The 60,948-nt window shown below is 40.8% G+C and overlaps 3 protein-coding genes and 1 non-coding gene across 7 annotated transcripts in view; 3 read left to right on the top strand and 1 right to left on the bottom strand.

The window, feature by feature from the left end:
- The first annotated feature begins 242 nt into the window (after positions 1-242).
- On the top strand, positions 243-31,288 carry LOC110485125 (zinc finger protein OZF-like). 4 transcript variants are annotated; one of them, XM_036942393.1, is made up of 2 exons: positions 243-381; positions 20,450-21,716. In XM_036942393.1, exons 1-2 carry the CDS (start codon positions 330-332, stop codon positions 21,493-21,495), a joined length of 1,098 nt encoding a protein of 365 aa, XP_036798288.1. In that variant the 5' UTR covers positions 243-329; the 3' UTR covers positions 21,496-21,716. The 4 variants fall into 4 exon arrangements, 2 of the variants coding, with proteins under 2 accessions (XP_036798288.1, XP_036798287.1); XR_005035714.1 differs by lacking the exon at positions 20,450-21,716 and adding an exon at positions 29,865-31,288 and having other exon boundaries at positions 277-381; XM_036942392.1 differs by lacking the exon at positions 243-381 and adding an exon at positions 17,955-18,542.
- A 1,607-nt stretch (positions 31,289-32,895) lies between these two features.
- Positions 32,896-42,691, top strand: LOC118938444 (zinc finger protein 239-like). Its single transcript, XM_036942413.1, has 2 exons — positions 32,896-33,033; positions 40,301-42,691. The coding sequence occupies exons 1-2, from the start codon at positions 32,982-32,984 to the stop codon at positions 41,164-41,166; spliced, it is 918 nt and encodes a 305-aa protein (XP_036798308.1). The 5' UTR covers positions 32,896-32,981; the 3' UTR covers positions 41,167-42,691.
- trnak-uuu lies at positions 33,565-33,637 on the bottom strand. Its single transcript has one exon. It is a non-coding gene; the product is annotated as a tRNA-Lys (tRNA).
- A 16,846-nt stretch (positions 42,692-59,537) lies between the features above and the next one.
- LOC110487356 (zinc finger protein 501-like) overlaps positions 59,538-60,948 on the top strand; it is a 4,766-nt gene continuing 3,355 nt past the window's right edge. Inside the window, exon 1 of the mRNA XM_036942382.1 lies at positions 59,538-60,148. Coding sequence (XP_036798277.1) covers positions 59,878-60,148 — 271 coding nt within the window. The 5' untranslated portion in view covers positions 59,538-59,877. The remainder of the gene's footprint in view (positions 60,149-60,948) is intronic.

The following is a 60,948-nucleotide window of genomic DNA, read 5'->3' as shown; positions in this document are numbered from 1 at the left end:
CTGGTTTGCTAAATTAGCTTAGAACTAGGCTAGTCGCTAATGCTAGCTAGCTAACATCCCCGACCATGAGTTCCCTAAGCTACTCTCCTCCTGATAAAGAAGAGGAGGTCTGCTGGACGGAGGAAGAAGCTCTTGTCAAAGAGGAGGAGGAAGAGGGGGCTGTTACAAATCAAAAACAAGTAGAGGGTGAGGCTGTTACCGTGAAAGAAGAAGATAAATACATTTCAGTGAAAGAAGAGGAATACTCGTTCAGAGTGAAAGAGGAGGAGGAGGATGTTACAGTAAAAGAAGAGAAAGAGGAATATGCAGTTTTTGGAGTGAAAGAGGAGATGACTGTCACATTGGAGGAAGAAGAGGAGGTTGGAGATCAGTTTAACACCAGTAAGTACCGTCTCTGCAGTCGTTGAACCAATATGCAGTAAAGGGGTTCTACTCTTTAATGTCGTTCTATAGGAATGGCTGAAGCTACACTACAAAACTATCAACAAAACGTTAACAATTGATCAAATGCATCCAATGACAATGCCTGAAATACTGAAATTTCAGTATTGAAATACTCCTCAATATCTCCTATTATATTTGCCCAAGATGTAGTCTCAGAGGGGCAATCAGCAGTTGTTACATTCATTTTGGGACTGTTTCGTGAAGAATTCTCTTATAAATGCCTCAGGAGCTTAGTTAAACTGTCATACCCCAGCAGAACCCCAAATATAAGCTTTTTTTATTTGAACGTTTGTCATTAAATATAAACAAACACTTTATATCCTCAAAACATGGTCAAAACTAGAATGTCGATATCATGGAGGGTTGCATTTCTCCAGCCCCATCCCTCAGCTTTTTACCGAAACGGGCACGGCGTATGCTTTGTTATTGTTTCTACTGCTGATTGCTGCCCCCGTTACTCCTCAAGGTCCAAGGACTGTATGTTTTTCAGAGGTAGACTGGTAGACTAAATGTGAATCGATTCTCAATTGTGATACGTTTCTGGAAACATAAATCGCTGTACTTTCATATCACGTCAACATAAGTTCACACAATACTTAAATATCACATCAAAATAATTTCACATCAAAATAATTCCACACAATAGTTTCAAATTACATCAAAATAGGTAACCAGTCGCGAAGCCCCAAAAGGTAAACCAAATTATTTTCTCCTCATTTCTCCTTCCTTCAAGCTTCTTTTTCTTATTTGCACTTTATATGGCGGTTGGCAACCAACTTTAAGGTGCATTACCACCATCAATTGGACTGGAGTGTGGACCTCAGTTCATCTTTCAATCACCCACGTGGGTATATACCAAGACAGTCATGAAGAGGGCACAACAAAACCTTTTCCCACTCAGGAGACTGAAAAGATTTGGCATGGGTCCCCAGATCCTCAAAAGGTAATCAGCTGCACCATCGAGAGCATCCTGACCAGTTGCATCACCGCCTGGTATGGCAACTGCTCGGCATCTGAACGTGAGGTGCTACAGAGGGTAGTGCGAACGGCCCAGTACATCACTGTGGCCAAGCTTCCTGCCATCCAGGACCTATTTAATAGGCTGTGTCAGAGGAAATTACAAGCGGTACTGGAGCACCAAGTCTTGGACCAATAGTCTCCTAAACAGTTACTACCCCCCAAGCCATAAGACTGCTGAACAATTAATAAAATCGCCACTGGACAATTTACATTGACCCCCCCCCCCACCCCCTCCCTTTTGTGCAATGCTGATACTCACTGGTTGTTTGTTACCTATGCATAGTCACTACTCCCCCACCTTCATGTACAGATTACCTCAACTAGCCTGTACCCCAGCACACTGACTCGGTACCGGTGCCCCCTGTATATAGCCTCGTTATTGTTATTCTCATTGTGCCACTTTTTATTACTACTTTTTATTTTAGTCTACTTGGTAAACCTTTTCTTCTTGAACTGCACTGTTGGTTAAGGGCTTGTAAGTAAATAATTTCACAGTAAAGTCTATGTTGGTGTCTTGACGGATTTGTGAAAAAAATTCCCGTTTTAAATGGGATATTTTTTCAGGACAAGATGCTAGAATATGCATATAATTGACAGCTTTGGCCGCAATTTCCGGTCGATTTCTCAGCCAAACGTGAAGAACAAACGGAGCTATTTCGCCTACAAAAATAAACTTTTGGGAAAAAATGAACTTTGGCTATCTACCAGGGAGTCTCGTGAGTGAAAACATCTGAAGTTCATCAAAGGTAAACGATTTAATTTTATTGCTTTTCTGATTTTCGTGACAAGGTTGCCTGCTGCTAGCAAGGCATAATGCTATGCTAGGCTATCGATAAACTTACACAAATGCTTGTCTAGCTTTGGCTGTAAAGCATATTTTGAAAATCTGAGATGACAGGGTGATTAACAAAAGGCTAAGCTGTGTTCCAATATATTTCACTTGTGATTTTCATGAATAGGAAGATTTTCTAGGAAGATTTATGTCTGTTGCGTTATGCTAATTAGTGTCAGATGATGACAACGGTCCTGTTCATGGGATGGGGTGTCACTAGAGGTTAACTGCACCTGTTTGAACTCGTTACCTGTATAAAAGACACCTGTCCACACACTCAATCAAACAGACTCCAACCTCTCCACAATGGCCAAGAACAGAGAGCTGTGTAAGGACATCAGGGATAAAATTGTAGACCTGCACAAGGCTGGGATGGGCTACAGGACAATAGGCAAGCAGCTTGGTGAGAAGGCAACAACTGTTGACGCAATTATTAGAAAATGGAAGAAGTTCAAGATGACGGTCAATCACACTCGGTCTGGGGCTCCATGCAATATCTCACCTTGATCATGAGGAAGGTGAGGGATCAGCCCAGAACTACACGGCAGGACCTGGAAGAAGGAAGAAGAAGGATGAGTACAACCCCAAGAACACCATCCCAACCGTGAAGCATGGAGGTGGAAACATCATTCTTTGGGGCTGCTTTTCTGCAAAGGGGACAGGACGACTGCACCGTATTGAGGGGAGTATGGATGGGGCCATGTATCGCGAGATCTTGGCCAACAACATCCTTCCCTCAGTAAGAGCATTGAAGATTGGTCGTGACTGGGTCTTCTAGCATGACAACGACCCCAAACACACAGCCAGGGCAACTAAGGAGTGGCTCCGTAAGAAGCATCTCAAGGTCCTGGAGTGGCCTAGCCAGTCTCCAGACCTGAACCCAATAGAAAATCTTTGAAGGGAGCAGAAAGTCCGTATTGCCCAGCGACAGCCCCGAAACCTGAAGGATCTGGAGAAGGTCTGTATGGAGGAGTGGGCCAAAATCCCTGCTGCAGTGTGTGCAAACCTGGTCAAGAACTACAGGAAACGTATGATCTCTGTAATTGCAAACAAAGGTTTCTGTATCAAATATTAAGTTCTACTTTTCTGATGTATCAAATACTTATGTCATGCAATAAAATGCAAATGAATTTCTTAAAAATCATACAATGTGGATTTTTGTTTTAGATTCCGTCTCTCACAGTTGAAGTGTACCTATGATAAAAATTACAGACCTCTACATATTTTGTAAGTAGGAAAACCTGCAAAATCGGCAGTGTATCAAATACTTGTTCTCCCCACTGTATGTGTGTGTGTGTGTGTGTGTGTATTTTTTTTTAAATATTTTTTTTAAATGTTTGACAACCCTCCCAAGAGGTGTCTCATTATTGGGATTCATTGCTGATTTCTACCTGTAGCTCACAGTGAGGTGTGTAGTCATACAGGTTAAGGGCCCTGTTGGAGATTGGTGGTTGGTAGCGGAGTCAAGGGAACAAGCAGGGTTGGACACGGCCACGTTATTATCCCCACACAGTCTCTGTGGTTCATATGAACCCCATTCATGGGAATTAGATTTGATTACAAATCTCCCTTGTCTGTTACTACAGAAGGGTTCCTTCCCCCTGTCCCATTCCCAGCTAGGTTACGAGGCGCTTTGTCACCAGTACCTATGACTGGTTGATAGGGTAGTGGTTTCCGTCTGGCCACTCTACAATAAAGGTCTGATTGGTGGAGTGCTGCAGAGATGATTGTCCTTCTGGAACGTTCTCCCATCTCCACAGAATAACTTTGAAGCTCTGGCAGATTGACCATAAGGTTTTTGGTCACCTCCCTGACCAAGGCCCTTCTCCCCCAATCGCTCAGTTTGGCCAGGTGACCAGCTCTAGGAAGAGTATTCCATTTAAGAATGTTGGAGGCCACTGTGTTCTTGGAGATCTTCAATGCTGCAGAATTTTTTGGGGTACCCTTCCCCAGATCTGTGCCTCGACACAATCCTGTCTTGGAGCTCGAAGGACAGTTCCTTCGACCTCATGGCTTGTTTTTTGCTCTGACATGCACTGTCAACTGTGGGATCATATATAGACAGGTGTGTGCCTTCCAAATCATATCCAATCAATTGAATTTACCACAGGTGGACTCTGAACAAGTTGAAAATACATCTCAAGGAAGATTAGTGGAAACAAGATGCACCTGAAAGCAATTTCGAGTCTAATTGCAAAGGGTCCGAATACTTATGTAAATAAGGTATTTCTGTTTATTAACTGTTTTCACTTTGTCATTGTGGGCTATTGATGACACCCCTCTAAAACCAGATAGCCTAACCATCAGAAAAAACTCTTCCTTAGCCTACTCCTCCCACTGCTGCTGGCCTTTGTAAATTCTGATGTTATGCTTCTATAGTTTCTGGTAATAGACTACACCAGCAGTCGTTATGCTCCTATAGTTTCTGGTAATAGACTACACCAGCAGGCAGCAACCTTTTCCATTTGTAGTGCCAATTTATCTGACCATTTCTACTGATCTGGTGCCAGTTATGATTTTCATATTCACATTTTACTGGAACATTTTAATTTAATTTATAATAGTAAAAATAATTATAATAGTCTTTATCTCAACATCATGCTCTGTGGTTAATCTACATTCTATTTAAATGAAAATTATAAATACATTTTTTATTTCCATTGCTAAATTTAAATAACCTACATAAAGCTAAAAAATGCTAACATTGCAGACTGCAGGTTGAAAATATCCTAATAAAAATAAATATCTTATAACTCAAATTGGCTGCACATGGCCTGTCTACAGCGAACTTGAAACATTGTATCAATTATCAACTGGGTCAAACTCGAGTTTGCAAGCTTGCAACATTGTATAAAATATTCTGGACCCTTAGTTTCCCTCGCCATTGAGTTCGGGACAGACACAGCTGTCGGCTATTTGTGCAAAGGATAAGAAGTAATCAGGTATTTTATGACATTTCCACTGCATCAGAGCACTACATTTTTCCCTTTCATGCCGAGTGGTAACCGAGTGGTGAGAGTTGGAAATATTTTACGAAAATACTTTGAGGAACTATTGGCATTAGCAATTGATTTTGATTAGACTTTGTTTACTTGCTGTTTGAGGTGAAAAAAAATACTTTGAGAAGCTCCACAACTCATTAGTGGGGGTGCGTTAAGACAATCAGAAATACTATCAGACATCCCCAAATGTGCACATTTATAGGCCTACATAAGCACGCAGGACAGGTAGTCTAGTCCTACTTCTATATGTGTAATCGGGTGCCCGTCCTTACTCAACATTGACAGGAGTGTTTCAAACAAAAGACAATGAATAAATTGACAAAACTGACGCGCCTTGAAGGGTCAGGTCTGGGTGGTCTGCCAGGGGCCGTTTCGTTTAGTATCTGTTTGGGTCGGCATTGGGAATGATTGTATTTCCCCATAGTATGTTGTAACGAGGTTGACCGACTGAAACGGAGTGTAACTTTGATTATATTTACTCTTCCCTGAAGGAGGGAAATGAGGTACAACACCTGTTTGGCCCCTCCCTTTCCTGGGTCGGTGAAGAGCGGTATTACATTTAACAAATAAATCCGAGCCTCACGCTCATCACCTGTGGAAGGCGGGGCTTCCAGCGAGGTGTGAATTTAATAGTATGTTGTACCTAGTTTCCCTCATTCAGGGAACAGTAGTTATAGTCATAACATGTGGATTTAATAGTATGTTGTACCTCGTTTCCCCCCTTCAGGGAACAGTAGTTATAGTCATAACATGTGGATTTAATAGTATGTTGTACCTCGTTTCCCCCCTTCAGGGAACAGTAGTTATATTCATAACATGTGGATTTAATAGTATGTTTTACCTCTTTTCCCTCCTTCAGGGAACAGTAGTTGTAGTCATATGATGAACTTCAACTTAAATACGGGATCTTGCTGTCGGACAGTTTTTGGTATTCTGAAATGCTCTCTAACAATGTAACATTTAGTGGCTCCTTATTTTACGCTGGGAAAACAGTTTTCATGGGCACAGAAATCCTAAATCATTTCAGGATTTGCAAAATCCAATATTTGTAACCGAGAGTCACCTTAACTTTATTGACAACACCCAAATGGATACTGTCATTTACGCGGTTCTTCAATAATTACACATCATTCTTAATAGTGTAGCAATTTAGTTACAGTCACATGTTCAACTATCGTCAGCTGATCCAGGAAATCATTTTCTGAATGACAGTCACATGACAAACATCACGACATGCAACAACAACCAAAGTACTTCAAATCAAATGTATTTATAAAGCCCTTCTTACATCAGCTGATATTTCAAAGTGCTGTACAGAAACCCAGCCTAAAACAACAAACAGCAAGCAATGCAGGTGTAGAATCATTCATTACTCTGGTAAAGACCATTATGATATGCTCCACATTGGATCCAACATCCCTAACAAATTGATGTTTATAATGTGTTATTGTCTGCTTGATTTACAGTAGGGTCTCGTTAGTCTGTTTGGAGACAGAGATACTTAACTCATAATGTGTAGAGTACTGTTCCTTGATGGATAGGCTATTACACAACACACAGAGCTATTTTCCTTAATTCAGAACATTTAGAATGACAAAACATTACAGAGTAACCTAGTGGGATTATTCACAAAATTATCTGGTGATCAAGTTTTGAAATGTCATGACAAAGACATTTTAGTTTCCATATTTCACCTGAAATATTAAATGATTTATAGTCTGAGGTCTACGTTGTTGTTAGGTGAAGTTATGGGTCCTACAGTTCGTCTATGTTGTTGTTAGGTGAAGTATGGGTCCTACAGTAGGTCAATGTAATTGTTAATGGAAGTTATGGGTCCTACAGTAGGTCTATGTTATTGTTAGGTGAAGTTATGGGTCCTACAGTAGGTCTATGTTGTTCAGTGATGTTATGGGTCCTACAGTAGGTCTATGTTATTGCTAGGTGAAGTTATTGGCCAATTTAAGTACACTTAGTTTACAAACGCTCATTGACAGACTTGTAGCAAAGCTATCCAAAGAGCATTTTACTGGTGGAAGTGTTTTTTTAAAGTATACAGCAGTTGATTTGCGACAACACATATTATATTAAGCAGGACATTCAAAGGAGCCTAACAATTATAATCCAAAGTAGTGTGAAATATACTCATAAGCAATCTGGAAATGTCATAAGCTGTCAGCCTATGAGAAATCCCCTGACTTTTCCCCCATGGTGGTGAATTAGTGAATAGTTTCCTTGAGTAGCACTCATGATCTTGCACTGTAATATCCAGAATACATTGTGAAAAACTAAAATCTTTGCTCACAGGCAAAAAATTATTTAGTCAGCCACCAATTGTGCAAGTTCTCCCACTTAAAAAGATGAGAGAGGCCTGTAATTTTCATCATAGGTACACTTAAACTATAACAGACAAAATGAGAAAAAAATGAGAAAAAAAATCCAGAAAATCATATTGTAGGATTTTTAATGAATTTATTTGAAAATTATGGTGGAAAATAAGTATTTGGTCAATAACAAAAGTTTAGCTCAATACTTTGTTATATACCCTTTGTTGGCAATGACAGAGGTCAAACATTTTCTGTAAGTCTTCACAAGTTTTTCACACACTGTTGCTGGTATTTTGGCCCATTCCTCCATGATGTTTTGGGGCTGTTGCTGGGCAACACATACTTTCAACTCCCTCCAAAGATTTTCATTCTTTCCTTTACACGGATCAGTCGTCTTGGTCATTTTGTAGAAAAACAGCCCCAAAGCATGATGTTTCCACCCCCATGCTTCACAGTAGGTATGGTGTTCTTTGGATGCAACTCAGCATTCTTTGTCCTCCAAACACGACGAGTTGAGTTTTTACCAAAAAGTTATATTTTGGTTTCATCTGACCATATGTCATTCTCCCAATCTTCTTCTGGATCATCCAAATGCTCTCTAGCAAACTTCAGACTGGCCTGGACATGTACTGGCTTAAGCAGGGGGACACATCTGGCACTGCAGGATTTGAGTCCCTGGCGGCGTAGTGTGTTACTTATGGTAGGCTTTGTTACTTTGGTCCCAGCTCTCTGCAGGTCATTCACTAGGACCCCCGTGTGGTTCTGGGATTTTTGCTCACCGTTCTTGTGATCATTTTGACCCCACGGGGTGAGATCTTGCGTGGAGCCCCAGATCGAGGGAGATTATCAGTGGTCTTGTATGTCTTCCATTTCCTAATAATTGCTCCCACAGTTGATTTCTTCAAACCAAGCTGCTTACCTATTGCAGATTCAGTCTTCCCAGCCTGGTGCAGGTCTACAATTTTGTTTCTGGTGTCCTTTGACAGCTCTTTGGTCTTGGCCGTGGTGGAGTTTGGAGTGTGACTGTTTGGGGTTGTGGACAGGTATTTTTTTATACTGATAACAAGTTCAAACAGGTGCCATTAATACAGGTAACGAGTGGAGGACAGAGGAGCCTCTTAAAGAAGAAGTTACAGGTCTGTGAGAGCCAGAAATCTAGCTTGTTTGTAGGTGACCAAATACTTATTTTCCACCATAATTTGCAAATAAATTCATTAAAAATCCTAAAATTCGATTTTCTGTTTTTTTTCTTCTTATTTTGTCTGTCATAGTTGAAGTGTACCTATGATGAAAATTACAGGCCTCTCTCATCTTTTTAAGTGGGAGAACTTGCACAATTTGTGGCTGGCTAAATACTTTTTTCCCCCACTGTATACTACATTCATAACTAGTGGTTTCCTCATTACCAGATATGCTACATCCATAACTAGTGGTTTCCTCATTACCAGATATACTACATCCATAACTAGTGGTTTCCTCATTACCAGATACACTAGATCCATAACTAGTGGTTTCCTCATTACCAGATACACTAGATCCATAACTAGTGGTTTCCTCATTACCAGATATACTACATCCATAACTAGTGGTTTCCTCATTACCAGATATACTACATCCATAACTAGTGGTTTCCTCATTAGCAGATATACTACATCCACAACTGGTGGTTTCCTCATTAGCATGGAGGAGTTTATACAACCAGATACAATGCTTTGCTGGAAGTATTTACTCCCTTGGCATTTTTCCTATTTTGTTGCATTAGAACCTGTAATTTAAATAGATTTTTATTTGGATTTCATTTAATGGACATACACAAAATAGTCCAAATTGGTGAAGTAAAATTTAAAAAATGACTTGTTTAAAAAAAATGGTTAGTCTGTTTGCACACAGATGGATGTCTAAACCCACTGCCCATTTCCACAGGTGCTCTTTATGATAGAAAATAAAGTGGTGATTCACAGAATGAAGTATAGTGTCTTTTTGGGTCATTGAACATTCTTTGTTTTATTTGGTTGTTACTCTAATTTAGTCTGATGATATTGCCCACTCACTGTCTGGCTGACAGTCTGTGAACTGAGTTAATCTAGTACCCACAGAATGAATGTTGTGGGTATTTAATTCTTATACATTTAACAATTATTTTATTGCCTTTATTTCAATATTATAGATAACATCCCAAACTCTAGCGCGTTACAGCATGTTCTTTATGTCATTGTTGTAGATGACGTCCCACACCGTAGCACATATTAGCATTGCATTTATGTCATTATTATAGATGACATCAAACACCGTAGCAGCATAATCTTTATATCATTATTATAGAAGACATCCCACACCGTAGAAGCATAGCCTTTGTCATTATTATAGATGACATCCCACACTGTAGCAGCATAGCCTTTAGGTCATTATTATAGATGACATCCCACACTGTAGCACATTACAGCATATTCATTAAGTCATTATTTTTGATGATCTCCCACACCGTAGCAGCATTGCCTTTGTCATTATTATAGAGGACATCCCAAACCGTAGTCACATAACCTTTATGTCATTATTATAGATGACATCCCACATCGTAGCAGCATAGCCTTTATGTCATTATTATAGATGACATCCCACACCGTAGCAGCATAGTCTTTATGTCATTATTGTAGATGACATCCCACACCGTAGCAGCATAGCCTTTATGTCATTATTATAGATGACATCCTACACCGTAGCACGTAGCAGCATAGCCTTTGTCATTTTTATAGATGACATCCCACACTGTAGCAGCATAGCCTTTAGGTCATTATTATAGATGACATCCCACACTGTAGCAGCATAGCCTTTAGGTCATTATTATAGATTACATCCCACATCGTAACACGTAGCAGCATAGCCTTAATGTCATTATTATAGAGGACGTCCCAAACCGTCACAGCATAACTTTTATGTCATTATTGTAGATGACATCCCACACCGTAGCACATAGCAGCATAGCTTTCATTTCATTATTATAGAGGACATCCCACACCGTAGCACATAGCCTTTATGTCATTATTATAGATGATATCCTACACCGTAGCACATCGCAGCGTAACCTTTAGATCATTATTATAGATGACATCCCACACGGTAGCAGCATAGCCTTCAGGTCATTATTATAGATGACATCCCACACCGTAGCACGTAGCAGCATAGACTTAATGTCATTATTATAGAGGACATCCCACACCGTAGCAGCATAGCCTTTATGTTAATATTGTAGATCACGTCCCACACCGTAGCTCGTAGCAGCATAGCCTTTATGTCACTATTATAGATGACATCCCACACCGTAGCTCGTAGCAGCATAGCCTTTATGTCATTATTATAGAGGACATCCCACACCATAGCAGCATAGCCTTCATGTCATTATTTTGATCATGTCCCACACCGTAGCACGTAGCAGCATAGCCTTAATGTCATTATTATAGATGACATCCCACACCGTAGCAGCATAGCTTTTTTGTAATTATTATAGATGACATCCCACTCCGTAGCAGCATAGCCTTTATGTCATTATTGTAGATGACATCCCACATCGTAGTAGCATAGCCTTTATGTCATTATTATAGATTACATCCCACATCGTAACACGTAGCAGCATAGCCTTAATGTCATTATTATAGAGGACGTCCCAAACCGTTGCAGCATAGCCTTTATGTCATTATTATAGATGACATCCCACACCGTAGCACGTAGCAGCATAACCTTTGTGTCATTATTATAGATGACATCCCACACCGTAGCAGCATAATCTTTATGTCATTATTATAGATGACATCCTACACCGTAGTACGTAGCAGCATAGCCTTTATGTCATTATTATAGATGACATCCTACACCGTAGCACGTAGCAGCATAGCCTTTATGTCATTATTGTAGATGACATCCCACACCGTAGCACATAGCATTTATGTCATTATTATAGATGACATCCCACACCGTAGCACGTAGCCTTTATATAATTTTTATAGATGACATCCCACACTGTTGCACATATCAGTGTAGCCTTTGTCATTATTATAGATGATATCCCACACCGTAGCAGCATAGCCTTTATTTCATTATTGTAGATAACGTCCCACACCGTAGCACGAAGCAGAAGATACTTTATGTCATTATTATAGATAACATCCCACACCGTAGCAGCATAGCCTTTATTTCATTATTGTAGATAACGTCCCACACCGTAGCACGAAGCAGCATATCCTTTATGTCATTATTATAGATGACATCCCACAACGTAGCAGCATAGCCTTTATTTCATTATTGTAGATAACGTCCCACACCGTAGCACATAGCAGCATAGCCTTTATGTCATTATTATAGATGACATCCCACAACGTAGCAGCATAGCCTTTATGTCATTATTGTAGATGACATCCCACACCGTAGTAGCATAGCCTTTATGTCATTATTATAAGAGGGCATCCCACATCGTAGCACGTAGCAGCATAGCCTTATTGTCATTATTATAGAGGACATCCCAAACCGTTGCAGCATAGCCTTTATGTAATTATTATAGAGGACATCCCAAACCATAGTAGCATAACCTTTATGTCATTATTATAGATGACATCCCACACCGTAGCAGTATAGCGTTTATGTCATTATTATAGAGGACATCCCACATCGTAGCACGTAGCAGCATAGCCTTAATGTCATTATTATAGAGGACATCCCAAACCGTTGCAGCATAGCCTTTATGTAATTATTATAGAGGACATCCCAAACCGTACCAGCATAGCCTTTATGTCATTATTGTAGATGACATCCTACACCGTAGCGACATAGCCTTTATGTCAATATTGTAGATCACGTACCACACCGTAGCACGTAGCAGCATAGCCTTTAGGTCATCATGATAGATGACATCAAACACCGTAGCAGCATAATCTTTATATCATTATTTTAGATGACATCCCACACCGTAGCACGTAAGAGCATTGCCTTTATGTCATTATTATAGATAACATCCCACACCATAGCAGCATAGCCTTTTTTCATTATTGTAGATGACATCCTACACCGTAGTACGTAGCAGCATAGCCTTTATGTCATTATTATAGATGACATCCCACACCGTAGCACGTAAGAGCATTGCCTTTATGTCATTATTATAGATGACATCCCACACCGTAGCACGTAGCAGAAGATACTTTATGTCATTATTATAGATAACATCCCACACCATAGCAGCATAGCCTTTTTTTCATTATTGTAGATAGCGTCCCACACCGTAGCACATAGCAGCATAGCCTTTATGTCATTATTATAGATGACATCCCACAACGTAGCAGCATAGCCTTTATGTCATTATTGTAGATGACATCCCACACCGTAGTAGCATAGCCTTTATGTCATTATTATAGAGGACATCCCACATCGTAGCACGTAGCAGCATAGCCTTTATATAATTTTTAAAGATGACATCCCACACTGTTGCACATATCAGTTTAGCCTTTATGTCATTATTATAGATGATATCCCACACCGTAGCAGCATAGCCTTTGTCAATATTCTAGATGACATCCCACACCGTAGCACGTAGCCTTTATATCATTTTTATAGATGACATCCCACACTGTTGCACATATCAGTGTAGCCTTTATGTCATTATTATAGATGATATCCCACACCGTAGCAGCATAGCCTTTATGTCAAAATTGTAGATGACATCCCACACCGTAGCACGTAACAGCATAGCCTTTATGTCATTATTATAGACGACATCCCACACCGTAGCACGTAACAGCATAGCCTTTATGTCATTATTATAGACGACATCCCACACCGTAGCATGTAGCAGCATAGCCTTTATGTCATTATTATAGATGACATCCCACACCGTAGCACGTAACAGCATAGCCTTTATGTCATTATTATAGACGACATCCCACACCGTAGCACGTAACAGCATAGCCTTTATGTCATTATTGTAGATAATATCCCACACCGTAGCAGCATAGCCTTTTTGTCATTATAATAGATGACATCCCACACCGTAGCACTTAGCAGCATATCCTTTATGTCATTATTATAGATGACATCCCACACCGTAGCACGTAGCAGAAGATACTTTATGTCATTATTATAGATGACATCCCACACCGTTGCAGCATAGCCTTTGTCAATATTGTAGATGACATCCCACACCATAGCACGTAGCCTTTATATCATTTTTATAGATGACATCCCACACCGTAGCACGTAACAGCATAGCCTTTATGTCATTATTATAGATGATATCCCACACCGTAGCAGCATAGCCTTTATGTCATTATTATAGATGACATCCCACACCGTAGCACGTAGCAGCATAGCCTTTATGTCATTATTATAGATGATATCCCACACCATAGCAGCATAGCCTTTATGTCAAAATTGTATATGACATCCCAAACCGTAGCACGTAACAGCATAGCCTTTATGTCATTATTATAGATAATATCCCACACCGTAGCAGCATAGCCTTTATGTCATTATTATAGATGACATCCCACACCGTAGCATGTAGCAGCATAGCCTTTATGTCATTATTATAGATGACATCCCACACCGTAGCACGTAGCAGCATAGCCTTTATGTCATTATTATAGATAATATCCCACACCGTAGCAGCACAGCCTTTATGTCATTATTATAGATAACATCCCACACCGTAGCAGCATAGCCTTTATTTCATTATTGTAGATAATGTCCCACACTGTAGCACGTAGCAGCATAGACTTTATGTCATTATTATAGATGACATCCTACACCGTTGCACGTAGCAGGAAAGCCTTTATGTCATTAAAATAGATGACATCCTACACCGTAGCACGAAGCAGCATAGCCTTTATGTCATTATTATAGATGACTTCCTACACCGTAGCACGTAGCTTCATAGCCTTTATTTCATTATTGTAGATAACGTCCCACACTGTAGCACGTAGCAGCATAGCTTTATGTCATTATTATAGATGACATCCCACACCTTAGCACGTTGCAGCATAGCCTTTATGTCATTATTATAGATAGCTTCCCACACCTTAGATACATAGCCTTTATATCATTATTATAGATGACATCCTACACCGTAGCGCGTAGCAGCATAGCCATTATGTCATTATTATAGATGACATCCCACACCGTTGCAGCATAGCCTTTATGTCATTAAAATTGATGACATCCTACACCGTAGCACGAAGCAGCATAGCCTTTATGTCATTATTATAGATGACATCCCAAACACCCTAGCAGCATAGCCTTTATGTCATTATTATAGGTGACATCCCACACCATAGCACGTTGCAGCATAGCCTTTATGTCATTATTATAGATGGTATCCCACACACAATAGCAGCATAGCCTTTATGTCACTATTACAGATGACATCCCACACCGTAACACGTAGCAGCATAGCTTTTATGTCATTATTATAGATGACGTCCCACACCCTAACAGCATAGCCTTTATATTATTATTATAGATAGCGTCCCACACCTTATATACATAGCCTTTATGTCATTATTATAGATGACATCCCAAACCGTAGCAGCATAGCCTTTGTCATTATTATAGATGACATCCTACACCGTAGCACGTAGCAGCATAGCCTTTATGTCATTATTATAGATGATATCCTACACCGTAGCACGTAGCAGCATAGCTTTTATGTCATTATTATAGATGACATCCCACACCGTAGCAGCATAGCCTTTATTTCATTATTGTAGATAACGTCCCACACCGTAGCACATAGCAGCATAGCCTTTATGTCATGATTATAGATGACATCCCAAACCGTAGCAGCATAGCCTTTGTCATTATTATAGATGACATCCTACACCGTAGCACGTAGCAGCATAGCCTTTATGTCATTATTATAGATGATATCCTACACCGTAGCACGTAGCAGCATAGCTTTTATGTCATTATTATAGATGACATCCCACACCGTAGCAGCATAGCCTTTATTTCATTATTGTAGATAACGTCCCACACCGTAGCACATAGCAGCATAGCCTTTATGTCATGATTATAGATAACATCCCACACCGTAGCTTCATAGCCTTTATTTCATTATTGTAGATAACGTCCCACACTGTAGCACGTAGCAGCATAGCCTTTATGTCATTATTATAGATGGTGTCCCACACACCATAGCAGCATAGCCTTTATGTCATTATTATAGATGACATCCCACACCGTTGCACGTAGCAGCATCATTTTTATGTCATTATTATAGATGACATCCCACACCGTAGCAGTATAACCTTTATGTCATTATTATAGATGACATCCTACACCGTAGTACGAAGCAGCATAGCCTTTATGTCATTATTATAGAGGACATCCCACACACCATAGCAGCATAGCCTTCATGTCATTATTATAGATGACATCCCACACCGTAGCACGTTGCATAGCCTTTGTCATTATTATAGGTGACATCCTACAACGTTTCACGTAGCAGCATAATTTGTATGTCATTATTATAGATGACATCCCAAAACGTAGCAGTATAACCTTTGTCATTATTATAGAGGACATCCCACACCGTAGCAGCATAGCCTTTATTTCATTATTGTAGATGACATCCCACACACCGTAGCAGCATAGCCTTTATGCCATTATTATAGATGACATCCTACAACGTTGCACGTAGCAGCATAGCCTTTATGTCACTATTACAGATGACATCCCACACCGTAACACGTAGCAGCATAGCTTTTATGTGATTATTATAGATAGCGTCCCACACTTAAAATACATAGCCTTTATGTAATTATTATAGATGACATGCTAAAACGTAGCAGCATAGCCTTTATTTCATTATTATAGATGACACCCTACACCGTAGCACCTAGCAGCATAGCCTTAATGTCATTATTATAGATGACATCCTACACCGTTGCACGTAGCAGAAAATCCTTGGTCATTAAAATAGATGTCATCCTACACCGTAGCACGAAGCAGCATAGCCTTTATGTCATTATTATAGATGACATCCCACACCGTAGCAGCATAGCCTTTATGTCATTATTGTAGATCACGTCCCACACCGTAGCACGTAACAGCATAGCCTTTATGTCATTATTATAGATGGCACCCCACACACCATAGCAGCATAGCCTTTGTCCTTATTATCGATGACGTCCCACACCTTAACACAAAGCAGCATAGCTTTTATGTCATTATTATAGATGACGTCCCACACTGTAGCAGCATAGGCTTTGTCATTATTGTAGATGGAATCCCACACACCATCGCAGCATAGCCTTTATGTCATTATTACAGATGACATCCCACACCGTAGCACGTAGCAGCATTTCTTTTATGTCATTATTATAGATGACGTCCTACACCGTAGCACGTAGCAGCATAGCCTTTATGTCATTATTATAGATAACATCCCAAACCGTAGCAGCATAGCCTTTATGTCATTATTATAGATGACATCCTACACCGTAGTACGTAGTAGCATAGCCTTTATGTCATTATTATAGATGACATCCTACACCGTAGTACGTAGTAGCATAGCCTTTATGTCATTATTATAGAGGACATCCCACTCCGTAGCAGCATAGCTTTTATATCATTATTATACAGTGGGGCAAAAAAGTATTTAGTCAGCCACCAATTGTGCAAGTTCTCCCACTTAAAAATATGAGAGAGGCCTGTAATTTTCATCATAGGTACATTTCAACTATGACAGACAAAATGAGAAAATAAAATCCAGGATATCACATTGTAGGATTTTCCATTAAGTTATTTGCAAATTATGGTGGAAAATTAGTAATAAAATTTGATTTCATTTTGATTTTAAATAAACATCCTATTTATCAAAGGTGCTTTTGGCTTGGGTCAAAATGATTCCAAGGGATTTTAATTGGTTAAATGTCCATTTTGATACAGAAACACTAATCCATGTTTTAGATTTATTAAGAACAAGTTGATTAACAAAGTCATGAAAAATTGGAAGAAATTAATAATTAATTAAATTGAATTGAATAAACCACATTTTGGCTATGATAAAAGATATGCCTCTGGGGTCAAAATGATCCATGTCAGAAGTATGGTTCAATGCAAATGTGTAGTGGGTGTAAAGTTTGTTTTAAATCCTAACTCATTAAAAACGAATCAATCAACATGTGCTTCTCTTTGAAGGACTTAATATAATATTACACTTTTTTCAAATAAATGAAAAAATTAACTTTTGGTTCCTCAACTGCGTTGCCCACTCCAGTCAGCAGATGCCGATGTGCATCTTTTAGGTTCAGGCGAAACTGCCAGTGTGACGTATAATCTAGTGGACTCCTTCAACAACAACAGCTAGTCAGACACCTCGGTAGCTTTTTAGCAAACATAGTTACAACATTCACGCTCTTTACACTGTTTTTGGTGTATATTACTCGAAGTGTATTAAACACACTTCTGTCGTATGTACTTTTTGGCCCATTTCATTATATATTTACGTTGTTTGTCAGCTAGCTGGTTTGTTATGTTAGCTTAGAACTAGGCTAGTCGGTAATGCTAGCTAGCTAACATCCCCGACCATGAGTTCACTAAGCGACTCTCCTCCTGATAAAGAAGAGGAGGTCTGCTGGACGGAGAAAGAAGCTCTCGTCAAAGAGGAGGAGGAGGAAGAGAAGGATGTTACAATACAAAAACAAGTAGAGGGTGAGGCTGGTACTGTGAAAGATGAAGAGAAAGACGTTTCAGTGAAAGAAGAGGAAGACGCGTTCAGAGTGAAAGAGGAGGATGTTACAGTAAAAGAAGAGGAGGAAGATGAAGTGAAAGAAGATGAAGACGTTTTTGAAATGAAGGATGAAGAGGGGGAGATTACTGTCACATTAGAGGAGGATGAAGAAGAGAAGACTGGAGAACTGATTAACACCAGTAAATACAGTGAGTACTATCTTATAAAACAGTGACAAAAACTCTGCAGTTGTTGAACTAATGTGTGAATTTAGTAATATGTGTTTTTTTGTACCGTGGGGAATTGTTCATGACCTCCTCCAGTGATGTTTAAACTTTTCCTGTTGAAAAGTGATATATAAATACAGTAAAGTATAAACACACTAAAGGGAAACAAATAAATGTTCTGAGCAAATAGTGTTTGTTTTCTGTCAACTGCAAACTGGAAGGAGTAAGTGATGTCATAGTAAGGCATTCAAGGAGTTGGCTTGATGGGAAGTTGTGATGTCATCCAATAGGCGACTGATCTTCATGTGAATATTCATTATTCTTTTTAAAATTCTTCCTGTTCTGTCAAGTTCGTTGTTGATCATTTCTAGAAAACGATTTTCAAGTCTTGCCATATACTTTCAAGACAATTTAAGTCCAAACTGTAACTAGGCCACTCAGGAACATTCAATCTTGGTAAGCTCCTCCAGTGTAGATTTGGCCTTGTGGTTTAGGTTATTGTCCTGTTAGGACAGTTTTTTGTATTCAGATCTCTGAAATGCACTCTACCTACTAAATCCTAAATCATTTCAGAGTTTGCAAAATCCAATGGTTCTAACCGAGAGTCACCTTAACTTTATTGACAACACCCAAATGGATACTGTCATTAACGCAGTTCTTCAATAATTACACATCATTCTTAATACTGTAGCTGTTTAGTTACAGTCACATGTTCAACTATCATCAGAAGATCCAGGAAATCATTTTCTGAATGCCAGTCAAATGACAAACATCACAACATGCAACAACAACAACCAAAGTTCTTCTTCATTCATTACTCTGGTAAAGACCGTTATGCTGTGCTCCACATTGGATCCAACATCCCTAACAAATTGATGTTTATAATGTGTTATTGTCTGCTTGATTTATAGTAGGGTCTCGTTAGCCTGTTTGGAGACAGAGATACTTTGCTCATAATGTGTAGAAAACTGTTCCTTGATGGATAGGTGAAGTTATGGGTCCTGCAGTAGGTCTATGTTAGGTGAAGTTATGGGTCCTACAGTAGGTCTATGTTATTGTTAGGTGAAGTTATGGGTCCTACAGTAGGTCTATGTTATTGTTAGGTAAAGTTATGGGCCAATTTGTTAAACACTTAATGTGCAAAGCCTCATTGTCAGGCTGATGGCAAAGCTAGCCAAAGAGATGTTTAGTGGTTGAAGTATTTTTTAAGTATAAAGCAGTTGATTTGCGACAATAACACAAACATATTAAGCAGGTGTTTCAAGCGAGCCTTACAATTATAATCCAAAAGTAGTGTGAAATGCACTCATAAGCAACTTGTAAATGGAGGCTATTTTTTCTGTCAGCCTATAAGAACTCCTGTGAGTTTCACCCATGGTGGTGAATTAGTGAATAGACACAGAACTTTATGTGAGTTTTCTTGAGTAGCACTCTTAATATTCAGAATACATTGTGAAAATCTAAAATATTCGTTCAACATTTTAGCTCCAGGCAGATATACTACATACAAAGCTAGCGGTTTCCTCATTAGCAGGGAGGAGTTTCTGCAACCAAATTGTGTGCGCATTGCCTTGGTGCCACAATTTTAGCAAACACAGAAAGGGGCCTATATTGGAGACCAAAAGTCGTCTGGCACACTGCTTAGGATTTCAACATCTTGAATAACTTATTTCTAGCCTACACTCGTCCGACGTTACTACTAATGTGAAAACAAGACTAAATCTGACTATTGTTGCTATCTTGACTGTCTTAATTTTCAAATTTAACAGACGTCAATTGTTGTACAACTTCATGGGTACGCTCTGGAAAACACCTTTTACCTCAAATAAACAATTGATTTCTGCTGTTGTGGGCCTTTAACCATCTATCTGACTTTGTCGTTCACACAGGAGAGAGACGGGACAATCGTGGATCCTCTGGGGAGCCTCAACAACATCATGATGCTGACGAGGCAGAGAAGAGTCTCTCCAGATCAGAACTCCTCAAGAAACACCAGCATAAACCCACAGGGAAGAGAACTCACTGCTGCTCTGACTGTGGGAAAAGATTCAACTCTTCATCAAACCTTAAAATACATCAAAGAATTCACACAGGAAAGAAATCTTATGGCTGTGATCAATGTGGGAAGAGTTTTACTACATCTATCAATCTAACTATACACCAGAGAACACACACAGGGGAGAAACCATATAGCTGTGATCAATGTGGGAAGAGTTTTACTACATCTAGCTATCTAACTATACACCAGAAAACACACACAGGAGAGAAAGTTTACATCTGTGATCAATGTGGGAAGAGATTTATTCTGCTACAAACCCTGAAATCACACCAGAGAATACATTCTGGAGAGAAACCTTTTGGCTGTGATCAATGTGGGAAGGGTTTTACTACATCTAGCTGTCTAACTATACACCAGAGAACACACACTGGAGAGAAACCTTATATCTGTGATAAATGTGGGAAGAGTTTTACTACATCTAGCAATTTAACTATACACCAGAGAACACACACAGGGGAGAAATCATATAGCTGTGATCAATGTGGGAAGAGTTTTACGACATCTAGCTATCTAACTATACACCAGAGAACACACACAGGAGAGAAACCTTACGCCTGTGATCAATGTGGGAAGAGATTTATTCTGCTACAAACCCTGAAATCACACCAGAGAATACATTCTGGAGAGAAACCTTTTGGCTGTAATCAATGTGGGAAGAGTTTTTCTCACCCAAGCAGCCTGATAGTACACCAGCGGGGACACACAGGAGAGAAACCTTTTAGCTGTGATCAATGTGGGAAGAGTTTTTCTACATCTTGCAATCTAACTATTCACCTGAGAACACACACAGGAGATAAATCTCATAGCTGTGATCAATGTGGGAAGAGATACTCTGATAAAAGATCTCTGATTAAACATCGGAAAATACATACATGAAGGAGTTGTTTCATGATATCAATGAAATAATGTCACAATGCAGAATGTTTTAACATTGTAGTAGCAGTATTTGAATGAATGTCAGAATGTAGAATGAACCCTAAACGTTTGCCCCCTGTTCAGTTGATATTAGCCTCAGCGGAAAAATCAAGGCTCTGAATTGAAAGAGTACTATTTATGTGGTTTTACATAAAGGGACAAAATAAATTGTGTTACACTTACCACGTTGGTAACCCACTTGAATCAAAACGCAACACTTCAACATGTTTAGGTTTTCAATATATCCCGAACTGTTTCTGCATATTGGTTATTGATTTGGACATGTTACAACTATTTTTTGAAAAGATGTTGAAAATAAGACTATGCCCTACGTCCAATATATGTTCGGTTGTTGTTGAAAATATGTATTTTCCGGTTGTTTTTTCAATGACTTGAAAACAACATAATTTCAACATACTTGCAGCATAAACACATGGACACAGTATAATACATTGGTCTATAATCAATTTTATTAACAATCCTACATCACTCCAGTATTTCTTTACAACATTCAAATGCTACTTGTATTTATTCCACTACTGAAGAAGCATGTCTCAAATCACCTCATATTTCAAACATTCAGCCTGACAAAAGATACATGTTTTATTATTCCATGCCTCACCATTCAGTTAATTATTGCCAATACACATTAACAAAGGGGTGTACTTTTGGTTTTGATATTTCATATTTACAATTCATTTAGTAATAATTATTTATGCAAACAACTGACAATTTTTGGGAACAATTATATTGACATTGTTATCCTGCTTTTAGACTATCAGGGTTCATTCTCAGATGTGCCAAACCAAATGTACTAGAGCATGACATTGGGGACTGGGCCCTGATCCAACAACATGCCTATTGAGTGAACCCTGAAAAGAGAGAGAAGCTCCGCAGTGAGGTTGAAAGTTACTACGGGTAATGCAGGAGTTTCCTCTTGAAATCAGACATGTCTTTGGTAAGGACAACTTGGTTGCTGATTGTCTCAAGGGTGGGCAGTCAAAAATATTTGTGTTTTGCATTTAGCCAGTGGGTTACCATGGATACCAATGTATTTTGACATGTTTTTTCCATGTTGAAGATTAGTTTTATCTCTTATTATTTTCTGCACTGTTGGTTAGGGGGCTCGTAAGTAAGCATTTCACCTGTTGTATTCCAACATTTCACTGTTAGGTTTACACCTGTTGTATTCGGCGCATGTGACTACAATTTGATTTGAGTTTTGTTTGGGCTCTTCCAAGCGGACGAGAGTTCTAGAAACTAGTGAGTTTTAGGAAGACAAGTGTTCTAGAAGCTTGTGGGTTCTAGAAGCTCGTGAATATTAGGACTCTATTGAAAGAAAATGGGGGAAAAAATTATACGATTGTATGTTATTATTTAGAAATACTGTTTTTTTCTTGTTTTTAATTCTTGACAGCAAGTTGTTTTTTGTTGGTGGTGAGCAAACATGTCCAACAAAAATATAGGATATATTTGTTGTCTTAAAGGGGAAGGTGTTACAGGCTTTGGTTTTTCCATTTATATTTTCAGGTTGGACCTTAGCGCGTTGGAAAGGGGATACCTAGTCAGTTGTACAACTGAATGCATTCAACTGAAATGTGTCTACGGTGCACGTCTAGCTTGTTAGCACGTAGGACGCACTGATTGGTGTCACCTCGTTAGTCAGTATGTGTAACACCTGTGCTGGCTTGTCCATCTCGTTAGTGGGAAGGTGTTTCACCTGAGCTGATCCAGGTTCTATTTAAGAGTGTCTGGCCCAGTGCTCCAGTTGTCTTGATAGATGTGGAGAGTCAACACATTTAGTTGCTCCACTTCCTATCTTTAAGTTTTGTGTGGGTTTTTCTTTCGTTTGCCTCTTCTTGGGCAGATTTAGTGGGTCTCATGGTGGGTGTATTTTAGGTCCCAGTTGTTACTAGTCAACATTCAGTGGACACCCCCATAGTGTCTTTCAGAACCCCTCCAAAAAACAAGCTCGTTTTTTGGGTTGGATATTGCATCCTATTAATATTTTAATCAATGGAATTTCCTTAGGGTGCCCATTAGTCTTTCAGTTATTAGTCTTCTGTTTGTTGTGTACTAAATATTTATTTATTTTCATTATTTTATTAGTTTTTTTCCTGTGAAGCCATTGTGTTGCATCCATGTCTGAAATGTGCTGTATAAATAAAGCTTGATATGATTTCAACAACAAAATGTTATTTTTTATTTCACCTTTATTTAACCAGGTAGGCCAGTTGAGACAAAGTTCTAATTTACAACTGCGACCTGGCCAAGAAAAAGCAAAGCAGTGCGACAAAAACAACTGAGTTACACATGGGATAAACAAAAGTACAGTCAATAACACAACAGAAAATCTATATACAGTGTGTGCAAATGGAGTAAGGAGGTAAGGCAATAAATAGGCCATAGTGGTGAAATAATTACAATTTAGCAATTAAACACTGGAGTGAAAGATGTGCAGAAGATGAATGTGCAAGTAGAGATACTGGGATGCAAAGGAGCAAAAATAAATAACAATATGGGGATGAGGTAGTTGGGTGTGGCTATTTACAGATGGTCTGTGTACAGGTGCAATGATCGGTAAGCTGCTCTGACAGCTGACGCTTAAAGTTATTGAGGTAGATATTTATATATGAACCCAATGACCGACCAATCGAAATACTCTTGGTCCCTCTTTAGTAGGAAAATCAGTAGCAATCCCATGTCAAAGGATTCAACTACTGAAAACAGAAACAAATGAATGGATCAAACAGATCAATCCCACTTTTCAAGCCTGTTGAAGGCGTGATGGAGTGGTAAACACCACCCCCGGCCTCTGCAACACATTTAGTCATATTATATAAAACACTCAAAGTGATGGATATGGAGCATGTATGGCGTCAGTTACACCTGGCACCGAAATGTGACTTCTGTCATCTGATCTCTCCAAGCTGCATTAGGTTCAGATCTACCAGGATGGGCCTTTGACATAGTCTGGATGCATTCAGGCCACTGAATATGCATCAGCAATGTAAAGAGATGGGGTGAAATGTACATTCTACACAAATTACCTTCATAATATCAAAGAACAAATGTTTGTGTCTGAAGGGAAATTAACTTTCATACAGCCAAAGGGGGTGAGAAATTACACCAATATCAGTGGACAACTTGCACTAATATAAATAAAAATGGATGGAACATACTCCCTTTTGGTTACGTGATGAACCACTAAGGGGACATAAATATTTACCATCTAAACCATGTGACCTCTCACCTCTCTGGCTGTAGAAGTGTTCTTCCTAACCAGTCCCTCAACAGCTCTCTGACTGAGCTCCACCCTCACTGGGTCCTCAGAGGAGAGGAAGGCTGAGGAGGGATGGAAGGATGAATGGATCAGTCAGTCAATAAAGTGTATAGCTGCTGTCTGACAAAATCACTATTTTAATAGTTCATTAAAGTAAATAAGGCTTTATGACTCCTGAATACCAACCATCAATCACTTAGATCATGTATTTTCAGGTAGAGATACATCCTTGGGACGTCCCTAGCCGGTTGACATTTAAAATGGTTAAGGTTAGGGGTTAAGGTAGGGATGTCCGAAGGATTCCAGAGAGCATTTACCATCATGCATTCTTCTGTTTCTGTTACATAGCAGGTGTAAAATACACAATACACAGACAAGGTAAGTAGACACGCAGTGCATTATGGTCATTGTAGTTTAAAAAATAGCATCTAATTATGCCAATCTGTATGTGGGGTTGATAGAGAAGAATGTGATTTACAGCCCTAACAAACCATTCTAGCACCTCATCATGCTCTGAAAAAGGCTTCATTGGTGACGTGTTCCATCTATTCCAGGGCACAGCAGAGGAACTTAATTGATTCCACTCCTTCATCAATACAAGCAATGAACATCTGAAATTCACCCTCACCTATGATGCGCATGAAACAAGTTATCTGGACATTTTGATTAAGAGGGAGTGGCTTTAGCACAGACTTATACAGGAAGCAGACGGAGAGGAATTCCCTGTTACGCGGAGACAGCTTCCACCCTGCACCCCTAAAAAAGAACCTCCCCATCAGCCAATACAGTCGCATACACAGGATTTGTAGTACACAGAGTGACTATGACAAGCAAGCCGAATGTCTGGATGAGTGTTTCAGACAGCGGGGTTACTCAGAGGAATGGCTGGATGAGTGTTTCAGACAGAGGGGTTACCCAGAGGAATGGCTGGATGAGTGTTTCAGACAGCGGGGTTACCCAGGGGAATGGCTGGATGAGTGTTTCAGACAGCGGGGTTACCCAGAGGAATGTCTGGATGAGTGTTTCAGACAGCGGGGTTACCCAGAGGAATGTCTGGATGAGTGTTTCAGACAGCAGGGTTACCCAGAGGAATGTCTGGATGAGTGTTTCAGACAGCAGGGTTACCCAGAGGAATGGCTGCATGACGCAAGGGATCGTTATAAAAATACAGTGGTGGAAAAAGTACCCAACTGTCATACTTGAGTAAAGAAACATTTAAAATGTCATTTTAATTTTGTAAATATAAAACAAAAACATAACTGTTTGTACTTATTGGTAACCAAACCGTGGCTACAACTCAGTCACTAAGTCTTTAATCAAAACCATCTTATGGCTAAGTTCACAGTTAGAACCATTGGATGCCTTAAGATGCGTTTGGGAAACTGGGCCCAGATATCCAGTTTCCTCCTCTTCTTATCCTCCTTTTTCGATGTAACAGTCATCTCCCCCTCCTCCTCTTTCACTCCATAAACTGCATCCTCCTCTCCTTTTACTGTAACATCCTCATCCTCTTTCACTCTGAACGCGTCTTCCCCTTCTTTCACTGTAACAGCCTCACCCTCTACTTGTTTTTGTATTGTGACAGCCTCCTCTTCCTCTTTCACGACAATGTTCACCCACAGACCCTCTTCCTCTGTCCAGCAGATCTCCTCTTCTTTAGCAGGAGGAGAGTAGCTTAGTGAGCTCATGGTCTGGGATGTTAGCTAGCTAGGCTAATGCTAACTTAGCCAGCCCGCTAGTTGACTAATAACTACAACCCCGTAAATATGAAATTAAATCGGATAACTAACTAGACGACAGAAGTGGGTTTAAAACATGGTGGCTGATATACACGAAAGCATCTAAAGAGCTTTATTGGGTCGGCTAATTTGTCTAGCAAGCAACCGAGGTGTCTAATAAACTGTTGCTGCTGTTGAAAGAAACGTTCCGTCCACTAGATTAGACGTCACACTAACAGCATTGCCTTAAAGCCGCACATGATGTATTGTTACACCATGTAGGAACAGTATAGACCTAGTCTGTTCATTATATACATCTACAGTGCCTTGCGAAAGTATTCTTGCCTTGAACTTTGCGACCTTTTGCCACATTTCAAGCTTCAAACATAAAGATATAAAACTGTATTTTTTTGTGAAGAATCAACAACAAGTGGGACACAATCATGAAGTGGAACGACATTTATTGGATATTTCAAACTTTTTTAACAAATCAAAAACTGAAGAATTGGGCGTGCAAAATTATTCAGCCCCTTTACTTTCAGTGCAGCAAACTCTCTCCAGAAGTTCAGTGAGGATCTCTGAATGATCCAATGTTGACCTAAATGACTAATGATGATAAATACAATCCACCTGTGTGTAATCAAGTCTCCGTATAAATGCACCTGCACTGTGATAGTCTCAGAGGTCCGTTAAAAGCGCAGAGAGCATCATGAAGAACAAGGAACACACCAGGCAGGTCCGAGATACTGTTGTGAAGAAGTGTAAGGCCGGATTTGGATACAAAAAGATTTCCCAAGCTTTAAACATCCCAAGGAGCACTGTGCAAGCGATAATATTGAAATGGAAGGAGTATCAGACCACTGCAAATCTACCAAGACCTGGCCGTCCCTCTAAACTTTCAGCTCATACAAGGAGAAGACTGATCAGAGATGCAGCCAAGAGGCCCATGATCACTCTGGATGAACTGCAGAGATCTACAGCTGAGGTGGGAGACTCTGTCCATAGGACAACAATCAGTCGTATATTGCACAAATCTGGCCTTTATGGAAGAGTGGCAAGAAGAAAGCCATTTCTTAAAGATATCCATAAAAAGTGTCGGTTAAAGTTTGCCACAAGCCACCTGGGAGACACACCAAACGTGGAAGAAGGTGCTCTGGTCAGATGAAACCAAAATTGAACTTTTTGGCAACAATGCAAAACGTTATGTTTGGCGTAAAAGCAACACACCATCCCCACTGTCAAACATGGTGGTGGCAGCATCATGGTTTGGGCCTGCTTTTCTTCAGCAGGGACAGGGAAGATGGTTAAAATTTATGGGAAGATGGATGGAGCCAAATACAGGACCATTCTGGAAGAAAACCTGATGGAGTCTGCAAAAGACCTGAGACTGGGACGGAGATTTGTCTTCCAACAAGACAATGATCCAAAACATAAAGCAAAATCTACAATGGAATGGTTCAAAAATAAACATATCCAGGTGTTAGAATGGCCAAGTCAACTGATAGACATACCCCAAGCGACTTACAGCTGTAATCGCAGCAAAAGGTGGCGCTACAAAGTATTAACTTAAGGGGGCTGAATAATTTTGCACGCCCAATTTTTCAGTTTTTGATTTGTTAAAAAAGTTTGAAATATCCAATAAATGTCGTTCCACTTCATGATTGTGTCCCACTTGTTGTTGATTCTTCACAAAAAAATACAGTTTTATATCTTTATGTTTGAAGCCTGAAATGTGGCAAAAGGTCGCAAAGTTCAAGGGGGCCGAATACTTTCGCAAGGCACTGTACATGATGTATTGTTACACCATGTAGGAGCAGTATAGACCTAGTCTGTTCATTATATACATCTACATGATGTATTGTTACACCGTGTAGGAGCAGTATAGACCTAGTCTGTTCATTATATACATCTACATGATGTATTGTGACGTCGCTGCTTATTTATTATTTTCTGTTAGTTTGACTGAATTAATCAGAAACTTCCTTAAAAATGCAATGTCAAGTTGATGTAAAGTTTGATTCTCACTGTTTAAAATCTGCACTAATCAACACGTGCATCTATCTGTTAGTCTCAATGTAATGTATTATTTAATAATAAAACATTTAAAACGATTTGTTTGGAAAAACAACTTTTCCCTCCACTGCGTCAGCATGCGCGTCTGCAGATGGCGATCTGCGGTCTTTCAGGCGTCGCTGGTAGTGTGACGTATATTATAGTGGACGAAACACTTCAACAACAGCGAGTCATCCACCTCCGTAGCAAACATAGCTGAAAGATTCAATCTGTTTAGACTGTTTCGGTGTATATTATCCACTATGTTTTAAACACACTTCTGTCGGCTTATGCCGTTTAGCTAGTTACCCCCTTTAATTCCATATTTAGCTTTCTAGTAGCTAGCTGGATGGCTAACATCCCCGACCATGAGGTCAGTGAGCTACTCTCCTGCTAAATAAGAGGTCTGCTGGACTGAGAAAGAGAGCCTGTGGTAGAACATTGTTGTGAAAGAGGAGAAGGAAGAGGAGGACGTTACAGTGAAAGAAGAGGCGGAGGAGGCGACTAGGGATCTGATTAACAACAAACATTCAGTACTATCTTGGAAACGGGCACAAACTGCAGTTGTTGAACTGATGCAGGTTTAAACTGTAAGTTCTACTATTTATTATGTTTATAATGTAGGAATTGGTTAAGCTAAACTGTAACGTGTGTATACCATCAAAGAGCGGGCCACCAACAAAACGCATTAATCATGCATTCAATATATTATTTTAGTTAAATACTGTAGTCCACAATATCTATTATTATAGTGGTCTCTACAGCCTAAAAACTTCCCAAATAAATCAGACTTGTCATCAAATGTTTTTGGTTGCTTACACATATTTTACAGATGTTATCAGAGGTGCAGCGAAATGCTGATGCTTATAGCTCCAACAGCGCAGTAATATCTACCAATACAAATCAATACACACACAAATCACCAAAATAACTAGAAAAAAATTAAGAAATATCAGAACGATGTCACACTGCGGAATATAACTATTTAAGCAGGGCCTCCCAAGTGGGGCAGCATTCTAAGGCACTGCATTTTAGTGCAAGAGGAGTCCCTACAATCCCTGGTTCTAATCCAGGCTGTATCCCAATTGGCCCAGTGTCGTCCATGTTAGGGGAGGGTTTGGCTGGCCGGGACGTCCTTGTCCCATCGTGCTCTAGCGCCTCCTTGTGGCGGTCAGGTGATTGAGGGATCTAGTCTAGATAAAACGTCATAGGAAGTTTATCATGTGAGGTTTCATTCATGTCTCTGTTTAATTAAATAATATGTTTGTCTTTGACAGGAGAGAGACCAGACCTTCTGACAGCAGGAAGAGTCCTTCAGGGGAACCAGACCCTGAGACGTCCAAACCAGCAGGACGACATCGCTGCTCCGAGTGTGGAAAGAGTTTTACTCAGTTAGGGAGCCTGAAAACACATAAGAGAAGACACACAGAAGAGAAGCCTTACCACTGCTGCTTGTGTGGAAAGAGTTTTAGGTGGTTAGGGAGCGTGGAAAGGCATGAGAGGACACACACAGGAGAAAAGCCTTTCTAATGTTCCCATTGTGGAAAGAGTTGTACCCAGTTAGGGAGCCTGAAGGAGCATGAGAGAATACACACAGGAGAAAAGCCTTACCAGTGTTCCCATTGTGGAAAGCATTTTGCCCAGTTAGGAAACCTGAACCAGCATGAGAGGACACACACAGGTAAGAAGATGAACCGCTGCTCCCAGTGTGGAAAGAGATTTACCCGGTTAAGGTACCTGAAAGAGCATGAAAGAATACATACAAATACACAGGAGAAGAAGACATACCACTGCTCTTATTATGGAAAGACATTTTCCCAGTCAGAGGACTTGAAAACACATGAGAGAATAGAGAGACTGTGTTCTGACTTGTGTTTTTGACTGAGAATGTGTGTTTTTGTTTGGGCTGTCAGGCTTGAGATAACTTTGTGTAATGTTAGTGCACTATTTTTTAATTGCGATTAATCCATTGTCTGAAAGCGTTGAAAATACACTGAAAGCATCCAAAATACATACTATATACCGCTAAAATCTACAATGCCATTTTGACACGTCCACTGTTGGGTGCTGTTGAGTCATAATATCCATAACAACTAGAGGTCAAACAGGGAAATGGCTCCAATCGTTTTTCCACCATTCATTTTTCCCATAGTACTGTGTTTTGTTTAGGCTCACCCTGGTGTGACGTTTTGACAACCATGTAAATATCTCTAGGACAAGGTGACTGATGCCACACCGTGTGTTGTGAATGTATTGTAATGTTTTTAATATTGTATAACTGCCTTTATTTTGCTGGACCCCAGGAAGAGTAGCTGCTGCCTTGGCAGGAACTAATGGAGATCCTTTATTCACGGATTCGAAAATGCTAATTAGCATCAAAGTAGACGACATGCAAGACTACTAATAATAAACTTCTTCCATTAAGTATGATGGAGGCCACTATGACTACAAATCCCTGCAGTTCCACGGATTCAGACTACAAATAATAATAACAAACTTCTTCCATTAAGTATGATGGAGGCCACTATGACTACAAATCCCTGCAGTTCCACGGATTCAGACTACAAATAATAATTATAACAAACTTCTTCCATTAAGTATGACGGAGGTCACTGTGTTCCTGGGGACCTTCAATGCTGCAGAAATGTTTTTGTACCCTTCCCCAGATCTGTGCCTCGACACAATCCTGTCTTGGAGCTCTACGGACAATTCCTTTGACCTCATGGCTTGATTACCTGTGGGACCATATTTCGACAGGTGTGTGCCTTTCCAAATCATGTCCAATCAATTGAATTTACCACAGGTGGACTCCAAACAAGTTGTAGAAACATCTCAAGGATGATCAATGGAATCTGGGTGCATCTGAGCTCAATTTCGAGTCTCATAGCAAAGGGTCTGAATACGTGCATAAATGTAAAAAAAACTGTTTTTGGTTTGTCATGATGTGGTTTTGTGATGTCATTATGGGGTATTGTGATATCATTATGGGGTATTGTGTGTAGATTGATGAGGGAAAAAATCTTCCATTTTAGAATAAGGCTGTAACGTAACAAAATGTGGAAAAAGTGAAGGGGTCTGAATACATTACGAATGCACTGTATACTCCTGGTAGACTTTTCTACCACTGGCAGAGGTTTTTACCATTGGCAGATTTGTACACAGTCATGTGACACGTGTTATAGAAAATCCAATCTTAGGAGAGTACATGGGAGGCACTATACTGTGTGTCTGTAGGTGTCTATCTGGTCAAAACCACTGATACAGGTGCCCCTCCACCCTCTGGGTGTGTATTGGGTATATGTTGTGAAATTGTTAGCTATTACTTGTTAGATATTACTGTACTGTCGGAGCTAGAAACACAAGTATTTCACAATACCCGCAATAACTTCTGCTAAACACGTGTATGTGACCAATAAAATGTGATTTTGATTTGAATTAAACATCCTATTTATCAAAGGTGCTTTTGCCTGGGGTGAAAATTACTCCAAAGGATTTGAATTTGTTAAAAGTCCATATTGATACAGAAACACTAAACCATATTTAGATTTATTAAGAACAAGTTGATTGACAAAGTCATGAAAAATTGGAAGATATGAATAAACCACATTTTGGCTATGATAAAAGATCTGACTCGGGTCAAAATGAACCATGTCAGAATTATGGTTCAATGCAGATGTGTAGTGGGTGTAAAGTTTGTTTTAAATTCTCACTCATTAAACACGAATCAATCAGCACATGCTTCTCTTTGAACGACGTAATATAATATTAAACTTTTATGAAATAAATGAAAAATTAAAGTTTGTTTCCTCTACTGCGTTGCCCACTCCAGTCAGTAGATGGCGATGTGCGTCTTTTAGGTTGAGGCGACGCTGCCAGTGTGACGTATAATCTAGTGGACGGGACGCTCCTTCAACAACAACAGCTAGTCAGACACCTCGGTAGCTTTTTAGCAAACATAGCTACAACATTCACACTCTTTACACTGTTTTGGTGTATATTAGTCGCTGTGTATTAAACCCACTTCTGTCGTATGTACTTTTTGGCCCATTTCATTATATATTTACGTTGTTTGTCAGCTAGCTGGTTTGCTAAGTTAGCTTAGAACTAGGCTAGTCGCTAATGATAGCTAGCTAACATCCCCGACCATGAGTTCACTAAGCTACTCTCCTCCTGATAAAGAAGAGGAGGTCTGCTGGACGGAGGAAGAAGCTCTCGTCAAAGAGGAGGAGGAAGAGGAGGATGTTACAATACAAAAACAAGTAGAGGGTGAGGCTGTTACAGTGAAAGAAGAGGAAGACTCGTTCAGAGTGAAAGAGGAGGAGGATGTTACAGTAAAAGAAGAGGAGGCAGAGAAAGAGGAGGATGCAGTTTTTGTAGTGAAAGAGGAGGGGGAGATGACTGTCACATCGAAGGAAGAAGAGGAGGTTGAAGATAAGTTTAACACCAGTAAGTACTGTCTCTGCAGTCGTTGAACCAATATGCAGTAAAGGGGTTCTACACTTTAATGTTGTTCTGTAGGAATGGCTGAAGCTACACTGTAACGTGTAGAACATCAAGAGTGGACCATCAACAAAACGTTAACAATTGATGAAATGCATCCAATGACAATGCCTGACATACTGTAGTCCTCAATATATCTTATTAGATTAGCCCAATATGTAGTCTTAAAGGGGCAATCAGCAGTTGTTACATCCATTTTGGGACTTATACATTAATGAGTGGTGTGCAGTAGCAGAGAAAACAGTCTATAACTTGGGTGACAGGATTCTCTGACAATTTTGTCAAGGTGGGTTGATAGTGGAACGCCTGCGCCAGAAAGGTTAAACCTGGAGGTTCAGATTAAAAATCCTGAAGTCTTCAGACTAATCTGTTTTGGCTCTGGGAGTGTATAGTCTACAGGTGAACATGTCATTTAAAGTTATAGAAAATTAAAGTATAGAAAGACTGCCTAAAGAAGGAAGGTGAACAGAAAAGCAACACCCGAACAGGGACTTGAACCCTGGACCCACAGATTAAAAGTCTGATGCTCTTCCAACTGAGCTATCCGGGCTCTGCCTTTACAAATTTTCATACACCTCACCTGCCGGGCAGAGGCACGGACTGACGAGGGGGCATTGTCAGATGGTACATTTCCCCAGAGAACCAGGCCTCCGTTTCAAATGATACAGTCAACGAAATCTGAACTAGACATCCCCTCCAAAGATGCAATTTGTCCAAGACCTCGTGGCGCATCGGTTGCACGGCTGACTCCACATCAGAAGGTTGCGTGTTCAAGTCACGTTGTGGTCAGGGCTTTTATGTGTTTAATCTCTTTTATGTGTTTAATCTCTTTACACAGCAAAGTCAATTAATCAGCACAAGTTCAAATCTCGCACGAAAACGACCAAACCAATGCTGCTTTAGATGACAATTGTCTCTCACAAACGCCTGGCTCACTGCAAATTCCTAAATCAGATGATGCTGTGTGATTGACAGATGTAAATCAGTCTTCGAACAGGGAGTTTAAATTAGTTTTTTAAAACTTTAATTTAGCTAATTTATTTGGCACGCTTGCATTTGTGGAGTTTCTCCCATCCTTCTCTGCAGATCCTCTCTAGCTCTGTCAAGTTGGATGGGGAACATCACTGCACAGCTATTTTCAGGTCTCTCCAGAGATGTTAGATCGGGCTGAAGCCCGGGCTCTGGCTGAGCCACGCAAGGACATTCAGAGACTTGTCCCGAAGCCACTCCTGTGTTGTCTTGGTTGTGTGCTTAAGGTCGTTGTGCTGTTGGATGGTGAACTTTCGCCCCCAGTCTGAGGTCCTGTGCACTCTGGAGTAGGTCTTTCATCAAGGATCTCTCTGCACCTTGCTCCGTTAATATTTCCCTCGATCCTGACTAGTCTCTCAGTCCCTGCTGCTGAAAAACACCCCCACAGCATGATGCTACCACGTCCATGCTCCACCGTAGGGATGGTGCCAGGTTTCCTCCAGACGTGAATCTTGGCATTCAGGCCAATCTTGTTTCTCATGGTCTGAGAGTCCTTGAGGTGCCTTTTGGCAAACTCCGAGCAGGCTGTCATGTGCCTTTTACTGAGGAGTGGTTTCCATCTGGCCACTCTATCATCAAGGTCTGATTGGTGGAGTGCTGCAGAGATGGTTGTCCTTCTGGAAGGTTCTCCCATCTCCACAGAGGAACTTTGGAGCTCTTAGTTGCTCTAGGCCATTGTGTTCCTGGGGACCTTCAATGCTGCAGACATTTTTTGGTACCCTTCCCCATATTTGTGCCTCGACACAATCCTGTATTGGGCTCTATGGACAATTAGTTTGACCTCATAGCTTGGTTTTTGCTCTAACATGCACTGTCAACTGTGGGACCTTATATCGACAGGTGTGTGCCTTCCAAATCATGTCCAATCAATTGAATTTACCACAGGTGTACTCCACTCAAGTTGTAGATACATCTCAAGGATGATTAATGGAAACAGGATTCACCGGAAGTCTCATAGCAAAGGGTCTGAATACTTACGTAAACAAGGTATTTGTTTTTAATTTTTAATAAATAAGCAAGCATTTCTAAAAACCTGTTTTCATTTTTGGCTATTTTGTGTAGATTAATGAGGATTTATTTTAATTGTAATAATTATTACAATAAGACTACCGAAACAAATGTGGAAAAGGGGAAGGGGTCTGAACTGTGTGATTCGAACCAGGGTGTCTGTAGTGACGTCACAAGCTCTGAGTTGAGTGCCTTAGACCGCACCTAAAATATATCTTGGTCAACCAAGAGTTGTCTGTTCATTCTTCCAAACGATTGGTTGAAATGTTATAACGTGTATTTTTTCATATATAGACACACCCCATGTGTTTAATAAAATCAACTATCTAAATGAAAATTATACAAATCTATTGTAAACATAAATAAAGCAAATCAAAACATTGCAGCCTGCAGTTAAAAATATCAGTTAAAAATAAATGTCCTTTATAAATCACATTATTGGATGCACATGGCCTGTCTACAACCAACTTGAAACATTGTATCAACTGGGTCTCCAAAACTAGCAATAGCAAGCTTGCAACATTGTATAAAATATTCTGGGCCCTCAAGTTTCCCGCACCAGTGAGTTTTGTACAGACACAGCTGTAGGCTATTTGTGCAAAGAATAAGAAGTAATCAGGGATTTTATGACATTTCCACTGGATCAGAGCATTTCCTTTTCCTTTTCAATGCCGAGTGGTTATCGAGAGTTGGAAATATTTTTCAAATACTTTGAGCAACTATTGTCATTCGTAATTGATTCTAATAGGACTTTGTTTACTTGCTGTTTGAGGTGAAGAAAAAATTACTTTGAGAAATCCTAAATAATTTCAGTTTGCTAAATCCAATGGTTTTAACCGAGAGTTACCTTAACTTTATAGACAACACCCCAATGGATACTGTCATTAACGCGGTTCTTCAATAATTACACATCATTCTTAATACTGTAGCTGTTCAGTTACAGTCACATGTTCAACTATCGTCAGCTGATCCAGGAAATCATTTTCTGAATGACAGTCAAATGACAAACATCACAACATGCAACAACAACCAAAGTGTTTCTTCATTCATTACTCTGGTAAAGACAGTTATGCCATGCTCCACGTAGGATCCAACATCCCTAACAAATTGATGTTTATAATGTGTTATTGTCTGCTTGATTTACAGTAGGGTCTCGTTAGTCTGTTTGGACACAGAAGATACTTATCTCATAATGTGTAGAGAACTGTTCCTTGATGGATAGGCTATTACACAACACACAGAGCTATTTTCCTTAATTCATGATATTTAGAATGACAACACATTACAGAGTAGCCTAGTGGGATTATTCACAAAATTATCTGGTGATCAAGTATTGAAATGTCATGACAAAAACATTTTAGTTTCCATATTTCACCTGAAATATTAACTGATTTATAGTCTGAGGTCTATGTTGTTGTTAGGTGAAGTTATGGGTCCTACAGTAGGTCTATGTTGTTCAGTGATGTTATGGGTCCTACAGTAGGTCTATGTTGTTGTTAGGTGAAGTTATGGGTCCTACAGTAGGTCTATGTTGTTCAGTGATGTTATGGGTCCTACAGTAGGTCTATGTTGTTGTTAGGTGAAGTTATGGGTCCTACAGTAGGTCTATGTTGTTCAGTGATGTTATGGGTCCTACAGTAGGTCTATGTTGTTGTTAGGTGATGTTATGGGTCCTACAGTAGGTCTATGTTGTTGTTAGGTGAAGTTATGGGTCCTACAGTAGGTCTATGTTGTTGTTAGGTGAAGTTATGGGTCCTACAGTAAGTATATGTTATTGTTAGGGGAAGTTATGGGTCCTACAGTAGGTCTATGTTGTTGTTTGGTGAAGTTATGGGTCCTACAGTAAGTATATGTTGTTGTTAGGTGAAGTTATGGGCCAATTTGCGTACACTTAGTTTACAAACGCTCATTGACAGACTCGTAGCAAAGCTAGCCAAAGAGCATTTTACTGGTGGAAGTGTTTTTTTAAGTATAAAGCAGTTGATTTGCGACAACACATATTATATAAAGCAGGACATTCAAAGGACATTCATTATAACAATTATAATCCAAAGTAGTGTGAAATATACTCATAAGCAACCTGGAAATGAAGACTATTTTTGCTGTCAGCCTATGAGAAATCCCCTGACTTTTCCCCCACGGTGGTGAATTAGTGAATAGACACAGAACTTAATGTGAGTTTCCTTGAGTAGCACTCCTGATCTTGCACTGTAATATTCAGAATACATTGTGAAAAACCAAAATCTTTGCTCTCCATTTTTGCTCCAGCAGATATACTACATCCATAACTAGTGGTTTCCTCATTTGCAGATATACTACATCCATAACTAGTGGTTTCCTCATTACCAGATATACTGCATCCATAACTAGTGGTTTCCTCATTACCAGATATACTGCATCCATAACTAGTGGTTTCCTCATTTGCAGATATACTACATCCATAACTAGTGGTTTCCTCATTACCAGATATACTGCATCCATAACTAGTGGTTTCCTCATTTGCAGATATACTACATCCATAACTAGTGGTTTCCTCATTTGCAGATATACTACATCCATAACTAGTGGTTTCCTCATTACCAGGTATACTACATCCATAACTAGTGGTTTCCTCATTTGCAGATATACTACATCCATAACTAGTGGTTTCCTCATTACCAGATATACTACATCCATAACTAGTGGTTTCCTCATTACCAGGTATACTATATCCATAACTAGTGGTTTCCTCATTACCAGATATACTACATCCATAACTAGTGGTTTCCTCATTACCAGATATACTACATCCATAACTAGTGGTTTCCTCATTACCAGATATACTACATCCATAACTAGTGGTTTCCTCATTACCAGATATGATTTTTATTTGGATTTCATTTAAAAAACGAAAAAGTGGTGCGTGCGTATGTATTCACCCCCTTTGCTATGAAGCCCCTAAATAAGATCTGGTGCAACCAATTATTTTCAGAAGTCACATAATTAGTTAAATAAAGTTCACCTGTGTGCAATCTAAGTGTCACATAATCTCAGTATATATACACCTGTTCTGAAAGGGCCCAGCGTCTGCAACACCACTAAGCAAGGGGCACTACCAAACAAGTATCACCATGAAGACCAAGGAGCTCTCCAAACTGGTCAGGGACAAAATTGTGGAGAAGTACAGATCAGGGTTGGGTTATAAAAAAATGTCAGAAACTTCCCACGGAGCACCATTCAATTCATTATTAAAAAATGGAAAGAATATGGCACCAAAACAAACTTGCCAAGAGAGGGCCGCCCACCAAAACCCACGGACCAGGCAAGGAGGGCATTGATCAGGAAGGCAACAAAGAGTCAAAAGATAACCCTGAAGGAGCTGCAAAGCTCCATAGCGGAGATTGCAGTATCTGTCCATAGGACCACTTTAAGCCATACACTCCACAGAGCTGGTCTTTACCGAAGAGTTGCCAAAAAAAGCCCCTGCTCAAAGAAAAAAATAAGCAAACACGTTTGGTATTCGCCAAAAGGAACGTGGGAGACTACCCAAACATATGGAAGAAGCTACTCTGGTCAGATGAGACTAAAATTGAGCTTTTTGGCCATAAAGGAAAATGCTATGTCTGGCGCAAACCCAACACCTCTCATCACCCCCAGAACACCATCCCCACAGTGAAGCATGGTGGTGGAAGCATCATGCTGTGGGGATGTTTTTCATCTGCAGGTACTGGGAAACTGGTCAGAATTGAATGAATGATTGGTGGCGCTAAATACAGGGAAATTCTTGAGGGAAACCCGTTTCAGTCTTCCAGAGATTTGAGACTGGGATGAAGGTTCACCTTCCAGCAGGACAATGACCCTAAGCATACTGCTAAAGCAACACTCGTGTTGGGATAGGGTGCAGTATTTTCACATCCGGATGAAAAGCGTGTCCAAAGTAAACTGCCTGCAACTCAGGCCCAGAACCTACGATATGCATAGTATTAGTAGATTTGGATAGAAAACACTTTGGAGTTTCTAGAACTGTTTGAATGATGTCTGGGAGTATAACAGAACTTATTTGGCAGGCGAAACTCATTCATTCAGATTTGTTTTTTTAGGTCACGCTTTTCAATGGTGTTTCATTGGGATTCCAGATTTCTAAGGGGCAGGCTTGCAGTTCCTATCACTTCCACTGGATGTCAACAGTCTTTAGAAATTGGTTGAGGTTTTTCCTTTGAGAAATGAAGAAGTACCACTGTTCAGAATGAGGCTCGAGGGAAGTGTACTCTTTGTTAGAGGCGCACAACCTGAACAGCACGCTCCGCTTTCTTTTCCTCCGATATGGAACACAGTTTATCACGTCATTAAATTTGATCAATTATTTAGTTAAAAAATACCTAAAGTTGTATCAGGAAAGTTGTTTGAAATGTTTGGACAAAGATTACAGGTAACTTTTGAGATTTTTTATAGTCATGTCGTGCGTTTTGGAACCGGTGTTTTTCAGAATCAAGCGCGCCAAATAAATTGACATTTTGGATATATATCAACAAAATTAATCGAACAAAAGGACCATTTGTGATGTTTATGGGACATATTGGAGTGCCAAGCGAGGATGATCTTCAAAGGTAAGGCACAAATTATGTCATTATTTCTGTGTTTTGTGGCGGGTTGAAATATGATTGTCTGTGTTTGTTTGCGGAGGTGCTACACTCAGATAATATCATATTATGCTTTCGCCGTAAAGCCTTTTTGAAATCTGGCATGCTGGCTGGATTCACAACAAGTGTAGCTTTAATTTGATGTATTGTATGTGTGATTTCATGAAAGTTTAATTTTATAGTAATTTATTTGAATTTGGCGCTCTGCATTTTCAATGGATGTTTGCCGTTTCCATCCCACCTATCCCAGAGAGGTTAAGTGGAAACATTTAAATGTCTTGGAATGGCCTAGTCAAAGCCCAGACCTCAATCTAAATGAGAATCTGTGGTGTGACTTAAAGGTTGCTGTACACCAGCTGATCCCATCTAACTTGAAGGAGCTAGAGCAGTTTTGCCTTGAGGAATGGGCAAAAATCCCAGTGGCTAGATGTGCCAAGCTTATAGAGACATACCCCAAGAGACTTGCAGATGTCATTGCTACGCTGTTGGCATCACCTTTTATAGTGGATTTCTGCTGTTGTAGGCCTTTAACCATCTGTCGGACTTTGTTCACACAGGAGAGAGAAGTGACTATCGAGGATCCTCTGGGGAGCCTCAACAACCTCATGATGCTGACAAGGCAAAGAAAAGTCTATCCAGATCAAAACACCAGCAGAGACCCACAAGGAAGAAAACTCATCGCTGCTCTGACTGTGGGAAGAGTTTTGTTTCTTCAGGACATTTAAAATCACACCAGAGAACACACATGGGAGTAAAACCTTATAGCTGTGCTCAATGTGGGAAGAGATGCACTCAGTCAACAGACCTTAAAAAACATGAGAGAATACATACAGGAGAGAAACCTTATAGCTGCTCTGACTGTGGAAAGAGTTTTGTTTTTTCAGGACAGTTAAAATCGCACCAGAGAACACACACGGGAGAGAAACCTTATAGCTGTGCTCAATGTGGGAAAAGATTCACTCAGTCAACAGACCTTAAAAAACATGAGAGAATACATACAGGAGAGAAATCTTATAGCTGCTCTGACTGTGGACAGAGTTTTGCTTATTCAGGACAGTTAAGATTACACCAGAGAGCACACACGGGAGAGAATCCTTATAGATGCGCTCAATGTGGGAGGAGTTTTACTCAGTCAAGCAGCTTGATAGTACACCAGAGAACACACACCGGAGAGAAACCTCATAGCTGTGATCAATGTGGGAAGCGTTTTGTTACATCTAGCACTCTGACTAAACACCAGAGAACACACACGGGAGAGAAACCTTATAGCTGTAATCAATGTGGGAAGAGTTTTTCTCAGCCAAACGGCCTGATAGTTCACCAACGAGTACACACAGGAGAGAAACCTCATAGCTGTGATCAATGTGACAAGAGATACTCTGATAAAAGATCTCTGATCAAACATTGGAAAATACATACATGAAGGAGTTGTTTCATGATATCAATGAATTAATGTCACAATGTAGGATGTACATTTAAATGCATATCACCCCCAGATGTAGCTGACTGTCTTCTGCAAGTTGTCCTCTAATCAGTGAGGTAGAATATATCTCCCATTTCCATATGTTTTTTTAAAGTTGTGTTAGTTTCAACAGCACATACAACCGGATTTCCCCCCTAATTGATATCAGTGATTTATTGTGATTTATGCAGCCAACTGACATTTTGGGGTACAATTATATTAACATTGTTGCCCTGACTTTAGAATATCAGGTTCATGTATCAGGTTCATTCTTAGATGTGCCAACCCAAATGTACAAGAGCATGACATTGGGGACTGGGCCCCGATCCAACAACATGTCTATCGAGTGAACCCTGAAAAGAGAGAGAAGCTCCGCAGTTAGGTGGAAAGTTACTACGGATAATGCAGGCGTTTCCTCTTGAAATCAGACATGTCCGTGATAAGGACAACTTGGTTGCTGATTGTATCAAGGGTGGGAAGTCAAAAAGATTTGTATTTTATGTTCCAAGGGGACAAGAGTTCTAGAAGCTAGTGAGTTTTAGGAAGACGAGAGTTCTAGAAGCTAGTGGGGAAAAAAGTACATTTTTTTCTTGTTTTTAATTGTTGACAGCCAGTAGACACAATGTTTATATTGATGAAGCATTGTAGTTGATTTGTGAAATGGAAGTTGTTTTCTGTTGGTGGTAAGCAAACCTGTCCAACAGAAATATAGGATATATTTGTTCTCTTAAATTGTTCTCTTTTTCCATTTATGTTTTGAGGTTGGACGTTAGCACGTAGGAATGGGGGATACATAGTCTGTTGTACAACTGACGAGGTGCACTGATTGGTGTCACCTCGTTAGTCAGTATGTGTTACACCTGTGCTGGCTTGTCCACCTTGTTAGTGGAAAGGTGTTTCACCTGAGCTGGTCCAGGTTCTATTTAAGAGTGTCTGGCCCAGTGCTCTAGTTGTCTTGATGGATGTGGAGAGTCAACACATTTAGTTGCTCCACGTTTTTGGTTTGCTTCCTGTCTGTAAGTTTGGTGTGGGTTTTTCTTTTGTTTGCCTCTTCTTGGCCAGATTTAGTGGGTCTCATGGTGGGTGTCTTTTAGGTCCCAGTTGTTGTTACAAGTCAACATCCAGTGGACACCCCATAGTGCCTTTCAAAATCCCACCTGTTTAGTTTTGGTTGTTGTCAATAACTCTTTGTTCCCTCTTCTATGTAAGGGACATTTGGTTTTCCTGTTGGGGAATGTAACGACAAACAATGGAGTAAAACGAGCTTCTATTTTGGGTTGGATGTTGTATCCAATTCTTAATATTTTAATCATTGTCTTTTAACTTAGAATGTTCATTAGTCTTTCAGTTTCTCATTCTTTTTTTTATCCTTATGTTTGTTTCGTATTAAATATTTGTTTATTTTGATTTGCTTTTTCCTGTGAAGACATTGTGTTGCATCCATGTCTGAAATGTGCTGTATAAATAAAGATTGCTTTGATTTGAACATATTGTAAAACAAATGAACACATTTACTGACTCCTCAAACCAATGTGCAAAAGCAACCCAATATTTTGTTCCATCTTAGTATGAAAAAACATCTTCCACTATGTCAAAATAGTGCATGGTATGTATGTTTAGTATCACCTTTCAACCAACCCGGTGCATTTGTTAAAAATGAAACATTTTGAAATCAACATGTCAAAGGATTCAACTCCTGAGAAGTGAAACAAACAAATGGATCAAACAGATCAATCCCACTTTCCCAGCCTGCTGAAGGCGTGGTGGAGTGGTAAACACCACCTCTACCAGTGGTAAACACCAACCCCGGCTCTACCAGGGGCTTGAGGTGGTCTCCCACAGCTCTGCTTATGTCAAGTTCTGTGGCCTTGCTGTTCCATTCCTTGACTGCCCCTGCAACACAGAAACACATTTAGTCATATTATATAAAACACTCAAAGTAATGGATATGGAGCATCTATGGCCTCAGTTACACCTGGCACCTAAATGTGACTTGTGTCATCTGATCACTCCAAGCTGCATTAGGTTCAGATCTACCAGGATGGGCCTTTGACAGTGGATGCAGTCAGGCCACTGAATATAAATATTCAATATAAAGAGATGGGTGAATGAGTGAGGAAAAGTACATTTGACACAAACGACCTTCATAATATCAAAGAACAAATGTGTGTCTGAGGAGAAGGTAACTTTCATACAGCCAAAAGGGGTGAGAAATTACACCAATATCAGTGGACAATTTGCACTAATGTAAATAAACATAGATGATGGAACATATTCCCGTTTGCTTACATGATGAACCACTAATGGGACATAAATATTTACCATCTAAACCACGTGACCTCTCACCTCTCTGGCTGTAGAAGTGTTCTTCCTAACCAGTGCCTCAACAGTTCTGTGACTGAGCTCCACCCTCACTGGGTCTTCAGAGGAGATGAAGGCTGAGGAGGGATGGAAGGATGAATGGATCATTCAGCCAATAACATGTTGAGCTGCTGTCTGACAAAATCACTGTTTTAGTAGTTCATTAAAGTAAATAAGGCTTTATGACTGCTGAATACCAACTATCAATCACTTAGATCATGTAATTTCAGGTAGATATATCCTTGGGACGTCTCTAGTCGGTTGAAATTGACATTTAAAATGGTTAAGGTAGGGGTTAAGGTTAGGGTTTAGGGTAGAGATGTCCCAAGGATCCCAGATAGCATTGAGCATCATGCATTCTTCTGTCTCTTTCACATAGCAGGTGTAAAATAAACAGACAAGACAAGTCGGCACGCAATGGATTATGGTCATTGTAGTTAATTATGTATAATACGCTAAACTAAGAAGAATATTGACCTGTTGGAAACTACAACTCCATACTCGATCACACAGTTCAGGCTGTGTCTGATTTATCTCTAGAGAAACTACAACTCTACTCCATCACAGTTCAGGCTGGGTTTGATTTATCTCTAGACTCGCTCTAGACACACCGATTCGTCAGACAGGCCAAAGGCGCTTGCTTACCCCAATTCGGGGAACCGTTGATCTACTTCAGAGGAACTGTGTCTACAGTGATTTCCTGTTGTTTTGACACCTCACTGGTAAACTAGAATAACTAGCTGTTGCTACAGAACGAGACGACCAATTCACAGTTAGTCTGTGTCTCGTTCTCCACACACGGACACATACCAAGATCACGTGTTTTCTATATGCACAAGATAGTTTGACTATATAAGGCTTCAGAACTTTGAGCTCTCGGCCTTCCACCTCAGAGTGTAGGGCTGACCAGCTACATTATTGCAATTCTTATCAAATAAAAGTTTGTTTGAAGAAATGACAAAATCTCTCCTAATTGGTTAGAATTTCCACCACAATGTGCAGTAAGGCTTTTTCAATACCAACAATGTTAGACCAGACTGAGCTTTATGGAAACGATATACAATATATGGGAAAGAATATAGTTGGGGGAAATAATCCAAACCTAGTTGTGCCTAGTTGGGACATAACGTTATCTAGAATGATAACGGTACTGTACTGTAGCTCATACAACACCGACGGTCAAACCAGGCTTTCTAATATTTACGGTAATTAACTATAGTAACGTTATGGAAGAGACCAGTTACATTGAGACCAGTTACATTTCTCCTGCCCCATCCATCATCTTATTACCAAAACAGTGGTGGAATTACAGCTTTGTTATTGTTTCAATTGCACATTGACTGCTTGTTGTGTGGCTCAATGTAAATCAACACTGTATCGCCTCAACATGTTTTTATTTATTTATTTGACCTTTTATTTATACAGTTTTTGTCTCATTGTGATAACATCGATTTTCCAAGAGAGACCTGGTCCAATAGCAACGTTGACAAAAACAAACACTGTATCCTATATCCTAAAAACAGGGTAAAACTATGTAAACCAACACTGTATAGCCTCAACATGCTAAAACTATAATGCTGATATCATGGATGGTCAGTCCTTGCATCCATAGGTCTGCCTATGAATTTGAGACCAGTTACATTTCTCCTGCCCCATCCATCATCTTATTACAAAAACAGTGGTGGAATTACAGCTTTGTTATTGTTTCAATTGCAGATTGATTGCTTGTTGTGTGGCTCTTTTAAAGGGACAACCTAGGATTTAAACAGCAACAAAATGGCTGCCCAGAGACTTGGTTTGGTAAACAGCTGAGGGGTGGGGGCTGGATAAATGTAAACACTCACATTCATAGAGAAAGCTATTGTATCAACCTTAACACAAAACCTAGGGACCTCATCAAAGAAGTTCAGACATCTTGGCGTAACAGTTATAAGGTGTTGGCTTGACAGTCAGTCGACCCAGGTTTGAGTTCAGCTCAGGGCTACCCCCTGAATTCACTACACTATGAATACAAGGACTGGCCATCCATGATGTCATAATGATAGTTTAACCAGGTTTCTAGGATATATATTATATTCTAGAATTCATCCATGATGTCATAGTGATAGTTTATCCAGGTTTCTAGGATATATAGTATATTCTAGTATGACCAGTGTAGATTTCCTGTGTGTTAGATTGTTTGAGCTGTTGACAAGTCATTGTATAATATTCAGCCAATTTATTTTCATGCCATTACATCAATATGGCCCATCCAGAAGAGAAGTAACTCACCCTGAACCACCTCCTCCTGCTGGCCTTCATAAATTCTGACGTTGCTGGTAATAGGCTACACAAGCAGTCGGCAAGCTACATTTGGAGTGCAAATATATCTGACCATTTCTACCAATCTGCTTGCCAGTTATTATTTTCATATTCACATTTTACTGTAACAGTTTCATTTAATTTATAATAGTATCTCAAAATCATTGTCTGTGATTAAGCTACATTCTGTCTAAATATAAATGAAAATTATACAATTCAGGTACTTTCTCATTCAGGAACTATTCTCATTTGCAATTGATTTTGATTAGACTTTGTTTACTTGCTGTTAGAGGTGAAGAGAAATTTGCTTTGACAAGCTCCACAACTCATTAGTGGTGGTGCATTAAGACAATCAGAAATACTATCAGACATCCCCAAATGGGCACATTTATAGGCCTATATTTGTGTGCAGGCCAGGTAGATTAATCCTACTTAGATATGCATAATCAGGTGTGCTTCCTTACTCAACATTGACAGGAGTGTTTCAAATGAAAGACAATGAATAAATTGACAAAACTGACACATCTTGTGTCTCCTTATGTTATGCTGGGAAAACAGTTTTCATGGGCACAGAAATCCTAAATCATGTCAGAGTTTGTTAAATCCAATGGTTCTAACCGAGAGTCACCTTAACTTTATAGACAACACCCAAATGGATACTGTCATTAACGCGGTTCTTCTTCAGTTACACATCATTGTTAATACTGTAGCTGTTTAGTTACAGTCACATGTTCAACTTTTATCAGCTGATCCAGGAAATCATTTTCTGATTGCCAGTCAAATGACAAACATCACGAGATGCAACAACAACTAAAGTGCTTCTTCATTCATTACTCTGGTAAAGATTGTAATGCTGTGCTCCATGTTGGATCCAACATCCCTAACAAATTGATGTTTATAATGTGTTATTGTCTGCTTGATTTACAGTAGCGTCTTCTTTGTCTGTTTGGACACAGAGATAATTTGCTCATAATGTGTAGAGAACTGTTCCTTGATGTATAGGCTATTGTATAACACACAGAGCTATTTTCCTTTATTCAGGACATTTAGAATGACAACACATTACAGAGTAGCCTAGTGGGATTATTCACAAAATTATCTGGTGATCAGGTTATGAAATGTCATGACAAAGACATTTTAGTTTCCATGTTTCACCTGAAATATTAGATAATTTATAGTCCTCGGTCTATGTTGTTAGGTGAAGTTATGGGTCCTACAGAAGGTCTATGTTATTGTTAGGTAAAGTTATGGGCCAATTTGTTAAACACTTAGTGTACAAACCCTCATTGTAAGGCTGATGGAAAAGCCAGCATTTTACAGGTTGAAGTATAAAGCAATTGATTTGCAGCAAAAACACAAACATATTAAGCAGGATATTCAAATAAACCTTACAATTATAATCCAAAAGTTATGTGAAATGCACTCATATTCAACCTGTAAATGAAGGTTATTTTTGCTGTCAGCCTATGAGAACTCCCCTGAGTTTTCCCCCACGGTGGTGAATTAGTGAATAGACACAGAGCTTAATGTGAGTTTACCTGTAGCACTCCTGGGACTATCATGGGTCCTCTGGGGTGCCTCAACAACCTCATGATGCTGACGAAGCAGAGAAGAGTCTCTCCACATCAGAACACCTCAAGAAACACCTACAGAGATCCACAGGGAAGAAATCTCACTACTGCTCTGACTGTGGGAAGAGATTGACCTCCTCAGGAGGCATTATAATTCATCAGAGTATCCACACAGGAGAGAAATCTTATAGCTGTGATGGATGTGGGAAGAGTTTTGTTTCATCTGGCCTTCTGACTGAACACACAGGAGAGAAATCCTGTAGCTGTGATCAATATGGGAAGAGTTTTACTCAGCTAAGCAACCTGATAACACACACAGACGAGAAATCTTATAGCTGTACTCAATGTGGGAAGAGTTTTAGCCATTCAACCAGCCTGATATCACACCAGAGAACATACACAGGGGAGAAATCTTATACCTGTGATGAATGTGGGAAGATTTTATCGACGTCTAGCAATCTGACTCTACACCAGAGAACACACACAGGAGAGAAACCCTTTAGCTATGATCAATGTGGGAAGAGTGTTACTCCGCTATGGAACCTGATATCACACCACGTTTTTTTATACATCTAGCCACCTGAAGATACACCAGAGAACACACACAGGAGAGAAACATTTCAGATGTGATCAATGTGGGAAGAGTTTTGTTCCATCTGGCGATCTGACAGTACACCAGAGAACACACACAGGAGAGAAGTCTTTTAGCTGTAATCAATGTGGGAAGAGTTTTGTTTCATCTACTGGTCTGACAATGCACCAGACAACACACACAGGAAAGAAGCCTTATAGCTGTGACCAGAGATAATTTGATTAAAGATCTCTGATCAAATATTAGAAAATATGTATACGAAGGAGTTGTTTTATGATATCAATTAATTAATGTCACAATGGAGAATGTTAACACTTTGTAGTAGGAGTATTTTAATAATGTCACAATGTAGAAGCCTAAACGTTTGCCCCCTTATCAATTGATTTCAACATGATATGGATTTTAGCCTCAGGGGAAAAATCCTGGCTCTGAAATTGAAGAGTACTATTTATGAGATTTAACAAAAAGTGACTAACAAAAAAAGAGTTGTGTTACACTTACCACGTTGGTGACCCACTTGAATCAAAATGCATTACTTCAAAATGTAGTGATCTGTTTTCTACAAATTTCCTCTAACACATTATTCCCAGATTCCGTGTGGTTTTTGAGCTGTTAGTTTTAACAGGACGTGCAACCTCATCTCCCTCCTCTCGCACAAATGATTTTAGCATGATATTGATGAGTTATGGCAAATAAGTGTTGCATTCCTTTGTTTAGCGACCCCTAAATTTAAATGCATCACTCCAAAATGTAGCTGACTGTCTTCTGCAGGTTGTCCTCTAATCAGTCGAGGTAAAATATATCTCCCATTTCCATGTTTTTTTAGTTGTGTTAGTTTCAACATCACATACAACCTGATTTCCCTGCTAATCGATATCAGTAGTTTATTGGTGCTTGTGTCCATGGTAAGGACAACTTGGTTTCTGATTGTCTCAAGGTTGGCAGTCAAAAAGTTTTGTGTTTTGCGTTTAGCCAGTGAGTTGCCATGGATCTTATTTTGACTGCATGTTTTTCCGTATTGGAGATGAGTTTTGTTTGGGCTCGTTCCAAGGAGATGAGAGTTCTAGAAGCGAGTGAGTTTTAGGAAGACGAGAGTTCTAGAAACTATTGGGGGGAAAATATAGTTTAGCACGTCTAGCTCTTTAGCATGTATGACGCACTGTTTGGTGTCACCTTGTTAGTCAGTATGTGTTACACCTGTGCTGGCTTGTTAGTGGGAAAGTGTTTTACCTGAGCTGATCCAGGTTCTATTTAAGAGTGTTTGGCCCAGTGCTCCAGTTGTCTTGATAGATGTGGAGAGTCAACACCTTTAGTTGCGCTATCGTTTTGGTTTGCTTCCCGTTTTTAAGTTTGTTGTGGGTTTTTCTTTTGTTTGCCTCTTCTTGGGATAATTTAGTGGGTCTCATGGTGGGTGTCTTATGTCCCAGTTGTTACTTAGGCAACTTTCAGTGGACACTGAGAGCAAAATTGCAAGATTATGTTATAATACTTTTATTGCATCAAATGGTTGTTTTATGCAACAGAATAGAGGGTTCTTATAACTATTGTGTCTGTGTGTTCTATTGTGGATGGGCCTCTGGGAGAGAACACTGACAAGAGATGTACAATGTCTTTTGGGTGATAACCTAAAGAGACCGCATTCCAGAGCAGGAGTTAATGTTTCTGTTCTATATGGTACCAGGGAGAGATGACCCCAGGGCCAGACCCTGGTCTCTACACAAAGAGTACTGTTTTTACAGCAGATACGGCCTGCTGAGAATTACAGGTATCTTTCATACAAATCTTAACCTTGTGACCTGTTCTATACATCTGTTGTTGGTCATGTAGGTTGAAAGGGGTGTATCTTGGCTGTAAAAGACCTTTGTACTTTTGTCTCGTGGCTCTCAATGAATCATCTGGGGGTGATTTGTCGACCAGCCATCATTATCATAGAGCACTCAATTGATTAACTTTATGTGTGTGTTGTATTGACCTGCTCCCTTATTAATAAGTGAATAAATATTTAGTTTCAGAATAACTCTGACTTGTGTGATAAGTTTGTCTCATTTGATATTAAAGGAATTAACCATATTTGGCGACCGCTCCTGATGACCTGGGTAAATGGTGCACGAGGGATCCCTTTAACTTGGGATCTCAGGGAGACCACACTTCAGGAACGGAGCAGATGGACCTACCTTTGATCTGAGAGGCAGCGAGCCGAGTGGATACAACATCTCAAACCTAGTTTTTTTTTAAAGAAAGAGGTGCGCGAAACACGCAAAGTGGAGTTTTTAGAAAAGCCTCGTATGTTACGGTGAGTGAATGAGGACCCAAAAGCGAACTAACTTAAACAGAGCTTCTTTAATAACCAAACATAGGTAGGCTCAAATAGACCGGCAGATTCCGACAGGACAGGACAAGGTTACAGCAAACATGACGATAGTCTGGCTCAGGCATGAAACACAACAAACAAGAATCCGACAAGGACAGGAACAAAAACAGAGAGAGATATAGGGACCTAATCAGAGGGAAAAAGGGAACAGGTGGGAAACGGGGTGACGAGGTAGTCAGGAGGAGACAAGGAACAGCTGGGGGAAAGCGGGGGAGAAAAGGTAACCTAATACGACCAGCAGAGGGAGACAGGGTGAAAGGAAAGGACAGAGACACAACATGACAATACATGACAGTACCCCCCCACTCACCGAGCGCCTCCTGGCGCACTCGAGGAGGAAACCTGGCGGCAACGGAGGAAATCCTCGATCAGCGCACGGTCCAACACGTCCCGAGAGGGAACCCAACTCCTCTCCTCAGGACCGTACCCCTCCCAATCAACGAGGTACTGGTGACCACGGCCCCGAGGACGCATGTCCAAAATCCTGCGGACCCTGTAGATGGGTGCGCCCTCGACAAGGATGGGGGGGGGGGGGGGAAGACGAGCGGGGGCGCGAAGAACGGGCTTAATACAGGAGACATGGAAGACCGGGTGGACGCGACGAAGGTATCGCGGAAGAAGAAGTCGAACTGCGACAGGATTAATGACCCGAGAAATACGGAACGGACCAATGAACCGCGGGGTCAACTTGCGAGAAGCCGTTTTAAGGGGAAGGTTCTGAGTGGAGAGCCAAACTCTCTGACCGCGACAATATCTAGGACTCTTAGTTCTACGCTTATTAGCAGCCCTCACAGTCTGCGTCCTATAACGGCAAAGTGCAGACCTGACCCTCTTCCAGGTGCGCTCGCAACGTTGGACAAAAGCCTGAGCGGAGGGGACGCTGGACTCGGCGAACTGAGATGAGAACAGCGGAGGCTGGTACCCGAGGCTACTCTGAAAAGGAGATAGCCCGGTCGCAGACGAAGGAAGCGAGTTGTGGGCGTATTCTGCCCAGGGGAGCTGTTCTGACCAAGACGCAGGGTTGCGAAAAGAAAGACTGCGTAAGATGCGACCAATAGTCTGATTGGCCCGTTCTGCTTGACCGTTAGACTGGGGGTGAAAGCCGGAAGAGAGACTGACGGAAGCCCCAATCAAACGGCAAAACTCCCTCCAAAATTGAGACGTGAATTGCGGACCTCTGTCCGAAACGACGTCTGACGGAAGGCCATGAATTCTGAAAACATTCTCGATGATGATTTGTGCCGTCTCTTTAGCAGAAGGAAGCTTAGCAAGGGGAATGAAATGAGCCGCCTTAGAGAACCTATTGACAACCGTAAGAATAACAGTCTTCCCCGCTGACGAAGGCAGTCCGGTGACAAAATCTAAGGCGATGTGAGACCACGGTCGAGAGGGAATGGGCAGCGGCCTGAGACGGCCGGCAGGAGGGGAGTTACCGGACTTAGTCTGCGCGCAGACCGAACAAGCAGCCACGAAACGACGCGTGTCATGCTCCCGGGTGGGCCACCAAAAACGCTGGCGAATGGAAGCAAGCGTACCCCGAACGCCAGGGTGGCCGGCTAACTTGGCAGAGTGAGCCCACTGAAGAACGGCCAGACGAGTAGGAACGGGAACGAAAAGGAGGTTCCTAGGACAAGCGCGCGGCGACGGAGTGTGAGTGAGCGCTTGCTTTACCTGCCTCTCAATTCCCCAGACAGTCAACCCGACAACACGCCCCTCAGGGAGAATCCCCTCGGGGTCAGTGGAGGCTACTGAAGAACTGAAGAGACGAGATAAAGCATCAGGCTTGGTGTTCTTAGAGCCCGGACGATAAGAAATCACGAACTCGAAACGAGCGAAAAACAGCGCCCAACGCGCCTGACGCGCATTAAGTCGTTTGGCAGAACGGATGTACTCAAGGTTCCTATGGTCAGTCCAAACGACAAAAGGAACGGTCGCCCCCTCCAACCACTGTCGCCATTCGCCTAGGGCTAACCGGATGGCGAGCAGTTCGCGGTTTCCCACATCATAGTTACGTTCCGACGGGGACAGGCGATGAGAAAAATACGCGCATGGGTGGACCTTGTCGTCAGAGAGGGAGCGCTGAGAAAGAATGGCTCCCACGCCCACCTCTGACGCGTCAACCTCGACAACGAACTGTCTAGAGACGTCAGGTGTAACAAGGATAGGAGCGGATGTAAAACGATTCTTGAGGAGATCAAAAGCTCCCTGGGCGGAAACGGACCACTTAAAGCACGTCTTGACAGAAGTAAGGGCTGTGAGAGGAGCTGCCACCTGACCGAAATTACGGATGAAACGACGATAGAAGTTTGCGAAGCCGAGAAAGCGCTGCAGCTCGACGCGTGACTTAGGGGCGGGCCAATCAATGACAGCTTGGACCTTAGCGGGATCCATCTTAATGCCTTCAGCGGAAATAACAGAACCGAGAAATGTGACGGAGGAGGCATGAAAAGTGCACTTCTCAGCCTTCACAAAAAGACAATTCTCTAAAAGGCGCTGGAGGACACGTCGAACGTGCTGAAGATGAATCTGGAGTGACGGTGAAAAAATCAGGATATCGTCAAGGTAAACGAAAACAAAGATGTTCAGCATGTCTCTCAGGACATCATTGACTAATGCCTGAAAGACAGCTGGAGCGTTAGCGAGGCCGAAAGGAAGAACCCGGTATTCAAAGTGCCCTAACGGAGTGTTAAACGCCGTCTTCCACTCGTCCCCCTCCCTGATGCGCACGAGATGGTAAGCGTTACGAAGGTCCAACTTAGTGAAAAACCTGGCTCCCTGCAGGATCTCGAAGGCTGAAGACATAAGAGGAAGCGGATAACGATTCTTCACTGTTATGTCATTCAGCCCTCGATAATCTATGCAGGGGCGCAGAGACCCGTCCTTCTTCTTGACAAAAAAAAACCCCGCTCCGGCGGGAGAGGAGGAGGGGACTATGGTACCGGCGTCAAGAGCTACAGACAAATAATCCTCGAGAGCCTTACGTTCGGGAGCCGACAGAGAGTATAGTCTACCCCGGGGGGGAGTGGTTCCCGGAAGGAGATCAATACTACAATCATACGACCGGTGTGGAGGAAGAGAGGTGGCCCTGGACCGACTGAACACCGTGCGCAGATCGTGATATTCCTCCGGCACCCCTGTCAAATCACCAGGCTCCTCCTGTGAAGAAGAGACAGAGGAAACAGGAGGGATAGCAGACATTAAACATTTCACATGACAAGAGACGTTCCAGGAGAGGATAGAATTACTAGACCAATTAATGGAAGGATTATGACAAACTAGCCAGGGATGGCCCAAAACAACAGGTGTAAAAGGTGAACGAAAAATCAAAAAAGAAATGGTTTCGCTATGATTACCAGAAACAGTGAGGGTTAAAGGTAGCGTCTCACGCTGAATCCTGGGGAGAGGACTACCATCCAGGGCGAACAAGGCCGTGGACTCCCTTAACTGTCTGAGAGGAATGTCATGTTCCCGAGCCCAGGTCTCGTCCATAAAACAGCCCTCCGCCCCAGAGTCTATTAAGGCACTGCAGGAAGCTGACGAACCGGTCCAGCGTAGATGGACCGACAAGGTAGTGCAGGATCTTGAAGGAGAGACAGGAGTAGTAGCGCTCACCAGTAGCCCTCCGCTTACTGATGAGCTCTGGCTTTTACTGGACATGAAGTGACAAAATGACCAGCAGAACCGCAATAGAGACAGAGGCGGTTGGTGATTCTCCGTTCCCTCTCCTTAGTCGAGATGCGGATACCTCCCAGCTGCATAGGCTCAGCTCCCGAGCCGGCAGAGGAAGATGGTAGTGATGCGGAGAGGGGGGCAACGGAGAACGCGAGCTCCTTTCCACGAGCTCTGTGACGAAGATCAACCCGTCGCTCAATGCGAATAGCGAGTTCAATCAAGGAATCCACGCTGGAAGGAACCTCCCGGGAGAGAATCTCATCCTTTACCTCTGCGCGGAGACCCTCCAGAAGACGAGCGAGCAAAGCCGGCTCGTTCCAGCCACTGGAGGCAGCAAGAGTGCGAAACTCAATAGAGTAGTCTGTTATGGATCGATTGCCTTGACATAGGGAAGACAGGGCCCTGGAAGCCTCCTCCCCAAAAACAGATCGATCAAAAACCCGTATCATCTCCTCCTTAAAGTCCTGATACTGGTTAGTACACTCAGCCCTTGCCTCCCAGATTGCCGTGCCCCACTCACGAGCCCGTCCAGTAAGGAGAGATATGACGTAGGCGACACGAGCAGTGCTCCTGGCGTAAGTGTTGGGCTGGAGAGAAAACACAATATCACACTGGGTGAGGAACGAGCGGCATTCAGTGGGCTCCCCAGAGTAACACGGCGGGTTATTGATTCTGGGCTCCGGAGATTCGAAAGCCCTGGAAGTGGCCGGTGGATCGAGGCGGAGATGGTGAACCTGTTCTGTGAGGTTGGAGACTTGGGTGGCCAGGGTCTCAACGGCATGTCGAGCAGCAGACAATTCCTGCTCGTGTCTGCCTAGCATCGCTCCCTGGATCTCGACGGCTGAGTGGAGAGGATCCGAAGTCGCTGGGTCCATTCTTGGTCGGATTCTTCTGTTACGGTGAGTGAATGAGGACCCAAAAGCGAACTAACTTAAACAGAGCTTCTTTAATAACCAAACATAGGTAGGCTCAGATAGACCGGCAGATTCCGACAGGACAGGACAAGGTTACAGCAAACATGACGATAGTCTGGCTCAGGCATGAAACACAACAAACAAGAATCCGACAAGGACAGGAACAAAAACAGAGAGAGATATAGGGACCTAATCAGAGGGAAAAAGGGAACAGGTGGGAAACGGGGTGACGAGGTAGTCAGGAGGAGACAAGGAACAGCTGGGGGAAAGCGGGGGAGAAAAGGTAACCTAATACGACCAGCAGAGGGAGACAGGGTGAAAGGAAAGGACAGAGACACAACATGACAATACATGACATCGTAGGCTCGGAGTGTGTATTCCTGTGTGGAGGTGTAAACAGGACCCAGTCAGCTATCTGTGTGAACTGGATGAAAACTAGAATCTGTGTTTACTAGTTAAGACCATTTATGATATAGTAGAAGATAGAAAGGTGCACCTGTAATTGTTTTAAACCTGGACCCCATTTTAGAGGTATTGAAAGATGTAAATGTATGAGTTACATTATCCTAGGAACTAACCATGAGATAGAAATGTGAAATTATTCCTGCAGGTTAAAATATTGTTGAAAAATAACTAATTGATTAGGTATGTTTGGGAATAGCATTGTGTGACTGATATGAGAGTTGTGTGACTGTGATTTGAGAGTTGTGGGAATGTGGAAATGAGTCTTAATCTGACGTTTGGATAGGAACATATAGACATCAGATTGAAATTTGGATGATATTAGCTGGGAGGCTTGATTTTGCAGTGGTCTCTAGGAGGTTAGAGAACCGTTGGGGATCCCATGGTCATTGTCCGGGAAACTGGTTCCGCTGGGAGTTTCGAGAGCTGCGTCGTAGCTATGGAGAGTCCTTGAAAAATGCAAATGGAATGGTTGTCGTGAGAACCTGAGAATTTTTTACGTTTTATATGGATTCTGTGAATATATGAAAACATGATGAATTGTATGTGTGTATAATGATTACTAGTGATATGATAAAGTAATACTGGGAATATAATTAGATACAAATTAAACAACCCATATGTAGACAAACGTAGGTTTTGAGTTGGTATCGTAAATGGATAATTTGATAAAGATGAGGGTTTAAGCATTATTAAACAGTCTACAAAGTCTGGGCAGTTGTCTCAGAAACTGATGGGAGTGTGTCCACTTTAGGGTAAGTTACCCTAACGATGTAACTATAAAACGCTTATTGGACTTTCTCTATCCGGTTACTACACTTGAAATAAAACTGCCCTTAATGCCTAGGGGGTTCTTCCCAGTATGAGAGGAGTTGCTAGACTTATTGAATAAACCTTTTTCCATAAAGTTAGAGTGAACCGAGGTGGCTGACTTGCTGTTGATGTTGAACAAGCGTCCCGTCCACTAGATTATACGTCAAAGTGGCAGAATCACCTGAAAGACGCACATCGCCATCTGCTGACTGGAGTTGGTATCGCAGTTGAGAAAACACTCAAAAGCGACTGCCCTTAAAAACCAACGACTCTCTTTGAAAACGGGCGATGTGGCACCAGAAACATTTATTATAGTGTAAAAAAGTACTACAAAGTGTAGCTAAATAGAATAACTTTGGTCATACCCACTCAGCACGTGATGTCCAAGGACATTGAATTATGGGGCGATATCAGGTCTGTCTGTTGTGGCCACTATTTCACCCCAAAATAGTCATCCCAAATTTGGCTGTGCATAACTATGTAAATGTCTCTCGGACAAGGTGACTTTTATCAATATACACTCTAAAAAGTAAAGGTTCCTGGAGTATCCTTAAAAGTTATTTGATGAACCTTTTGTGGGAACCCCTATAAGTTCTTTGAATAACCTTTTGGGGTTCATTTTTTAAATTCCCTGTCCACCCTCCATTATAAAAACATATTTTAATAACAATATTGACTTAAATAATAATTTATTTAGTGGCACCACAAATGTGAATTAATATTAACAAAACAATTGACCAAACAAAACACATTACCAAATTGCAACATTTCTGCAGACATGTCAGACCATACCGAATAATACATTTACTTTGTATAGTGCTTTTCATGACTTTTAAAAATATTTAAAAAATAATGATGTACATTAAAAACAACATACATTAAAAATGAATCATAGGTAAACTAACAATATTGTAGACTTGATGCTAAATACAGATTTTTAAGCTTTAGTGTGTATATCATATTCACTTAGTTATGTTAGGAAGTTTGCCATCTTTATGACCGGCCCTGGTAACTTCACCCAACTTCTCTTATCCCCAGAACACAGTAACTTAACAACATAAGTGTTTTTCTGACATTTAAGGGAAAATAAAAAAATCCAGCCGTAGCAGAGCCCAAAGTCCCATGGGGACGTCCTCGAGGGCGTGGATGTTCTCCCCATCAAAGGCCAGCGAGATTTCACTCTCATGGAGAAATGGATTTCCGCCGATGTGCAGCAAAGGAGTGAAGAGCGGTGAAATGTGTGTCAACAAAAGTAAGAAAAGATTAATACACATACAATTAAAAAAGAACAACAAATGTTAAGCTGTAGTTTTATATACAGTGCCTTGCGAAAGTATTCGGCCCCCTTGAACTTTGCGACCTTTTGCCACATTTCAGGCTTCAAACATAAAGATATAAAACTGTATTTTTTTGTGAAGAATCAACAACAAGTGGGACACAATCATGAAGTGGAACGACATTTATTGGATATTTCAAACTTTTTTAACAAATCAAAAACTGAAAAATTGGGCGTGCAAAATTATTCAGCCCCTTTACTTTCAGTGCAGCAAACTCTCTCCAGAAGTTCAGTGAGGATCTCTGAATGATCCAATGTTGACCTAAATGACTAATGATGATAAATACAATCCACCTGTGTGTAATCAAGTCTCTGTATAAATGCACCTGCACTGTGATAGTCTCAGAGGTCCGTTAAAAGCGCAGAGAGCATCATGAAGAACAAGGAACACACCAGGCAGGTCCGAGATACTGTTGTGAAGAAGTTTAAAGCCGGATTTGGATACAAAAAGATTTCCCAAGCTTTAAACATCCCAAGGAGCACTGTGCAAGCAATAATATTGAAATGGAAGGAGTATCAGACCACTGCAAATCTACCAAGACCTGGCCGTCCCTCTAAACTTTCAGCTCATACAAGGAGAAGACTGATCAGAGATGCAGCCAAGAGGCCCATGATCACTCTAGATGAACTGCAGAGATCTACAGCTGAGGTGGGAGACTCTGTCCATGGGACAACAATCAGTCGTATATTGCACAAATCTGGCCTTTATGGAAGAGTGGCAGGAAGAAAGCCATTTCTTAAAGATATCCATAAAAAGTGTTGTTTAAAGTTTGCCACAAGCCACCTGGGAGACACACCAAACATGTGGAAGAAGGTGCTCTGGTCAGATGAAACCAAAATTGAACTTTTTGGCAACAATGCAAAACGTTATGTTTGGCGTAAAAGCAACACAGCTGAACACACCATCCCCACTGTCAAACATGGTGGTGGCAGCATCATGGTTTGGGCCTGCTTTTCTTCAGCAGGGACAGGGAAGATGGTTAAAATTGATGGGAAGATGGATGGAGCCAAATACAGGACCATTCTGGAAGAACCTGATGGAGTCTGCAAAAGACCTGAGACTGGGACAGAGATTTGTCTTCCAACAAGACAATGATCCAAAACATAAAGCAAAATCTACAATGGAATGGTTCAAAAATAAACATATCCAGGTGTTAGAATGGCCAAGTCAAAGTCCAGACCTGAATCCAATCGAGAATCTGTGGAAAGAACTGAAAACTGCTGTTCACAAATGCTCTCCATCCAACCTCACTGAGCTCGAGCTGTTTTGCAAGGAGGAATGGAAAAAAATTTCAGTCTCTCGATGTGCAAAACTGATAGAGACATACCCCAAGCGACTTACAGCTGTAATCGCAGCAAAAGGTGGCGCTACAAAGTATTAACTTAAGGGGGCTGAATAATTTTGCACGCCCAATTTTTCAGTTTTTGATTTGTTAAAAAAGTTTGAAATATCCAATAAATGTCGTTCCACTTGATTGTGTCCCACTTGTTGATTCTTCACAAAAAAATAAGTTTTATATCTTTATGTTTGAAGCCTGAAATGTGGCAAAAGGTCGCAAAGTTCAAGGGGGCCGAATACTTTCGCAAGGCACTGTACATTATGTATTGTTACACCATGTAGGAGCAGTATAGACCTAGTCTGTTCATTATATACATCTACATGATGTATTGTTACACCATGTAGGAGCAGTATAGACCTAGTCTGTTCATTATATACATCTACATGATGTATTGTTACACCATGCAGGAGCAGTATAGACCTACAGTAGCTAGCTACTTATTAAGATGTTGTTTGACTTAATGAAACTGCCTTAAATGTGCTGTAGTAAACATTGTTTTGTTCGCACTAATCAATCAACACAGTCAGGTCTTTGTATGTCTCAATATAATAGTATTATTTAATGAAATCCATTTAAATATCATCTTTGTCTGAAAATAAAATATGATCCTCAACTGCGTTTCCCCTCCAGTCAGCAGACGGCGATGTGCGTCTTTCAGGCGACGCTGCCAGCGTGACGTATAATCTAGTGGACGGTTCTTCAGAAACAGCTCGTCAACCACCGCGGTAGCTTTCTAGCCAGCATAGCCGAAAGATTCAAGCTATTTATACGCTTTCGGTGTATATTAGCTACTGTGTTTTAGACACACTTCTGTCGTATCTACTTGTTAACCTATTCAATTTGATATTACGTTATTTTTTTATTAGTCAGCTATAGTAGCTGGCTGGTTAAGTTAGCACTAGCCTAGTTGCTAATGATAGCTAGCTAACATCCCCGACCATGAGCTCCCTAAAATTCTCCCCTCCTGTTAAAGAAGAGGGGGTCTGCTGGACGGAGAAAGAAGCTCTGGGGCTGAACATTGTCGTGAAAGAGGAGAAGGAAGAAGAGGATGTCACAGTAAAAAAAGAAGAGAAATACGTTTCAGTTAAAGAAGAGGAAGACGCTTTCAGAGTGGAAGAAGAGGATGCAGTTTTTGGAGTGAAGAAGGAAGGGGAGATTACTGTCACATTGAAAGACGAAGAGGTGGAGATAGGAGATCTGATTGACACCAGTAAGTACCGCCTTAAATGTGTTTTTAACTTTGGATATTCGTAGTTGGCTCGTCAATACCTCTTCAACTAGGATGATAACTGATATGTCTAGAATCAGAAGACGTAGACAACAAGCTACCCCTTGTTTTCTCCGTTCCGTTTCCAAAAAGTGACTAAACATACATATTTGAGAAGGGTCTATCTGCTGACCGCAGACTGGGGGGCACGGCATGTAGTGATTTTAATGTAGTGATGATTTACTACACACCGTGCCCCCCAATAGTGCCATGTGAGAGTTGGGTTGGCTACACCAAAGATTATGGATATACTGACAAGATGTCTCTTTGCCCAAACAAGGGGAGTCGTTGTCCACAAAGCGGCACTGAGGGTTCTCTAGCTCCCGCCTACCCTTTCTTTGGATTGGTGGATACTTCTTCTTATTGTAATCTATTTAAAAATATATATATATTCTATGAGGGTTGTTGACGTCAACCGCCTGTATTCAATGGAGAGAGATGCTAAGTTACTAGCATGAATATGCATAGCAATCTGAAGACAACTCCGATGGTGTTTTATTAGAACACACTGTTCTATACAGTCCACCTGGTAGAGGTTTAAATCTGACAGAGATGAACATATCGTTCTATACAGTCCGCCTGGTAGAGGTTAATATCTGTCAAGAGATGAACACACCGTTCTATACAGTCCACCCGGCAGAGGTGGCTAGAGAGAGCTACTAGCATGAATATCCATAGCGATCTGGAGACAACTCCTATAGTGTTTTTATCAAAGTTGTTGGTATGTCACGTGTCCAACTCCT

This window comes from Oncorhynchus mykiss, chromosome 13 (genome assembly GCF_013265735.2).
Source record: "Oncorhynchus mykiss isolate Arlee chromosome 13, USDA_OmykA_1.1, whole genome shotgun sequence".
In the NCBI taxonomy this organism is placed as follows: Eukaryota; Metazoa; Chordata; class Actinopteri; order Salmoniformes; family Salmonidae; genus Oncorhynchus; species Oncorhynchus mykiss.
The sequence above is the reverse complement of the archived record's forward strand: the minus strand, read 5'-3'. Positions and strand labels throughout refer to the sequence as shown.

Excerpts from the sequence above, each read along its gene's own strand:
- LOC110485125 (XM_036942392.1), top strand. The coding sequence starts at position 18,191 with ATGAGTTCACTAAGCGACTCTCCTCCTGATAAAGAAGAGGAGGTCTGC. Across the intron at positions 18,543-20,449 it reads GATTAACACCAGTAAATACA|GAGAGAGACGGGACAATCGT; the intron begins GTGAGTACTATC and ends TCGTTCACACAG.
- LOC118938444 (XM_036942413.1), top strand. The coding sequence starts at position 32,982 with ATGACTGTCACATCGAAGGAAGAAGAGGAGGTTGAAGATAAGTTTAAC. Across the intron at positions 33,034-40,300 it reads TGAAGATAAGTTTAACACCA|GAGAGAGAAGTGACTATCGA; the intron begins GTAAGTACTGTC and ends TTGTTCACACAG.